The sequence below is a fragment of the Centruroides vittatus genome, unplaced genomic scaffold (assembly GCF_030686945.1).
Source record: "Centruroides vittatus isolate TY-2023 unplaced genomic scaffold, ASM3068694v2 contig_3084, whole genome shotgun sequence".
Taxonomy (NCBI): domain Eukaryota; kingdom Metazoa; phylum Arthropoda; class Arachnida; order Scorpiones; family Buthidae; genus Centruroides; species Centruroides vittatus.
In genome coordinates, this window is record NW_027121983.1 from 543,795 (window position 1) to 605,500 (window position 61,706).

The following is a 61,706-nucleotide window of genomic DNA, read 5'->3' on the forward strand; positions in this document are numbered from 1 at the left end:
TTTCTGATTTTTTTTCCTTCACATCCAAGAATGTCACTTATGCCAGCTACGATAGATCTACAGACTAAGTAATATGGAGTATGTAGTATATATAGATCACAAAGACTTGTGTATATTCAGCTAATTATTTTTTTCACTATTTTTTTTTTTTATTATTCTACGCCGTTTATTATACAAATCCCTAATTAGAGAGCTAGGTCGGTACAGAAAGCGCGTGTTATCGATTTTTAGTTAATTTTTTAAGCTTCAAAAAAGTATTTAAAATTAAAATGTTTGCTGATTAAATTAAAAACAAACGGCCGAATTCTTTATTGGGCTATAAGGCTAAATATTTATAAAGTAATTTGGCAGGAGACGGCTGCCAGGACGACATCTCTTGTTAAATATAATTATTAATTAATAAAATTTTAGAATATTCTGTAAGAAATAGGATGCTAAACGGTCAGAGGTCCTGCTAGAGTAACAAACAACCCATCAGCACCGTAAGGAGGAGTTAAATTAATTAAATTAAAAGTTATTTATTATATTTAACACGAGATGGCGGCCTAGCAGTTTGCCTCCTGCCAAATTCCTTTTCAATTATTTAACTTTATAGCCCAATAAACCAATTAACCGTTTGTTTGGTATTTAAATTCATTTTCGAGCTGGGAATCTATGGCCATTCCTTCCGCATTAATGGAAATCACTTCAATAGAAAATCCGATATTCCGTTAGAATGTTTATTTAAAAAATATACAACCGTGACGTAAAAGAGAAGTTTTTACTTTTTTACGAATTACTTGGGGCAATTAAGTTTCTCCTTCAATTTCAATAGGAGACGTCCCCTCTTTTGATTGTATCTTCTGACGTAGGATCGTCGATCGACCACCAATCGGCTTTCTCTTCCGCTTCTCCTTAACCGCGCCATTATGACATATTCTTTGTTTCGTCGCAATTTTGGGCATTTACAACGATCCGCCGTCCATAAATATTCTTTATGATGTAGAGGTTGTCCGCTCTTGAAAGACCGAATCACACGAAGTTCGTATCGAATTTTCCCTTCGGCCCTCTTCACGTCCGTCACAATGGCTCTTAGAACTGAAATTGCACAACTTTGAACTTTGGCTAGTAGAAAACGGGGGAAACAAAAGCCGCACTTACCGAAAGCGCTCTGGCAGTAATTTCGAGAGGGGTCTTTGACCTTGTCACATCTGGCGCAGCCTTCCGAAGCAAAGCTCGGATTATTTTCTTCCCGGGCCATTCATCCACTCTTAAAGACTCGGATCTTACCTGATTTCCTGCTACTGTTTTTCTTCGTCCCGTTGACTTTGACAAGGACTAGTCCCTTATCTTCCCGGTCAACTATAATTTCGACGTTGTTCCATTTTCTGGGTCTCGAATCCTCGATCTCGTACTCGTGATACCTAGAATCCTCCCTTTTCTCTTCTCTGGGTTGTGCGGGTTGTAAATATGGATGAGATCTGTTACCTTTGTCGCCCCCGTTCGATAACCAGTACTGGTAGTAGATACCAGGATGGGTGCCTCGCAGGAAAGCCTAGTCTCAATTAAGAAGGAGAGTTAATGATGATAAAATAAATTACGTCACTTTTTCTAAACTTACCACGACGTAAGAGTTCCGATCAGTAGGTCCAGGAATACGAATGATTTCCCTGTTGCCAGGTAACAGTTGGTATTCTACGTATGTACCTAACGCTCCGTAACGAGCCGCGCGACTGTAAACACCCGGCCCATTGACGATGTACCGGTGACGATCGTCCGTTAAGGCTGCAAAAAATGGCCGTTAAAGGCACCCATCAATGGGAATTTCGAGTGGATACCTTACCTAGTTGGTTGGTTTGACTGTCGTCACGGATCTCCACGTGACTAGCCCCTTCTGGAACGATTGCAACGCGATGATATCCTACCCGTAATTAGAGTAATGAGTAATTTAAGTCAGAAAGGTAAACGAAAACAAAATTCCTCACCGGGTTTCGAAGGCTGGCCAACGTATACTTTCCTGTAGAACACGCAAGTCTTGTTGCCCCCTTCGCACACTCCACAAATGTCTTTCAGAGCTTTCGATCCTACTTTACCATCGCAACCGACGGACTGCAGAAATATAAATAGCATTTTCTCATTCGTATCGTCGGAATTACGACATCAGAAGTCTTTTTTTTTTCTTACCGAACACCTGCCATTAACGCAAATGCTCCCCTGCCCATCGGAGCAACTAGTACCATCCATAACTTTACCAAACGAGTAATGGCGGTCCTTCTCCTTTGTCTGGCACCTTAATTCGCATTCGTTTCGACCTTTTAAATTAAAAAAAGTATCTAAAATTAATAGAAATATCAGTTTCTTCAATTACATTATCGTCTTCTCACTCCTAACTCCATTATTATGGTATATAATTACGTCACAGTGACGCTGCAATTACGTTTTTATTACGTCGTTATATGTAATTGTGCCATTATGATATTCTTTTTATTTCTACAGATCAAATTCGATTCTATGGGATCGAGATACTTCACACGCGGGACGATGACTTTCAACGACTTAAGTTGAAATATCTTAAATGGTCAATTCTAAACGCTTCATTTTTTATTAGGGAATATTTACCGACAAGCCACGTCACAGTACACGTGCTTTGTGACACGTATCGCTCTCAACACTACTACTCACATAACTCGAGACTAAACACCCCGCATTGACAGATGTGACATGACCTGGCCCAAGTCACAAGTGTGGATACCACCTTTCATCCAAAAGTCGTAAAAATACATAAATAAAATCAATAAAACAATTAACTTACAAGTACTTATCAAAAGAAGCATTAATTTTTTATCATATTTTTATATAAAACACATATTTTGAAGTCCCTTTATATCCGGTGCCCTGCTCTTCTCTCTCTATCTCATCCCTACACGTGTAATAAGTTTAGAATAAAGGTAAATTAAAACTAAATTCTCAATTAATCTTTCACCTTTGAGATACGGAATCCATTCTGTGACTATTTGTTGAGCCACTTGTCGATTATTGTAAAGGGAACACTGCCACTGGCGGAAGTCTATGGAATCCAAGGGGCATTTCTATAAATTAAAACAGAAAACAAAGATTAATTTTGAAATACCTCTAGTAAATCTTCTAGAAGAAAAACTTGTTAATTGATTAACTACACCACGCACTACTCATTAAGTGATCAGAGCAGTGAGGTGGTTATTGGCTTGCGTGTGGCACACAAACCTATCGTAAAGATGCTAAAAGTTTATATAAAAACTTTTATTTTTTGTACACTTTTTACGATTTTTTGTACATTTTATATATAAAATAATGCAGATATTCAAAATCACGTTTCGATACGGTGTGCCACTAGCTGAAAAACAAAAGAGTGGCGCTTTCAACCTGACTTTCGAGATACTCCAAGCTTCTAAGAGTGTTACGAGATTCTCTCATGCCCAATTACGTATTTAAACTCTAAAAAATTGCGTATCAATTGTAACAAATGCACCAAAACCAGCCAGAATTGCGGGTTGAAGAAATCTGTGAAAACCAGAGATATTGTATATATAAGATATAATGGTTTACCTGCGTATTGCATATCCTATATTCGACTGTTTCTCCTGGGCAAAATCCATTCTGTGTTTTATTCTCATCCACCCTGCAATATAAATAATAGATCTGCTGTACTGTTTAACGTGTACTCTTATTAAAAGGTCAAATAGTGGGGATGTCTTAATCAGGCTCTTTATATAAAGAGCCTGATTTAGACTTGTTGTAGCCCCACCCTATATTAGGCCCTTCCTCCTTCACCAAATGATAGAGGGCAATATGTTTAAACTGTCTTTGAGAACAGAACAAGATCCCTCGTGTCACCGAGCTGTAGTTTTTTTAACCTAAATAACAGAGGAAGTTGGAAGTTAATTTTTATACTTCGATCTCACTCGTTTATTTTATAATTATAAAATAAATGCGAGGAACAAAGTGCTAAAACGAGGTCCGTGGTATATCATCCGATTAATATCTGAACGTTGTTAATGTTTATACAACTCTTGTTTTGATAATATACATCATATTTTGTCAAAATAATCCAAAAGTCCATTTCGATTCAACGTGATTGATTAATTGCACTTCAGTTCTTTCCCAATCCACAGAGCAAATTCTGAAGGAGAATGCTATTACTACAAGAAGATACCACGAATGAGACGTTCCACGTCTTGCTGTCGGCTGCACCACGTGAATCGGGTGCACATGATATGGGGTAATTCTGCAATCTTGGGGAAAAAATACATGACCCCCTTTTAAAGAAGGGTGAAAAACATACTAATAAACCAATTTTGGGAGCCCCCTCTTCCATTAGCTCGACATTCATCCTAGCAAGATTTCGTATAAAGTCGATATATATCCAAACCTCGATTTAGCGCCACCATTTGTTCAGCTCGTAAATCGGATGAGACGCTAAACCGTAGCATCTCGAACAGTAAGAATTACATAAAAACAACGAAGTAGATCCGTACACAAGGTTAAAGTTTAAAAGTCGCGTGAATTAAAGTCAAACATCAATATTGCGCTCTACAAGAGTAGCGCTATATCGAAGTCTGATTATAGATTAAACGATTTTTAAATATATCTTATTATTATTATTATTATTATTCTACGAGATGAACAAACGTCTACAATATAAAAATCATTAGAGACCGAAAATGCGCACGTCTTAACGACAAAAAAAAAAAAAAAAACAATGGAACTCGATATAAACGTCACACCCGAAGGTTTATTTACTTATTTATTTTATTTTTATTACCTTCCTCGACATAATCTGGTCCTGGAGATGATTCCAGTCCCACAAGTTCTGCTACAAAATGACCAGGGAGACCAGGAAGACCAAGATCTGCGATAAGGTCTTGCGTTTCCCTCCCCTTCCGGACGCCAGAAGCTCCCTTTTACCTGCAGGAAAAATAGGAAACGAGTCATGTAAACTGTTAAATCGAGGTTTTCCGAGTGGGGAAATTCGATAGGAAGGGTACTTTTTAATCTATTATTAAGCTTACTATAATTCAAACTACTGTAAACAAGACTAGTTTAAACGTTAGCTAAATAAATATCATCCATTTTGTTGCCTGTAAAAACAGATTGCCCTGGTAATAATATATCCCGAAGGCTGTCATCGTTGCTTAATGAATAATAATTTAAACGCATCCTCCATTTTATTTTTGTTACTCCCAACGGAAGGGGCAATAAATCGCAGCGACTAGCGCGAGCGAGTAGTTGTATATTGACGAATTCTTTCCTGTTACGACACACAGTAACCTCCCTTACAAACTTTTACAGTCGTTAAATACGGTGACATTAACTTTACCCGTATACAGGAGCCGTTACACTACTAATTTCGACGTAACACGTGAAATAAACAGCAAGAGCACTCACCTGGTTGTGTTGCAGATGTCCAACGAAGAGGAACAGCATCACGAGACTAATTTCTGCTGCCATCTGGCAGAAACGGGGTGGGAGTTTGTTCAACCTAAAACAGAGAGAGAGAGAGAGAGAGAATAATAATAAACAAAAATGAACACCAGAAAAACACTTCTAAATATTTGAATTAATCGTTTCTGTATCAAAAGAAAGGGGCTGTACGAGACACGCTATCTCGGAATCTTCGAGATTATCGCGTGTCTCCCCCTCTCGTAATCACTCGGATTCGTTGAAAGAAGCGTTCAACGAGTGGGGTAATGAGAAACATTCCGTTCGATCTCACGCCCCTAAGCTATAAAATCGTATACCTGAAAAGCCTATTCGGAGTTTCGAATGTCGCCTGACAGTTTATCCACTTTGGGGGGTAGTAAAATAACAAACGAGACGATTCCCGCGTGGTACGATTCCCATCGGCGCCCACGCCAACCGGGAAGAAAGTATTTTACCATAAACAAACTCCATCGAATAAATTATATTCCGTGTCCGGGGGCGTGGAAAAATGCTCTCAGACAGGCATAGTGACAATAATAACACGTGTGTACTTCCGAGGAAAGAGAGACCGGCCCACCCGAACCCTCCCAACACAGACAAAACAATTCGAAGCTACAGACCGGATGTCGTACTTATCGACAAGTACATTAAACGACGTAAACATAAGATTTTTCAACACACAAACAACTTACAGTATTGATCGTTACAAATCTAGAATTCCGTATCGCATAAAGAACAACGGGTATCAGTTTATCGCTCGTGCTGCGTGCGTGGTTAATATCAAACTATATTGGACTAATAACATTTAACCTTGTTACCAGAAATACTATCGTGTGTTATATATTCAATGGGACTTACCCAACGAGCGAGTGGAAATCAGCACGTGACAATTGTCTCTGCCGTCACACAGGAATTAAACACCGAAAGCGAACTGCACTTTTCGAACGCAACTAGAAGAGAAGGTTTGAGTGTGTTGCATTGTTCCAACCCGAACGTAACCAGAAAAAAAAAGAAAAAAAACATCGGTTGGATCACAATCGGGGACTAGAAATGACAAGTGAATAGCAAAAATACCACTAAACACATACTCCATTCCGGTTCGGAGCTATACAATGGAAGCTTGGGAATGCCTTTGGGGGAAGTGAACAATACTAAACATGTTGGACCGTTCTAATCATTCGTCGAGAGCGATTCCGTTCTTCACATAGCAAAAATTCAACAGACTTAACATTTTTTCGACACGTAGACAAACACAGGAAACGGAATTCCTTACAAGCTAGTGTGAATCTGTGGAGGGGTAAAAACTCATCTTAAACTCGAACTTCACGCTACAAAGAAACGTTATTTTGGCGTAGAATAAAAATTTGTCAGGGGATATTCTACTACAGATGACAGTATACACTATAAAACGAGTGGCATCCTGTCACTCATCAACAAAAAGCTTTTATTCTTAAGGTAAAAAAGTACCGCAACGAAATGCTGATTTGACATTTAAAAAAATGGCGCCTTTGGTAACCTATTAATCGCTACTCGCTTTAAAGGGGTAGCTTCTTATAAATGATACACCTTAACAATTACAGTGCCAGTAGCACGTGTCTATTTATACCCCCGAACATCGAACTCGCGCCCCAGTATCTCATTAATCCGAAAATCTCGAAGGCACGGGCTTACATTCCGAGTAAATTTATATTGTATAAAATACAAGACGGCCCAAAGCTTAGTTATTCGAGTTATATTCCACCTTCTGTATCTAAGTGGCGTAAATATTTACAAAATACTTACGAATGTTTTTAATAAAGAAGTATCCACGGGATTTATAGAAAAAATTATTTTTTTTGGGGGGGGGGAAAGAATTTGATACCCGAAACTCCTGCCAAGTCGAGCTTGCAAATTTATATCTAAAAATATGATTGATGGGACGAACGAGGCGATCGCATCTCAGATAACAAGCGAAATTTATATTTTAAGAGAGCTTTAATTAAGTAAAATGCAAATTCTTACCTATAATATATACAAGAATGATACGGGAATCCATTTTTAAAAAGTGAAAGTCGGTCGCATCCTCAGAATTTCCTCGGCTCTTCGCAGATAAAGCGCGGAGTTATCGGCCACCGTTGTAAACAACCGACCGGAAATAGGAATCTCGTCAACCCCTGCGACCTTCCACCACGTTTACGTTTCCGATATTTGGCTCCTCGTGTTTATTTCCAGTGTTGCCGAACCGCCGAAATTGGTGGCACCTTTCCGTTCGTTGACGTAATTTTTCAATGGCGACACGTGATATCCCTTACGTCATGTAAGAAATGCGTGAAATTTATCGCGGTTTCCGATTCGAAACGCTAAGAACGCGCCCCGGCGACGTGAAGTCCCGAAAGAAAATTCGGGCCTCCACCCCAAAGGGGAGAGAGAGAATTCCTCGCGGCGTCGTCCTTCGTCGTTTGAATCGGCGCGTGACAGATCTCACGAGATAATTTGGGAAAAATGGCTCGGTGCCATTCTCTCTCTCTCTCTGTCTATCTATCCATCCATCCCTATGTTCTCTTCGTATTCTTCATTGCTGAGCTCTCGCTAACTGCGCTCCGATCTGTCAGGAGAAAATCCCCTTATAAAAAAAAAAACCACCCCCGAGCCCTCGTGTTGTAAAGTTTCTCTTAAATTATTATGTTTCGTTCCCCAACAATTAACATAATCGTAAATTTTTCCGCTTTTTTAGCGGGATTTTTCTTCCTACCGAAGTTTAAAAAAGGCGTTTCCCTCCCCCCTGCCGGTTCCTATTAATAGTGACGCGACTTAGCGCCAAAGAACGGGAGATCTTTCGTCATCACTGAAAACCCTCCACTCGAAGATGGGGGTTTATTGACGTGTGAAGGACAAAATGAACCGCGGGAAGCGTTATTCTTGGCTATTTTCCTCCCTCGCTAATTGTCGAAAGTGATAGTTTGCCCTTCCGTTTTTAACCGTTTGATGTCACCGACCTGGTGTTAATTTCCGAATATTTCCATCAATTAATACGACAGGTAAGGACGATGTTTGAGCAGAAATTTTCTGCACCCATGCAAAAATAATGCGCAAGAAAACGCGAGGAAAATGAACTCACCTCACGCAATTCTCGAGATTTGGGAAAATTGCGATCCAATGAGACCGGATAGTTCCATCATGTGACGAGTCCGATGTGTTTTACATTCGCTAGGTGGCGCTGATGAGCTTCATCCTTCTTTCCCGCCGTATACGCGCCCCCTAGCGAACGAAAATCAGGTGTGGATCGAGTCAATAACCAATTGTTTAACGCAGGAAATTGATAAGTTTTACGCATTTGTGCACGAAATTTAAATTTCAAAATTTAAATGCGGATAATTCGGCAATTTAGAAACTAAATATTTCTTATATTCGGTTACATTATTATAAAAATATTGCCCCGGTAGGTATTAACGCTCTATCTAGCAGGAACAGAAGGATTTGATAGGTGTTAACACTCTATCTATTAGAGCCCGAGAGCTCGAGTAGTTTTAATACTTAGTCTAGCAGGGCCCGAAAAAGGTGAAGCCCCATGCCTCTTTGAAAATCACAAAGTATGTGTTTCTTTACATGAAACACCAAATTTTAAGGCCCTCTGTGGCTCGGGTGTTGGTCAAATGTACTTCTGTCTTCTTTATATATGGACGTGTTTCTTAGTTAACTATTAAATAGCCGGAGAGTAGTAACTAAAACATGGTTTACACGTGTTTATGACTCACGTGTTACGTCATTAGAATCGTTACTCTTACCGTCCTATATAAAATTCTAGTAGAATTAATTTAGATTATTCTATAATTGTTAATATAATCCTTACCGAACGTTTATACAGTAATTATATACCCGATAATTAGTGTTGACCTTGAGAAATTTTAATTTCCTCCCTCTTTACGTAAAAGTTAATTTATTTTTACTCGAATAATTTATTTCGATTTAAGTTTGAAGGCAACAAACAATACATTATATACCAATTTGTCACGTGGGTCTTCTCCTTATCGATAATATTTCGAGGTGCGCTCCTTTATCGGGCTTCGATTCACATAAAGATAGAAAGGAATGGTAACTCGGCCCATTTTGCAGCACGAGACTGACGTCAAGGCCAAGGACACTTGGGATGCGAGTGTCTTCTTTGTGTGACATTGACGACGTCGCATGCCGAATATCTTTCACTTGCTTCTACTGCAACTATATTTACAAACAAGTTATAAATAAGGCATATGAATATAAAAACCTTACAGATTTTAAATATTCTGTATTTTAAATCATCTAGTTAATAGTACCGCCAGAATTAAGCTGCAGCTTAGGGTCTCCCGTTATGAATCTATAGCTCAGGCCCCATTATATCTTTATGCTATGAATTAATAGCTTAGGGCCTCATATTTTTAAATATATTATTTGGTGGAAAGAAGAGCGTATTATATATTATAGCGTAGAGCCACAAGACAGGGCTCTTAAGTTATGTTACGTTACGAATGACCAATCAACGAAGGCGTAACATAACGTAAGAAGAGTCTGAAAGCAGCTTAAGTCCAGCCATGATTACTAGTAATAAATCTGTTTATTTATACATACATAATAAAGTTCGATAAGATTAAACTAGATTGAAAGCCATTAATTTGAAATATTATACGAGAATTTTTGATTTCAGATAAGCAATGATTGAAGGCCACAAGATTCTTCTAGCGAAAAGTAAGTTTGATAAAAGGTTACGATTAAACTATAACATATAAACATAAATATAATATTTCTGAATTGAATTGCGCTTAAAGTCAATTAGTTTTAACACCAAATTTTTCCTTTTAACCTTATGACTAATCCAATTTTTCTGAATTACAATCCAATGGAGATTTTAGGCCTAAAAAACACGTACTCGCCTATAAGACCATACAAGATCTTGGTCTTCAACTCGAGTACCAGTTACAATTGGGATCTTGTACTTTACGTTTTATAAAAGGGGAACGAATTGATGGGACCATGCAACAGGGTGCCGCGATAGGAAGGGCTATTTAAGTGTTAAGAGGCCCCAAATTGAATTTGGATTACAAATGCCTATTTCCACGAAAGTTTCTATGCCATCATGATTTCACTTAATGATGCAACTAGTACTTGGAATTCTGCGTGGCTCAGTTTGTGGTCAACTTCGTGGATTTCCGAGCAGACAGGACACCAGATCAGTTGAACTCCGCCCTCAGCTTCAGACAAAATAATAACTTCAACAAGTTTTTTTTTGGCAGCACCCGTGAATAGGGCACATATCAGGCCCAATTCCAAATTTCTGTAGAAGCATACGGCACAAAAGTATTAGTAACGACACGTAAGAAGGCAAGGCCACCATATTGAGCTTTACCATGGCGGCGTATGTCCACGTATTAATGCGAAATTAAGAGGAATTAACGTAAAATAAAATTTCTTTTTTCATACTTTTAGATTTTCCGCCTTAAAAATTTGTAAAAAGGAATGTTTTTGACGTATATTTTTACGTCATTTTTAAGCTTCTTTCTTAGAAAACGTTAATAATCCAACTTATTGGAAAAATTCGCCAAAAGATGGCGTCACGAAAAAAATCGATATTTTATTTAATTAAATTTGTGTTTTAATTTTTAACACTTTTAAATCTTATTAAAATCAAATAATTTATTTTTATAATTTATTAAACCGTTAAAAATTAATGCCGCGTGATAATACATAACACTATAAATACACTATAATAGAAGGAAAATACTGTATAATGGATTGGAGGGATGTTAACGTGTTTGTCTTCCTATTGCTTGGGGTTACGGGTTCGAATCTTACGAGAGTTCAGTGATGGAACTTTATACATAACTTACACCGTTTATGGAGAATGTAAGTGGTATTTCTGAGAATTTTCGTAGGTTTATTTTTATTTATTATTTTTTTCAATAAAAAAGATTTATGACATTAATACCGACAGATGGCAGCACTAGCCAAGTAACTTTCTTTTTATTTTCACGACAGACAATGGCCGCATATAAAGTGTTTACCCGGCGGGAGAAGGGGAAGTATACATTGGAGAAAAGGCCAACAGGCTAAAATCTCGATGGAATAAAGAGGAAGAAGAAGAAGAAGGATGAAAAGATAGAAAGAAGAGAAAGTAAGGATCCCACTGAGCGGCATACGTAAGGTTAAGGATCACTTAAGGATCCTTTAATTGCGTTGATTAGCTAAGAGCCTTGGAAGGAAAACGGAAATAACAGCAGCACTTCCGGTTTACTGGACCTGTACGATTGGCAGAATATAGATGATGTGCTGTAGAGAAGACAGATTCTCATTGGCTATACTTGTGACATTTTTATGCATACATCATTTACCTGGGGCCGTATTCTGGTCACTCGTCTCTCACAAGCCGGTTGCTGATTGGCTAATTCAAATGATAAGCCAATCAGTGACCGGCTTGTGAAAGATTAGAATACGGCCCCCTCCGGAAGCATTGATTTTCATTACAATTTTACAATTATTTTTAACTATGTTCAAGAGCGTTTAAAGTGTTAAAATGTATATTAACATCACTCAATTCCTGGGTATTACTATGTAAATATTCAGGCGACAGATGCTATACATTCTGTAAATTAGGAAGCCATGTTGGGTGTGTGGGACTTTGTTTAAACTCCAAAGAAAATTTGTAGATGTGAAAAAAGGTATTAGAGCATTTCGGGTGTTTTATTATTTTCGTCCCTCTACACTACACTGTATATGTAAATCTTTCATAAATTTACCCCGCTTCATTACCCGGCCATCTCTTTATGAGCCTACCCAAATTCAAAAATGTTTTTGATGAAAAAAGTCCTCTCAGTGTCTCGTCTGTGGAGTGAGTTGGGGTGAAAAACTAATGTAAGGACCCGTGCATTATTTGTAAGGAAATAAACCGAACAGAATAAGGCATAAGAAACAAAATCAACATTAGCTAAGTATTCTCTGATGTACCGTACTGCACATCTAGCACAACGGTGGGCAACCCCCGGCCCGCGGGCCAGCTACAGCCGCAAAAAGTTTCTATCCGGCCCGCGAGAACTTTAATAGATTATTAAATTGGAAAAATAACTAACTAATTAATAGTTATTTTTCCAATTCTTTGTAATTTTTCGAAAACGATAAGAGAAATAAATGTAGTAGGCTAATTAACTTTTTTTTTATTTATTTCATATTTGCAGACTAAAAAATTACAGGTCACAAGAAGAGGTCAATTAACTACGTCCCGCCCGCGGAAGAAACGTAAAATTTATTCTGGCAAATGTTATAAAAAAGGTTGCCCACCCTTCATCTAGCACTGTACCTGCACCATGCTTTAAAAAATAAATCACCTATTGTTTAGAAAAAGTAATTTTAAATCCAATTTTTCAATGAAAACAGCAACTTTTCTAACAATAACACAATTTTAACGAACAAATACTTATGGTGATATTGTCACAATGCCAAGCTGCAATTTTTTATCATTTTTTAAATGTATTTCATTTAAAATATATTCTCTCCACCTATAAATTAGTGTGTCTTTTTTCTTAATCTCGAGAAAAGAGTTCTCGAAATTAAGAAAAAAGACATGAAGACAGACGGACAATCGAACGACATGTGTTTACAAATTTCTTAAATTACATCCCAACAAACAGTTAAAATTTTAAAAACAAATCATTTTATCTTTCGTAAACAAAAAACAAAAAGAAAAACGATCGTGTAAAAGTCGGATGTCTGTATTTGAAATTTCAAAAAACAGCTTACAAAATTAAGTGTTTATTTAATGTACAGCGCAGTTTCATACAAACGAATGACATTAATTACAATTAATTTCTGAATCAATTGGGTATAACTCGGACGTCTTTTCTCCTGTATTCCTATCCACGCACCATTTGTTAGCGCCTTCCCTTTGCACCACAGAGAAATAGCCTTTGTCATCGCATTCGGGCACACGCTCACCTGTCGACAATCGAAACGCATTAAATATCTACACCAACAATTATAATCTATTCTGGTAATATAAAAGTATAATTTACCTGCTTGTTCAGAAGCAATCTTCTTCACGGGACAAACACAGGTTTCGATTTGTTTCGAAGGACCCATCAGAGTACCACCGTCCTTGTCAAAACACCATCTCCAGTGAGGGGCACTAACGGTTTGCTGTAGCGGTAGATAATCGCCGTTCTCGTCGCATTGGTGAATTATGGGTGAATTTGCGTTTTTCAATTGATTCTCTCGAGAACTGGTGCAGCCTAAAAAATTAAAAACACAGTTATTTCATCAATATTCTGCTGGAAGTATAAATATACTGTGAAGAAATGACTTACTCGAATATCCTAATGATACAGCGATCGTTGCAGATAATACCTGAGAATAAAATTTAAATTATAAATTTACTAAATCGCAAGATATTGATTGAAATTCGAATTGAACAAGTACTGAAATTTCTCCAAAAATTCACCATCCCAAATTAAGCGAATTATCCCTTCGATATTTTGTCTTAAAGTAAAGAAAGTAAATCCTCAACTCACCACAATTGCAAAAAGACTTTTCATTCTCGGTGAATATTCTACTCGATGAAGAAGTTGAAGTGAAGATTAGAAATACCACTTGTAGAGGAATCTTGTGTACGAATGGCTTGCCTTTTGGATTCTTTTCAGGGTATATATAAGGCCTCCTTATCTGCTAAATGTTGTTTTGAACGGAGTCGAAATGACCTCCAACCTCTTCCGATTTTGTTTTTCTTCGTATTTTTCGACATTTCTTTAAATTTCGTGTTTATTTCTATCGACCACACTTGAATTTATCCGAAAGTCGACATTGTTCTTTTCTTCGAATCGAATTAAATCCGGCGATAGGAAGAGAGATGAAAACAGATAAAAAATACAAGTAAGTGATCATTACGTCATTCTGGGTGTTATGTCTACTTTAAACGTGTATATACGTCATTCTATTAGAAACGGATGAAGTACGTCGATATCTTAAAATATACAAATATCTGTTTAATTCATTGATTTATCGGTTGATTCTTGAACTTGAATACACGTGTGCATAGAAAGAGCAGTTCAACGGTGATTTTTGTAATTTTCTTCAAATAATGGCGATTATCGGTCATGCTAATCACGGACGCTAGTGATATTAGTACGTAAAATATGCCTGACTATACAGTAAATTCCATTGAATTTCTTTTTAAAGATAATTATTTTAAACTTTCTACAGAAGATATTTAATAGAACTACATTACAAGAAGATATAGAAACAGAGAAAAAATAGCTTTTTAGAAAATTTTTAGTAAATAACTATCCGAAGAATATCATATAAATAATAGACATAACGTTAAAAAGGAAAAAGATTGACACTTCATATATCCATTTCCCATATATAAATTATTTATTTGAAAAATATAAATAACAATATAATAAATTTTCTACTTGTATAGCAGCGCACCTTGCTACAAAACGTACAACAACGTCACCGACCATCGTTAATTCGGTTTTATCGATAATCCGGCCACATCCGGTAAGGTAGGAGCCGGAATTGTATTTGAAGGAAATTACAAAAATCACCGTTGAACTGCTCTTCCTATGCACACGTGTATTCAAGTTCAAGAATCAACCGATTAATCAATGAATTAAACAGATATTTGTATATTTTAAGATATCGAAGTACTTCATCCGTTTCTAATAGAATGACGTATATACACGTTTAAAGTAGACATAACACTCAAAATGACGTAATGATCAGTTACGTGTACTTTTTATCTGTTTTCTTTCCTCTTCCTATCGCCGAATTTAATTCGATTCGAAGAAAAGAACAATGCCGACTTTCGGATAAATTCAAGTGTGGTCGATAGAAATAAACACGAAATTTAAAGAAATGTCGAAAAATACGAAGAAAACCAAAATCGGAAGAGGTTGGAGGTCATTTCGACTCCGTTCAAAACAACATTTAGCAGATAAGGAAGCCTTATATATACCCTGAATAGAATCCAAAAGACAAGCCATTTGCACACAAGATTTCTCTACAAGTGGAATTTCTAATCTACACTTCAACTTCTTCATCAACTAGAATATTCACCGAGAATGAAAAGTCTTTTTGCAATTGTGGTGAGTTGATGATTTACTTTCTTTACTTTAAGACAAAATATCGAAGGGATAATTCGCTTAATTTCGGATGGTGAATTTTTGTAGAAATTTCAGTACTTATTCAATTCGAATTTCAATCAAAATCTTGCAATTTAGTAAATTTATAATTTAAATTTTATTCTCAGGTATTATCTGCAACGATCGCTGTATCATTAGGATATTCGAGTAAGTCATTTCTTCACAGTATATTTATACTTCCAGCAGAATATTGATGAAATAACTGTGTTTTTAATTTTTTAGGCTGCACCAGTTCTCGAGAGAATCAATTGAAAAACGCAAATTCACTCATAATTCACCAATGCGACGAGAACGGCGATTATCTACCGCTACAGCAAACCGTTAGTGCCCCTCACTGGAGATGGTGTTTTGACAAGGACGGTGGTACTCTGATGGGTCCTTCGAAACAAATCGAAACCTGTGTTTGTCCCGTGAAGAAGATTGCTTCTGAACAAGCAGGTAAATTATACTTTTATATTACCAGAATAGATTATAATTGTTGGTGTAGATATTTAATGCGTTTCGATTGTCGACAGGTGAGCGTGTGCCCGAATGCGATGACAAAGGCTATTTCTCTGTGGTGCAAAGGGAAGGCGCTAACAAATGGTGCGTGGATAGGAATACAGGAGAAAAGACGTCCGAGTTATACCCAATTGATTCAGAAATTAATTGTAATTAATGTCATTCGTTTGTATGAAACTGCGCTGTACATTAAATAAACTTTTAACTTCATAAATTGTTTTTGAAATTTTAAATAATATTTAAAAGGTTTTAAACTTCATTAAACTTTTCCCGGCAATGTTTGTGGACGTCATCTGTTATATTTTGTTATTAAAAATTTTATATATTTTTAACTATTATAAAGTTTAGAAACGCTTAATTTTCAGGGTAGGGATGGGTTGAATAAAAAAATTGTAAATGCTAATAACGAGTAAAATCGTCATTAAAAGTCTGACCCTATTGGAGATACACATGATCCCCCTTATCGTTTAATCAGCAAAATATTTATAGCATCAATCCCATGATAAACAACCTTTACTGAAAAATCTTAGAAATGTTCGACAAAAACACCGGTGTTATTAAGCCTTAAAAAGGGTGAATGAAATCGTGCTCCCCACACACTCACTTACATTCATACGTACAGAAATTACCCTCAATTTTTTTTTAGTAAAATTCTTGGAGGGTCATTTATAGACCGATTCCCGTAGTTTTCCTCTGTTATATGTAACTGCAGAGAAAATAAAAATCTATAAATTATATACATAATCATTCATGTATATGTTCAACCATTACTTGCATACCGTACTTAATAGCATACAGTACTTAATTAGTCCAAAAAGTGCTCAAAAATCTGTCATAATGTATGTCATAATGTTGCGATTTCCCTTAGGTTAAGGTGACCAGACGTCCCGAATTGTGCGTGGGACTATCCCGGATTTGGGTTGTTAGTCCCGCATTGAACACCGTCCCGGAAAGTGTCCCACATTTGGTCATGTATACAACATGTCCAAATGCGGGACACTTTCAACATATTCGCAAGTTGTCAAGATCACAAAGTTGTTGTTTGCTTTTACTACTAGTAGCCCGGGACGCCCCCTAGTGGGCGTTCTAGCAGCAACGGTGTCATTCCGTGGTATAAATAATAAATTCATATCAATAATTCAATAATCAATTCCTATTGCAATAATAATATACTGATTTTATTATTAATTTAAATAATATCTAGGGGCGCCCCTAGTGGCCGTTCTAGGCATACCATGACAGATATACAAACAGTGCCACCAAGTTGTAAAAAAACGATGTTTTTTTTATATAAAAAGTTATTTTGAAGTTTATTTATGCATTTATGTATTTATATATTTTTCTACTAAATTATTTTTTAATGAATTTGTTTTTATTATTATATATATGTATGTTGGAGGTCCACTCCATTTTTAGCTCCCACAACACAGGAGCTCCCGCATTTCAACCTAACACATCTGGTCACTTTACCTTTTTTTTTTTTTTTTTTTTTTTTAACTCTTTCCGCCCTGTGGGCACTAAGAGGGCCTCTTTTAGTAGGCCCATTATGGGTTCGGCCAGGTCCACAATGGGGCGAACGGGTGGTGAAGGACGGGGCCCGACATATCCGAACAGACCACCCCCCGAAAAATTCCTGGGGATTATTTGACCCGTTCGGATTCGATCCCGGGTCCCCCAGAGCGGTAGGCTGCCACCTTTACCGCTCGGCCATCCGGCCGTCGGTCACTTTACCTTAGGTTAAATATCTTAACCAATTAAATATGGCAGCAAACAATTAAATACTCTAACCAATAATGTAGTAGCATTCATATAAAACGAAATATACCATTGGTTTGCTTAGCTGCTTGCGCTTAGGATCATGCATATTTTTCAATTAATTAGATAAGTAACGTTTCCTCACAAATTAAATCACTCTACTTATGTGCGATTTTTATTTGTGCGATTTTTTTAATGCGAATTTTTAATTTGTGCGGTATAGTTGGCGACTAGTCTCGTGCGATTCGTCATGTCTCACGTTGACTTATTATAGCTAAATAAACTTATTATAGCATAAATGCACTTATTGTAGTAATATTATTGCATGAATATGCGAAAAATGAAATAATTTACTTTTTAAGTCAACAAAACACCACCTGGACAAAAATATGTAAAACAGACGATAGACCAGACGATGCAGTCAAGTGCTGACATCTGTTGTCAATAAATTCTATTTCGTACGGTTTTGAGTTATTTTCTATGTGAGACTTTTTTTATGCGGTCCCTATTCACCGCATAAAAAAATTATTTTTTTAATTGTGTTGCGAAACTATTATTTACAGCCATTCGTGAAGTTTTGTGAGATTTTTTTTTAATGCGTTTTTTTTAATGCGTCCCTATCCCCCGCATAAAAACAGTTTTGACTGTAATTAGATAAGTAACGTTTCCTCACAAATTAAATCACTCTACGTGTATAAATAATTTACAAAAGCTTTCGATATACTTTTTATATCTAAATTTAATCTTCAGTAAATAGTTTTTTGAATCAACCTTACCGTCATTTTGAATAACAATGAACAGTTTCCGTATATATTTTAATGACAATGGAATTGATCTTTCTCTTTCTATACGGAAGGAACCCAAACAATGAAGTTACAATTGAAAGGGTTGATTGACATTTCCCATCGGCCGAATTTACGACGCTTTACTGTATTACTTTGCCAAGAATTGTTTTAAACTCGTAAACCTATTTTCAGTTCTAATTAAAGTAGTGTGTAATGGATTGCAGTTTAAAACATCTTAAATATTATTTAAACTTTCAAAGACAATTTATAAAGTTAAAAGTTTTATTTAATGTACCGCGTAGTTTCAAACAAACAAATAAAATTAATCACAATTAAATCTTGAATCAATTGGGTACAACTCGGACGTCATTTTACCTGTATACCTATCCACGCACCATATGTTAGCGAATTCCTTTTGCACCACAGAGAAATAGCCTTTTCCATCGCATTCGGGCACAGGTTCACCTGCCGACAATCGAAACGCATTAAATATTTACACTACGAATTATAATCTATTTTGGTAATAGGAAAGTTCAATTTACCTGCTTCTTCAGAAGCAATCTTCTTTAAGGGATTTCGATTTTTCTTGAAGGACCCATCAGAACTTCCCCGTTTTTGTCGAAACACCATTTCCAATGAGGGGGATCAACATATTGCTGCAGCGGTAAGTAATCGCCATTTTCGTCGCATTGGTGAATTATGGGTGAATTTCCATTCTTCAATTGATTCTGTCGAGAACTAATACAAGCTAAAATATTAATAAACACAGTTATTTAATCAATGTCTGGTGTAAGTATAAATATACTGTGAAGAAATGTCTTACTTTCATATCCTAATGATACAGCGATAGTTGCAGATAACACCCGAGAATAAAATTAAGAAATATAAATTTACTAAATTGCAAGATATTGATTGAAATTTCTTCCTAGATTCACCCTCCGAAATTAACCCCTCGAAATTTCGTTTTAACAAAAGGGAGAAAATTGTCAACTCACCACAATTACAAAAAAACTTTTCATTCTCGATGAATATTTTACTTGATGAAGAAGTTTATGTGAAGATTAGAAATTCTACTTGTAGAAGAATCTTGTGTGCAAAATGGCTTGTGTTTTGGATTCGTTTCAGGGTATAGGCCTATATAAGGACTCTTTATCTGCAAATGTTGTTTTGAACAAAGTCGAAACGACCTCCAACCTCTTCCGATTTTGTCGTTCTTCGTCTAAATTTCGAATTTATTTCTATCGATCACAGTTGAATTTATCCGAAAATCGACATTGTTCTTTTCTTCGAATCGAATTAAATTCGTCGATAGGAAGAGAGATGAAAACAGATAAAAAGTACACGTAACTGATCATCATGTAATTCTGGTGTTAGGTGTACTTTAAACGTTTATACGCGTCATTCTATAAGAAATAAAGAGAGATGTTGGAGATAAAGGTATTTTGCTATCTTGAAATATACAAATATTTGTTTCATTGGATTGATTTATCTCTAGATTCCTGAACTTGAATAAATATCTGAATAAATACGCTATGTTGTAGAATGAGAAGTTTTCGGTGTTTTGATATTTCTAATATAGGATATAATCGATAACTGTACACCTATAGAACCAAGTAGTGCCGAATTATCGATAATGATAATTCCGGACGATAGTGGCATTGTTGAACTTTCTATACCAGAGCACGCTAGTTTGTGCTTCCAATTTCATAACGCACTCTTATGTAAGTCTGAAGACGATACATTACATGATTATTTGTAAACATCTATTCAGGTACTTTGCAAAATCGTATTGCAAGTTAATGAAAACGTAAATACACGAAGTACACATTTACGATGATTTTAGTACTGTATATATAACATTTTATATTCCAGACAGGTAACGTACTGCATTTTCTCCTGTCATCTTTTACTCACCACGTGACTAAATAAATTCACACTAACCTAATACCAGAAAACCGATTTATTACTAGACATTTCGAATTAACAAACCATTACGTTTTAATGCCGTTTTTACTTTTCTGGCTGTGTTGTATACAACACACGTGAAGAGTATAGCGATCGGTTAAAAAACAACCTCTAAGACTTTTACATTTTTGGACCCAGGGGACCTTGAAACGTGGTGAAATAATAAAAAACACTTCGGAGGTTTTATTATATATGTTATATGTGTCTTACGGCACGATTTTGTTTACCCTCTTTGAAGCTTAACTCGCGTCAATGAGGTGAGGAGCTAAATCGGTTCGTGTGTCATATCTCGAGTGGGTCAGACCTTACTATTTCGTAAGGTTTCTCGTGCAATGTAACGCAAGTTCGCATATAATTGATTAGGGCCTCCTGTTTCTAAAACTTCTATATCTGTTGTCGGATTTAATATATCTAACTCCGTACTCGAGATTATGGAATGACAGGCAGACGGACAGAAGGACTGACAACAGTGGAAATTTCTAAGTCTACAAATTTTTAAATTGCATTCCAATAAGAGTTCTTCAACATATCGGAAGCATTGAGCTGCGCACCTTGGAAGAAAACAACGTCACCGACGACCGTTAATTCGGGTTTACCGATAATTCGGCACCATCCGGTAAGGTAGGAGCAGAATTATTGATATTCGCTTGTATTTAAAGAAATTTAAATACAAGCGAATATTAATAATTCGGTTCCTACCTTTCCTTACCTTTGAACTGCTCTTTCTATACTTCAGCGTATTTATGCACACGTGTATTCAACTTCAAGAATCTACAGATTAATCAATGAATTAAACAGATATTTGTATATTTTAAGATAGCGAAATACTTTATCTCTAATATCTCTCTCTCTCTATTTCTTATAAAATGACGTGTATAAACGTTTAAAGTAGACATAACACACAGAATGACGTAATGATCACCTACTTGTATTTTTTATCTGTTTTCATCTCTCTTCCTATCGCCGAATTTAATTCGATTCGAAGAAAAGAACAATGTCGATTTTCGGATAAATTCAACTGTGATCGATAGAAATAAACAGGAAATTTAAAGAAATGTCGAAAAGTACGAAGAAAAACAAAATCGGAAGAGACTGAAAGCCATTTCGACTCCGTTCAAAATAACATTTAGCAGATAAGGAGGCTTTATATATACCCTGAAAAGAATCCAAAAGGCAAGCCATTTGTACACAAGATTCCTCTACAAGTGGAATTTCTAATCTTCACTTCAACTTCATCAACTAGAATATTCACCGAGAATGAAAAGTCTTTTTGCAATTGTGGTGAGTTGACAATTTACTTTCTTTAGTTAAAACAAAATATCGAAGGGTTAATTTCGAATGATGAATCTTTGAAGAAATTTCAATTAATATCTTGCAATTTAGTAAATTTCTATTTTTTAATTTTATTCTCAGGTATTATCTGCAACGATCGCTGTATCATTAGGATATTCGAGTAAGTCATTTTTTCACAATATATTTATACTTCCATCAGAATATTGATGAGATAACTGTTTCTTTATTAATATTTTAGGCTGCATCAGTTCTCGACAGAATCAATTGAAAAACGCAAATTCACTCATAATACACCAATGCGACGAGAACGGCGATTATCTACCGCTGCAGCAAACCGTTAGTGCCCCTCACTGGAGATGGTGTTTTGACAAGGACGGTGGTACTCTGATGGGTCCTTCAAAAGAAATCGAAACCTGTGTTTGTCCTTTAAAGAAGGTTGCTTCTGAACAAGCAGGTAAATTGATCTTTCCTGTTACCAGAATAGATTATAATTCATGCCGTAGATATTTAATGCGTTTCGATTGTCGACAGGTGAGCGTGTGCCCGAATGCGATGGCAAAGGCTATTTCTCTGTGGTGCAAAAGGAAGGCGCTAACAAATGGTGCGTAGATAGGAATACAGGAGAAAAGACGTCCGAGTTATACCCAATTGATTCAAATATTAATTGTAATTAACCACAATATTTTGTATAATACTGAGACGTACTGTACAGTACATTAATTAAATAAAAGTCTAATTTTGATAATTGATTTTTCAGCTATAATTAATGATTACATAGTATTACACTTCATAATATGTTCAAATAAATCAGTACACAGGAAAGATTAATAATATTTTCCATTTTTACCTGATCATTTTAACATAGGATAAATGAGGGTTAAATGGTGTAATTTCTGTATAAGCTAGAAGTTAGTTCCACCTATTGCTATATTGTATTGATTGAAAGCCAGGCTTGCTGTGTTTGCTGTTTACATGCAATTGCTGTAAAAATAAGTGAAAACCCTAATGTTTTTGTTTCTGACTTGCAGAACGTTTTAGCCATGCTTATATGGGTACAGTACTCTTTTCTGGCAGCAAGTGCAAAGTTCACTTGTCTTCAACCGGCAGATACATGGTTCGCCCTTATGTACTGTACCTAACAAATGCAAGGATCGCTTCTTTATTCCGGCTATGTCTCAATTCCATCGCGATACGAGAAAATCGCGCGATGTCCTAGTATACGTATATAAGCAAAATTTACTTTTAAATAATTTGTATATATGAACGTATACAGGGTGTCACAACCAGCGTTAAACCTTTTTTAAATGAAAGCAAATTTAATCAAAAAGCCTGAAAATTTTGATGGTTACATTTTACGACGAATATTTTAAACTTTAAACGACAAAACACACAGTTTTTAATCTTCAAACAGGGTAAATAAAATCACTATTCATTTTCGCTGAGAAACATCTATAAATAATCTACAATAACCGTGTGTACGGTTCTACGGTACTGATATTTATACGCGAGGTCGCAGCATCCATAACTAAATAGAAGCAAATGGAAGCGTCAACGCTGCAGCAACTCGTCACGTGTGAATCGATCCACTTGTTACCATATACTTACGAACGCCGGCATGTTATTCACGTCTACGGAAGCGGGCAAACGGTGCACTTGCCATTCCTGGGATGGAATAAAATCTCCCACTAAATTATAATCTTAAAAGTGATTGAGATATCGAGATATACAAGGTATAACATTACACCTTCTGTAACCTTACCCTTTGTCTATCCTTTCTGTATTGATGCAACACTGTATTCTATAATCGACTTGTGAAAAACTAAAAAAATTATTGATGCATGTATTTGTATCCAGGGGGCAAAGTTTAGAAACAAATCCCCGGTGTGCATGGGCACATAATCTTTCTCAGAATAAGAATAAAACCGATGTTTATTAGTCTAACCTTACATGTATTCCTTCGTTAATCTACATACGCGGAGGAATCCAAGGAAATAGTTCTATGTTTATTACACTTCATTATAGAACATATATTAGTATATTATGAAGTACTAAAAATTCTCCAGTTGTTTCCAATATAAACTGCTCGTAACAAACATTTTAGTGATATGTATACCTTCATCTATGTAATTTCGACAGAGGATTCCGAAATGAAAACAAAGTTCGTATCAGTTTCGAAATGCACTACTATTGGAAAAACACGAGTTTCATTCAAATCACGTGAAAAAAATTCTTCCTTTCAGATCCTCTCCATCAAATTCGAGCATAGAACAACATTCAGATTTCAGAACAAAAGAAAATATTGTTCTTTTGGAATGTGTTCTACGTGACGAAATTTTGAAGCGTTACAAGTCCATGGTTACTCGGTTCCCCTTCTCAATAAAGACTATTCATAACAAAACTTTCGTGACGATTCAAGCTCGCCACGAGCCAACCCATCTCGAGCGATTCCCCTCGCCGTGGTTCCCTCTGGAGCCACTGCTCGCTGTTATTTATTAAAACTACAAACGATCGCTTATAATAACAATTACAAATCGGCAGAGCAATTTTACAAAAAAAAAAAAACAAAAAATTGATTGAAACTAATCATCACTTTCATTACTTTGTCCCGAAACAATTTTTTATTGTTTTTCTTCGAAAATTTCGAATGCATGCAGGCGTGTATTCACAGTAAATGATGAATGGTAAAAAGTAAGACCATTTTCAAAATGGCCTCCAATGAATATTTCTGGTGTATTTCTGGTGTTCTTCTCCAAGTCATGGCGTATCGATAGGCTAAAACGCAGGCGAAAAACACGAGGAGGAAGAGGAAGATCGCCATATTTACGGAAGGAAACTTCTTCCTCTCGAGCCGAAAGCCAAATCGACACGAGAAACTGCGGACAAAAAAATAAATTTGAAGACAACGAAAAAAAAGACACTCGTCGAAATTGGTCGGAAGGCAGAAACTTACTAATTTCTGTTTAGATAAGGAGACTTTTTCAGAGCTTCTTCGAAATTGTATTTTCGCCCTTTTTCCGGTTTGGACGGTGCCGAGAGCACTTGGAAATGCTCTAATTTTCGGCATTCCGCGCCTTTGAAAAGTAGAAAAAAAAATGTCAATCGCCTCCAGGTTCGATTTTACCACACCATTCACTTACCACGATTGATTCGTAAGGTCAAGGTTTTTACTTCATTCCCTTGGAGGAAACCTCGACTTTTCGGTTGTATTTTGAAACTTTCGGGTCTGGAACACTTTATCTATCCGGTTATTTGGTTAATTTAGTAACTAGATATTTACAGGAGGAAGAATATTAAAGCCTACCGACCTTATATATAAGTGGAAGAGCCAAGTTGTTCTTGAGTGTAAAAGTTTTTGTGTTCTCGTTCTTAACAAAAGTCACTTCTTTCGGCCTGAAAACGAAATTCCGACTTAAACTGGGTAATTACTCTTAAAAGGGGGTGCAAACTAGACTACTTACTCCACGCTGAGATATTCACTCATCTTTAATTTAGCCATTTTCCACTTCAATTGGTACCCGAAAATTCGAGTATTGTTTTTCTTATTGTTAGTCTGTACAATCGAGACTTTAAACAATGAAGCATTTTTATAATTTTTGCCGAAATAAATAAAAAAAAGCGAAGTATTTTATCTTAAATCTCTCTTTTTCTCTTTTTCTGTCTTTTAATTACATGAAGTATATAAAAATAATAAAGCACACGTAGTGTCTTATGTGTACTTTTTTTATCTGTAATCATTCCCGTTCCTGCTTCCGGAATTAATTCGATTCGGAGAAGAAAACAATGTCGATTTTCAGAAACTACGAAGAAAAGATAAGAGTTCTTATATATTACGTAAATAAATCCAAAAGTCAAGCTCTTTGTTTGAGTAGATTCGTCTACAAGTCGAGTTTCTAGTCTTCATATCAACTTCTTAATTAAGTAAATTCGTCGAGAATGAAAACTCTTCTTAAAATAGTGGTAAGTTGACCATATACTTTCTTTAAAATATCGAATCAGTGGTGCCCGCAGACTATAAAAAAGGAGGCACAAGCTGTAAAAAAAAGGCAAAATACATTATACAAGAAGCTTCAAACTACAATTCAATGTCGAATCGGCGTGCCACTGGTTGCATTCGGGGCTAATATGGCCTCGAAAGCATGGAACATTTCTTGTTTCCAAGGTGAAGTTTTGGTGGAGGTACGAGGAAGTTGCATGGGAAAATAAACAAATATCGTTCGTTAATTTCTTTTTATGCAGTATTTGCAGAATAGGCTTGAAGCCACGAGGTTTCTGTTGTTTGTTAATCGTGGAATTTGGGGTCTTTTGGAAATTAGGAAAAGGGCAACACAGATGAAAAATAGAGGCAAGTGCCCCAATGTGCAGGGCGCTCGACTCGTGAGTGCCCTGCACATTGGGGAGATCAAAATCAAAAAAATTTTGCAAATGATCTGTAAATATGTAAGTAAAAACTTTGTGATAGTGAATAAAATTTTGAGGGTTTAAAAAATGAAATAAAACTAGCAAAAAGTAGTTAATTCCTCGGATATAATTGTGAGATTACGGGCGACAGTTTCTAAAACTTAATATTTTAAGTAAATAAAGTTTAACAAAAACGAAATTTTTGGAAAAATAGACGAGGAAGTTAACAAGATTCTGTCAATGATAACACTTCCTTTCAAACGACACCTTTCCTGCCAAGAGGACTCACCCAGGGAAGTAAGGAAGAAAGTCGGAGATTAGATACCGTCATACGGACCGTAGGATATGGCAGGACGACAAAAAACGTATGAAAGAGAAAGACAAGATCAGAGAGGTCGTTCCCACCTCCAGAAAGACGTCGCCGCCCTCATCAGATCGCCCGACAAGACATACACACAGAAAAAAAACCACATCATCCTCTTTGAAGCTTAATAACTCCTGTGTTTTTTGTCGAAAATTTCTGAAATTTTGCAGGGAGGTTTGTGTATTAGAAAGATTGATACTATAAAATTTTGGTGGTTAAAGATGAGGGGAGATAAAGGAGATCGTGTGTATCTTCAGTAGGGTCAGAGTTAATGACGAATTTTACTCATTATTAGCATTTACAACTTTTTATTAAACCCATCCTTACCCCGGAAATTAAGCTTTTTGCCATTTTATAATAGTTAATAATATAAAAATTTTTAAAATAAAATATGATAACAGATGGTGCCACCAAATGTCGCCGGAACTTTAAGCAACTCATTGCTGGATCTTTTCTTATAAGACGTTTTCATTACGTATACTAAATATTTGTCTAAACACAAATAATTAACATGTAATCATTTAAAATAATGAAAATTTCAAGTACTTATTAAATTTGAATTTCACTTAACATCTTAAAATTTAGTGAATTTATTTCTTTTAACTTTTTTCTCAGGTATTATCTGCAACGATCGCTGTATCATTGGGATATTCAAGTAAGTCAATTCTTCACAGTATATTTATACTTACGCTAGAATATTGATTAAATAACTGTGTTTATTAACATTTTAGGCTGTATCAGTTCTCGACAGCACAATTTGAGACAAAGAAATCCATTCGTAATTCACCAATGCGACGAGAACGGCGATTATCTACCCCTGCAACAAACCGTTGGCACACCTCACTGGAGATGGTGTTACAACAAGAACGGAGATGCCCTGATGGGTCCTTCAAGACATATCGAAACCTGTGTTTGTCTCGTGAAAATTTTTGCTTCTCAAGAAGCAGGTAAATCACACTTTCCGATTACCAGAACAGATTATAATTCATGGTGTTGGTATTTAATGCATTTCAATTGTCGACAGGTAAACGTGTGCCCCTATGCGATCATAGAGGATATTTTCATGCGGTGCAAAACGACGGCACTAATAAATGGTGCGTGAATAAGAATACAGGAGAAAAGACGTCCGATTTACACCCAATTTATTCAGAAATTATTTGTAATTAACGGCATTTGTTTATATAATACTGCGATATACATTAAATAAACCTATACGCACGAAGAAAAATGTAAATTTCTTGGTACCTTGGTTTTAGGAAGTTGATAACGCGGAAGATTTGAGTTTTTCGCGAGTACAGTTGATTAATTGATTAGTTAATTAATGCGAGTCATCATGACACGAATACTTACTTTATGGACGGTCGTAGAGAGTATTAGAATAGTCAGGACCAAATTTACAAGTATGCTATGTAAGCTGTAGCTTAGGGCCTCGAGTTCAGAGGTGCCTCAAAAATTTCCACAAAAAATCTGAGGTTTACAAACTAACAAAATGTAACTTACTTTACTTTTTATTTTGTATAGTATTTAATTAATATGTTTATTCTTCTCTTTTTATGATTGACTTCTAAAATTGTAAAGGGTGGTTCATAAGGGGCTTCATACAGAATTCAGCTTAGGGCCTCGAAATGTTTAAATCCTGAGAATAGTTTGCACCATAATTACTGTATGAGTTTCCTATTTTTATTGTTTGCTTGTATACAGCAACGCTACAGGTGAGCGATTTGCCAAGAGGGATACCTCCCGGGAGGAAGCAATTTTTATGAAAAGCTGGACCATATTTAGGTGTTAAAAACGTGAAGAAACCCGGAAAATTATACGTGGTCGATCCGTTGCCCACGACCAATGTTCAGTTTGCAGTAGAAAGTCCTCCCGGGAGAGATTCCCCTGGGCAGGTGGCATTACAGTAACAAAATAAACCAAATCAAAACTGGTAGAAAGCTTCACCACGCGAAGGGAAAATATCGCGTATGACAAAGAGTTTTGTCCGGAAATTGAGGACCGTATTGAGGCGAGATAACTCGTCCGCCATTTTGTATCTTAGATGTCTCACTTTGTTAACAATAGTCTGTGCAGACACCGTTAATGCACGATTTTGGTAATTATTTTTATACGTTATATTAAAGTTTACTGTACCTTACTAGAAAATGTAAGCTTGTAGCTCATTTTAAATTGTTGTTACAAGCATATTATTTCTATTTTTAAAAATCTTTAGGCCGAGTGGGCCCTTTTTCGCATCGTGATCTGGCCAAGTCCACAATGGAGGTGGCCGAGTGCGAATGATAAAATCCGACATTTCTCGAACAGATTGGCCAAGAAAATTTCAAGATTCGGGATTCCTCTTAGTGTCCACAGTGTGAAGAGTTAATAAGAAAGAAACAAGAATATCAAATTAACCAATTTAGGATTGGGATGAAATATTAAGATCATACTTATTGCATAAGTAACGTGACCAGACGTCCCGTTTTGAACGGGACTGTCCCGTTTTAGAGTTACGAGTCCCGGTGTCCCCGAAATGAACTCTGGGACACAAAATTGTCCCGTTTTCTGAAACCGCGCGAAAATTTGAGTAGTCGAGCCGGCCGGACGGCCGTCGCGCCGGTGGCCGGACGCGATCGGTGTGCGAGAGCAAACCGCGTCGTCGGTTGACGCGACGATAGCCGAGAGTGGCGAAGACGTCATCGCTCGCGCTTTGTTGACTAATTGTTTGGCAGATTTTTCGTTCGCCCACTTCTCGATATTTGTTTTGTTGTTGTTTGATGCTCGTGTACCTAGTAAATAATTTAAACTTTTTTTGTTTTGGAATCATAAGTTAAAATGCCGAAACGCAAGTGTACGTTCAGTGTTAACTTACAAGCAAAATATCCGTTTATCAAGCAAATAAATACTCCCTCAGATGTCAGATGTGAAAAGTGTCGTACAGAATTTAGCGTTTTCCATGGTGGTGCCAGTGATATTGAACAGCATTTAAAGTCTGAAAAACATAAAAATGCCGATCGTACCGCCGCTTCGAGTTCTTCGATGTTAATCTTTTTCAAGAAATCGGACGCACCAACTTTAAAGGGTTTGGATATCGCCGCGGCAGAAGGCGTCTGGGCTTATCACAGGATACAAGAAAACCACAGTTTTCGCTCTAATGATTGTGCGTCGAAATTAATTCAATCATGTTTTGATCTCAAATTTACATGCGCGCGTACGAAATCAGAAGCTATTGTAGTAAATGTTTTGACGCCTACAGCAATGAAAGAATTAAAAGATGATCTTGATAAGTCCAATTGTATTACATTACTAAACGACGCTTCAAACCACGGTAACAAGAAAATATACCCTATTCTAGTGCGCTTTTTTCAACCTTACGTAGGTGTGCAAGTAAAAATTTTAGATCTCCAAGACCAACCAGGTGAGACTTCTGACATCATTGTCGATTATTTAAACCAAGTGTTGACAGATAATAATTTGACAGCAAAAGTCGTGGCATTTTGCGAAGACAATGCCAACGTCAATTTCGGAGGTGAGGCTAGGCGAGGAACTAACAATGTGCTAACGAAATTGCAAACATCACTGAAAAAGCCGTTGATAGATATTGGATGTAGAGCCCATGTAATTCACAATGCAATAAAATCTGCTGCAGAACAGGCTACCCTTAGATTACGAAAGCATTATTGTGAAGATATATTCATTTTTTTATATTTACACGATTCGAGTTGAAGGTCTAAAGAAGTTTTGCGCCGAAACTGAAACGGAATATCAACAAATGCTCGGCTATAGCAAAACTAGATGGCTTGCTCTTATGCCTGCCTTGGAACGGGTTTTAAAAATGTATCAGCCATTAAAAAACTACTTTTTGAGTATTGAAAAATGTCCCCTGTTACTAAAAAACTTTTTCGAAGATCCCACATCCGAATTGTGGTTTTATTTTTTACACGCTCTGTCAGCAAGTTTTCATCAAGCTGTATTGAAACTGGAAGGTCAGACTGTATCGGCAATTGAAGCTGCAAAAGAAATCAATCAACTAAAAGACAATTTGACTCAGTAACAGACCAATCAGTTTCTTTCATTTATGGTCCGTCAATTAATAGTGAAATCGAAAGATAATGTTACTCAGCAAAACGTACTCAGCAAAAATATGTACTCCAATAACCACCACCTTATAAGTTGTCGAGGGAATTTTTAATTAAGAAAACTAACGTTTTCGATCTATTCCAGTTTAAACCTGAGGATGATCTATGGAATTCATAATTAAAAATTCCCTCGACAACTTATAAGGTGGTGGTTATTGGAGTGATAATGTTACTGACATAGATAAAGAGTTTGTGGAAAGGGCGGCTACAGAATTTTATCAAACAAGCCGTGAATATCTGGAGCAGTGGACTTGCTTTCTTACCAAAGAAATGGAGATATTTTATTGGGCAGATTTAAAAAAGGTCCCCGCATGGGAAGACGTTCAAAAATCTCTGGATGTATTAATTGAAAAGGAATATATTGACTGTAATAAAGATGCAGAAGTTTTTGACGAATTTTCGTTATTTTGTAACTACATTACATCGGATAAAGTAACCGAATGGAATAATCTAAATGTTTCCACGGAAACTCGTTGGGTGGAATTATTCAAACACTTTCAAGCCAACAATCTTCAGCATGAAAACTTTTCTATTTTAATTGAATATATTTTATGTTTGCCTGCTACAAATGCTCCAGTACAATGAGTATTTCCTATGATGATGAACAAATTGTGGCCATCTGAGAAGACCCAGTTACAAATTTCAGTTCTAAAGGCGATGTTGATAATTAAGGTGAATATAAAAAAAAACGTGCCAAGAGTTTCATTCTTACTTAAAATCATCAGCTATATTAAAGCAAATTTGTTCCTCTGATAAATATAAATACAGTAGAGACTCGTAAATCGGCACCCCGGTAATCAGAATCGCCGGTAATTGGCACGATTTTCAGTCGGACTGTGTCGTGCTGAATCGAACGTTTTTGATACTAAATTTACTTTTAAAGTATAATTTTCATGTTTTTGTATTCTTCAATATATTTATTTTGTTTGTACAAAATGCAGAAATAATTTTTAACGATACGATAGCCTCGATTATTATTATAAAAATTTTCGTTAGGCTTAAAATCGACGAAAATTACAGACACACGACAGCGACACGCAACGGAGAAAAATTTGAACATCGGACGGGTTAATATATTTTTTCGTACATAAACCGTAATGGGAACAAATCCCTAATCTGAACAACCCCAGTCCCCAATTGATTCCGATTTTCGGTTCACTACTGTATAACTAAACGTTTCGGGTGGGCCGGATGGCCGAGCGGTAAAGGTGGCAGCCTACCGCTCTGGGGGACCCGGGATCGAATCCGAACGGCTCGAATAATCCCCAGGAATTTTTCGGGGGGTGGTCCGTTCGGATATGTCGGGCCCCGTACCTCACCACCCGGTCGCCCCATTGTGGGCCTGGCCGAGCCCATAATGGGCCTACTAAAAGAGGCCCTCTTAGTGCCCACAGGGCGGAAAGCGTAAAAAAAAAAAAAAAGTTTCGGGTATATATATTTTTTAATTCGTAACTTTTAAGCTAACTGACTGTTTCTGAATAAATAACTTTTAAAAAGTGTTTTTTTTTTATTGACTACCTGTCAATTAACCTAAATAAACCAATGTCCCGTTTTGAGTCAAAAAATAAATGGTCACGTTATGCATAAGGTGATTTGATGGGATACGGCAACGCAGCACGTGAGTGATCTGCTGAGGGGAATGCCTCTGGGCTTGGGAAACTTGGCCCCTATTAAAACACGTGACTAAAACTCGAAAAACCACGTGGCCAGCCCGTTGTTAGGTGCGATCCCGTGAGCAACTACCAGTGTTCAGTGGTTATTACATAAGACAATTTTTAAAATACCTTCTCCTCTTAATGAAGTATAACAACACTATAAATATTTTCTAGAAAATTTTAATGGAAAATACATAATTGAAGTAAATTAATGGCAAATCGATAAGATAACATTTAAGCTTTACCTGTACGGAGATCAAATACATGTTAAGCTGATACAGAAATCAATCAATTTTAATAATTCAAGGAATATGATAAAGTATTAGAGGAAACCTCTGCGACCAGCATTCAAAATACGTTGAGGTTTTCTTTGGGAAACTTAGAAAATGTACGTTTCACCTAATTTGGAGTGCAACTTAAACGAAGAGGCTGGTGACAACTGTTTAGTTTGTGTGCTCGATAGCACTTACAAATGTCTTATAATGTGTGGAATGTCTGGGATTATCCCAAATGCTCGTTGCAGATCGAGATGTAAGGCTTCCATGAATAAAATGAGTAAAGTCTATTCTTTCTTGGGTTTATGTTTATCATGGATCATTTTCCTTGGTTCCATGAGTGTATGGTTCTTATTGTTATTGAAAAAGAAAGTTGCTTGCGAAAAATATTGCTGGATATACACAGTCATCTTTGTCACAGTCATGCTTTACGTCTCGATTTTGAATGCACTCTTCAATTTTTTCCCTATCAAACAACGAATTAAAGACGATCTTGGCTTAATATGGTTAAATGAAGATTTTTCTAAGCTGACACGGATCAAAATCGCTCGTCGTTTGAAGAAGCTACAGAATATTCTTTCGCTGCTATCTGGTACTGTTAATTTGTTGTTGTTCTTCGCAGCGATGTTCTTAATGTTTTCTAGATTCGATACAGACTTTCTCGTGTTTCCAGCATTGAAATGGCTGGTGGCATTATTGTTCATTTCTGCCGCGCTGTATGCTGGATATTGTTTGTGGTCTACGTTAATCTTCGTAGTTTTAATTTGCTGGATGATCGGTAGACAATTCGAATTGATCGATAACGAAATCGTAAATCTGTTTTCTACTCCCGAAATTCTGGAAAAGGATAGAAATTTCCGAATTTTAAGAAGAAAACATCAAAAAATCGCTGACTCTGTAGAAAATCTTAACGATTTCATTTCTGTATTCGTGGGACTCGCGTATTTCATTCTAATTCCTTTAGCCTGCACCATTTCGTATCAATGGATTTTCGAAGATAATCCTCAGTACGTTGCATCGATTTTATTCTTTTCATTTCTCAGCATTTTGGCAGTTTTCATCTTCGTAACATTAGCCTGTGGAAATTTACATAACATGGTAATAATTAACACAAATTCATTATTTAATTGTAGCATTTAACTAGTCGAATGTCCGAAGCAGTTAAGGCGTTAGCCTGCTACCTCTACTGTACACGGCATGGAATCCGGATGGTAGAAAATTCCAGTAATTTTTCGGGGTGGTCTGTTCCGGATATGTCGAGCCCTGTCCTTAACCAATAAGCCAGTCCATTTTAAGCCCCAAAGATTTCAGAATTGGTTTGGTTTGATTGAATAAGGCTACACAGAACGGAGGGTGAGGGGTGATTATTGGGAACTGAACCCTTTTTGTGTTTCCCAGGTAAAAAAATCTAGGGTAGAAAACCTCACAGTCCAGCACATTAACCGTGTGCCCACCTGCAACAATTAGCATTGTTCAATGGTTTAGTGGGCAAGATTTCAGGGTTGCGTTATGAAAGTTAAACTGAGTCATTAGAACCTCTGTAAACGAATATATGAAATTCATAACTTTCTTTAAGTATAACAGTATATTGAATATGTTTGATCGTTTGAACACTCGATCTTGAGTTAGTAACTACTCACAGTACTTTCATACTATGTTCTCTGTTATTTATATGCGAAAATAGTATGCAAGTTCTGTATAATTATAAACTGCTGTATAAATTACGTGTTTTTATTCATTTCTAATGCATTCGCCTTTAATAATTATTGTAGGCTCACAAACCCCGTATAATATGCCGAAAATTGGACATCCGAAATGAAAAGGCAGAATTGAGTTTGCAGGTAAATTCTAATCGTAATGTAATTAAACAAACTTAAATTCATTCTTCTTAAGTAAATTTAAAAAAAAAAAAATCGTTAACCTTTTAGATTAACCTGTTTTTGCAAAGGTTAGAAGACCAACAAATCGGTTTCACTTGTTTCAATATATTTTTTGTCAGCAATTCGACCATTTCTTCGGTGAGTTATTCAAGTCTTTGTATAAATTACCGAATATAAAATTTAATATCAATTTATTTCTTTCAGGTTTTAAGTCTTGTGGTTACATACTTTTTAATGTTTCTACAGTTTAAACAGATTCGAAAATAAATGAAAAAAAAAAAACGTTTTAATTATATTTTATTTGCGACGATGTTATCAAAACTCGAGTAATTTAACCACAGTTTAAATTCCTTCCTTCTGCTTCTGAAACAATGGAGCCAATTCTTAAGCCTGTGTTTATGTCCACGCACCAACGATTTGTATTATGGTCTTGAATAGGAAGATAATACCCACTCCCGTCGCATGTAGGCACATAATCCTCATCTGCATATTAAATAAAATATATTTATATATAATCAGTGAAAAGAAAAGAATTTCCTAAAACAAAAATAAGTAACTTACTTGACTGCATCGCATTGTATTTCGCTAAAGGACAGTGGCAAACTTCAATTTTTTGGGAAGGTCCTAATACTACGTCACCATCTTTATCAAAGCACCATTTCCAATGAGGTGTGCCTACCGTTTGTTGAAGTGGCAAATAATTTCCTTCTTCGTCACACTCGTGAATTACATAGGGTTTATCTTTCGCTAATTCTCTTGCTCGAGATCTCTGGCAAGCTGAAAATTTCAAATTTTCTATTATATACTTATGTTATAATTTTTAAAAATGAGAAACGGCCGGATGGCCGAGTGGCTAAACTGACAATCTACCACCCTGAGGAGGAATCAGGATCGAATCCGTACGAATCAAAAACAGCTCTACCCATTGTGGGCCCGGCGAAACCCGTAATGGGCTTGCTAAAAAGTGGTCCTACGGGGTGGAAGGTTTAAAAACAAATGGAAAAAAGTTAATTGGAGAAGACTCACCTGTCTCCCCTAATGCCATGATCATCATAGAAGATAAGATCTGTAATAAAATTTGAGGCTTTATGCGAAGGACTAATTCGCAGTTTTACCGTTATAGAACGTAATGAAAATTTCACTTACTGCAACTATAAGCACCCTCCTCATTTTCTGTTATCCCAAAGAGGAATGGAAACAAAATTCGATTGGAAATTCGTTCGAGTTGCGTTTCTCTCGTTTAGTTTCCAGGACTTTCGACTATTTATACAAGTTCTTTATCGTTAGGATCCAATCTCTTTTTAAACAGAGCATCACGCTATCTAATATTTGTCGTCGTTCTCATCGAAATTTGTACGTCCTTCGTCTATTCCGATATCCGAAATCGGTGTTATTTAGAATAAGAGATGAATTTGAAAAACATTTAATTTCCATGTCCGCACAACTCTACATCGCTTATCGCATACTTTACTCGAATGATCGTATTCATTTACATTAGATACACCACAAATCTTATCAATTTATAAAAAAAACACGGTGAATAAACACACAAAAATTTCAATATTTCACTTGTTCTTGATGAAATTTCGGTTAATGTAACCCTTGGTGCCAAGATGGCGGCTCGTCTCCGATTCCAGCAAGAAAACAGTGAGACGCACGTTCTAACCTATTCTAATAAATTACCATAATTATTAGCAACCAAATTTTTAGAATAAGTTAGGTTAGAACGTGCGTCCCACTGTTTTCTTGCTGGAATCGGAGACGAGCCGCCATCTTGGCACCAAGAGTTACATTAACCGAAATGTGTGTAATTATCTCTCGAAATAATTCAAATTTCCCTTGGTATTCATACAATTCTGATCTTAGTGGTAAATATAATGTCACTGGCTAAGCTGACGGATAAACTGTATTTAAATGTATTTATACGGAAACTATTCATGTATATTCGTCACATTGAATAGGAATTACATGCAACGATATGTGAAATAAATAAAAGAAATGGAATTAAGCAAATTGTTTTTGGAATACATATGGTCCTATTTTATTTTCATGTCAAATATTAACTACATTAAGATTGATTGTAGTAGTAAAGTAAACAAGTTGTTAAAAAAAGCATTTAGTATACATTTGTTAGATAGTAAAATATTAAAACTTTGTATCTTTGTATCATCAGTGTCTTATTGGGTCTTACCTGTTGCGTGCAATGTATAAAAAGAGGATAATCTTGCCAAATCTTTATCTTAATATTTACGGATGATTGTTCACGTCCTCCTATTTTCATGCAAGCTTGAGGCATCTTCTTACACAGTTACATACACTCAAAAATTTCATGTCTGGTTAAACGGTTGACTTTTTGACCCATGTTTATTACCTATATTCACCCCATGAATATATCTTTAATGCTCTTTGCAGTGTCTTGGGTGTCCGGCATGCTTACTTTGAAAAATCACCCCATGAATATATCTATTTTCTGTTGCCTACTCCATATCTCTAACCATTTATCTGCATCTCCAAATAATTGTCGTCATTAGAACCATTTGATCTAGGCACTGGATACATACGAGACCTCCAAAAGTTAGTGTTCTATGCAAAAATCATCTACATTGATATAAATTAAAGTTTATCTTAATAACTGATACCTGAATTTTAAAACATGTCATAAATCATCCGGAAAATCCACATTCTTACATGAATAAATTAATCTGGAATAACTGATATAATATAATAAATAATTTAAGAATATAATTTAAAATAATCTGTTCTAAAAAATATATATAAAAATTAACTACATTTGCAATATTACCAGATTTAAAATTATAAATTAAGGAACTGTAACACGACGATAAGGGATCTGCAGTCTATCACATAAACTAAATTTGAAATGTAAGCACTACTAAATATCAGTATCAGGGTCATCAAATGCAGGTCTTATATATAAATGAAATATTTCATTAAATAAAAACTTCAAGGACAAATATTTTCTTATTATTATTGCCATTTTGTCAAATAGATAAAATATACAAAATAAATAATTACTTGTGTGAATGTAAATGAGTAATTCCTTATGTTTAAAATATATTCTCAATAAAAATGCATTAATAATGCTACTCAATTAACAGAATACTTTGTCTTTTGGGCTGGAATTCAAAACTTCCCCTGAAGGGAGCTAATAGATGACCAGCACAAATCCATTGCTAACAGAAAAGTATGATGTACAGTGCAAGACACTACTAATTTGAGGTGGAGAGGATATATTTTAAATTAAAAATATTGATGATCCAAATCTATAAAAACCATACAACAATGTAAGTGTTCTTCCATTGTTGTATGGACAAAGGACAAATATAATTAAAAGCTCTATAAAAGAACTTTTAATTATATTTGTTGAAGTGGCAAAAGAAAATACAAAAAGCAATGAACTTCAATAATTAACCAGTGCCTAGAAATTACCCTATGGTATACCCTATTGGAGCTGGAATTGCTGCGGCCGCTGGCACTATACTTGCCCTCCAACGAATACTCGTTAAAGTTTAAATTGTACCCATTCCAATTACAGGCCCATTATTCAAGCGGTACGCCTGCTATGGAAACTCTAATTTTTTCAAAGTAAACATACCTCCAAGATACTCGGTAAGGAGAATCAAAAAAATCCGGCCAAAAGTTGTTACGGTTAAAAAGATCGTAGTTGGATCTCAGATTCACACTAGAGATCCTCTACCTGGTGGTTACTGTTGGGACTGGACATTTGGCCGGATTCCTTTAATGCTCTTTGCAGTGTCTTGGGTGTCCGGCATGCTTACTTTGAAAAATCACCCCAACATTTCATACTGATCTCAACACTAACAACCTCTATAATTTAAATTGCTGTCTTTCATAATACCAGAGACAGAATTTATCCGCATGCGAAGGGGGTCGGAGAGCATGGAATCCAAATCAATGAATAGTTCACTGCTAATTATCTATAATCTAGTTTATCTAATCAATTGTATTTAGTTACTACATTGAGCACAAATGAGAAAACCCCTTGCAATGTAAGTGTTTGCACTTTAAATTCTTAATCAACTTTTCTATTTATCTCTTTTTCTGTGAATTGAATTTTAAAAAGAAAAAATTCTGTTTACATTTTGTATTAATAATATTAATAAACTTCACTCCATATTTTGATCTGTCTCGAGATTGTCTTTCAAAATATTCACATTTCTGTTTTACTTTTTAATTAATACTGATTGTAACTCGTAAATAGTAAATGAAATATAAAACTTGAATTTCTTTAAATAATTACGAAGAAAGTATATCAGGAAGTTATCAAATGATTTATTTTTTTTTTTAATCTTGACCTTAACACTTAAGTCAATAGGCCAAATATATTTTGCAGGCTATTCAGTTTGATCAAAGTTCAGTTGAGTTTATTTAGACTAGAAAAACGAGAGATAGCTATATATAGTGCCTAGCAATAAATCATTATTTCTCCGCATATATCGTCTTCAAATTAAAATTTAAAAAATATCGGTCATTATTTCGAGTAATTATCAATTTTATAAAAGGTAATGTTACTCGTATATACCGACCGTTGGTAACTATTGCTTCTTTTACCATAATTTTTATCAGATTGGAAAATATTAATAAAATTAAGAAACATTCAAAATTTTTAAAGGTTTATACATCAAAATTGTATTGTTTTGCAGTTATTAATATAATACCAGTAACATAAATAAACTTTCATACAGCTAAATGTTAAAAAAATATTTGTTTAAAAATGTTTTGCATATCATTAAATGTCGTAAACATATATTTACCCGCCAGAATAATTATATAATATACATAATAGTACATTTACTTTCTAGAACATTTATTATTCCAGAAAAAAAATCTCTTGTTATTCTAAAATATATTCTTATCATTGCAGATATTCTCTAAAATATTTAAACTTTCGCGCAAAAGAACTGAAACATTTCTAGTCTTATTAATAAAACAGTAGTTATCCTTATAGGCTGTCCATTAATTATATGTACAGCTTTTAAGCTACTTTTCAACCCTCTCCTCACTGTTGTGTACAGTGATGTACTTTTGGCAAACCCTCTTCAATTACGCGTACAACAGTTCACCGACTACATGAGATTGAAGAAATTATTTTAAAATATTTTCTTCAAACTGATAGTTTAATCAAATGACAAGCCACTAATATCATTAAAACGAGTAGACGATTCGCGTAAACAATGTCTTGACTCCCTCAATTCTAATTGGGTATATTGATAACTTTCTGTGACACCCCTTCTCCTCCTCAAACTGTAAACATAACTGCCCACTAGTAGCCAAGTGGACGAAAACCACTGAACACTGGTAATTGGTTGTGGATTTGCACCTTTCCAATGGGCTGGAAACATGAAGTTTTCCAGAGATGTATATGTATCTCGTATGTTTACATTATGTTTTAGCTAATAAAAATCTTGATCTATGTAAGAGTAGCTATATAACATTTATAAATATGTATTGTATTTTCATTTATTAACATGGATATGTATGTTGTAAAATATGTTTTGATATAAATGATTCCATTTTAAATATAATATAGAACCTGAAAAGCAAATGCTTGACTAATTAGATAAGACCACACACAGACTTTGTTAATACCCGAGGAAGATCAGTGTAAAATTTCTAGGTGAAAACAGCATTCAAAGCTATAAACGTCGTAATTTGAGAGACATCTAGTTTTTTTGTCTTTTTAATTCAATAATTTGAGGCAGGCTGTTAAAGATGGCTGAAAATATTTGTTTTGTTGCAAAAGTTTGCCGAAAAAGTGAGGAAAATAATCTATTATGCCTTAATAAAAAAGTCCTAGCTTTCGGAAGAATCTTCACGTGGACGTAAACATTCGTCCATTACTGTTTTAAACTAAAATTTTGCTGGAATTTCCTCTGATCTAAAGTTCCAGTTAAGTATATTTTTCATACTCCATTATAGGGGGTCATTGGTATGTGCAGATACTGGGCTGGCCCAAAAAAAAAAAGCAGAGCTGGTGCAAAATTCTAGTGCAGAGCCTTATAGAAAAAGTCAAGCAGAATTTTTTTGTTGTTAGACAGTTAAGCATTTTTAAATAAAATTAAAGATTAATTTTAATGTAAAAAACAAGACAAATAGTTTGGTTAGATAGGATACAGCAATGCAACACACAGGTGATTTACCTTGGAGAATGTCTCTCATATGGACTCTCTACGGGAAACTGACCCCTATTTAGATGGTAATTAAATTGCTTGATTCTGTCAACCAATAGATAGTAATTAAGGAAGATTTTTCGCTCCATATCAAATAATCTCGTGATTTAATCTTTTAAATACAATGAATAGTTACAGAACAAATTTTAATTTACCTGGGATATATATGATCCGACATTTATGAAATAAATGAAGATAAGAACAATTTCAAAATAACACATATAGATCTGCTATGTTAAAATTATTTCTTTCTGTTGGATAGCAAATAAAGCAATTTAACTCCTTAGTCTTTTGCATCCACAATCTTTATCATAGTCAATCTCCCCATACTTGTTTACCCTATCACACCTTTTTCCTATCCAACACTGGCAATCATCTTTCCGAACATGAGGATGGCTTGTTAATCAGAATTGAAAATATTAACATTGCTCCATTCTTATTCACTGTTAAAAATGCATTGCTTGGTGGTAACTATAGTGATTAGTTCAACCTCAAAAATAAATATTTGGCAACACTTCTATTGCGAGATTTGCCGACCCGAAAGGGGGAGTTAGTTAAACTTCCGTTATGATGATCAAGGGACTTATTATTGTATCTGGTTAGTGGTATTGGTCATACTGACACAAGCACCTTTACAAATTAAACCAGTTTATTTTATAAAAGATGGAGTGTACACTTCTTTATATCAGGTATCTCTTTATCAGTGCTAGAAGTGAGTCCTGCTGGTCTTGGTGAGTATTCGTGTGTTGTTGACAACCTTGGGGCTGTGTCTTGATCAAGTCCAGCAGATGGAGGATGACAGCAAAGCACAGGCAGAAACAACAGAACTTTGTTGAGAATGATGGCACACAAAAACTAAGGTAGAGGAGTGCGAGGGTCACTTTTGATGGTAAAAATGACAGAAATCTGCTCTTTGGCCTTGAAATCCAGAGTATTTAAAGGATTTCATCCCCAAATTTCTTACTATGATTGGTTCCAATTCCTCATCATTTCCTGATATTTTCACCTGGAAACAAGGGAGGTGACCAAAGATCAGATTGGGTTACGAGAAAGGTTGACCTTCGATATTCAAGTTGACACCATCTCTCAACTCTAATGTCGATGGAACTTTGAAACGTAAACTCACATTTTTGACAGTTCATTCCGAGATTTTGGAATTTTAACTACTAAATGCACTGTTTACCTCTCATTAAACTACCAGTTTTCTAACTCGGTTTAACTTTGATCATTTGTATATAAGCATTAGTAAAGTTTGAACTCTACAGCTTGACATTGATTTATTACTTAGTATGTATATGAGTCACACTCGGGATCACATTGTTTATGTTAGCACCGCTTTGTGCCGCATTCATTTAATGCAACTTTTTTTTGTATTTGAGATATATTTTCAGCACAATTAATAACAGATTCAGACTCAGTCTGAAACCTCACACTACTACTCGTATTTGTAAACTTTCAACCATTGTTCTATTTATTTATAAAGTATTTTAATCTATTTTCATTTTGTCTCTTTCCACCCTACCCTATAGACACTAAGAGAACCACAGAATAAGCAGATACATCTAAATTTATCAATCAATCATCATTTTACAAAAAATAATAACTATAATGACAAGGTTCTTTATATATTACAGTAAAAATCACAAATTAGAACAACACTGGCTATTACTGTACAATTCTCACAAAATATTATTTATCTTCGCTTCCCTTTTTCTTTCGATTTCTCTTTGTTTTTTCTCGTTTCTAATTCAATTTTTTGTTGTGGAGTTAAATTGTTTAAAATTTTGGTTATAATGCCCGTTCCGAGAGTGCCAGTTCCACCTCTTAACGTAAATCTTTGTCCTTGCTCCAATATCATTGGTTTTATAAGGTGTAGTTCTACTCTACATAAAATTAATTAAAAGATTAATCAATTCTTGGAATATATTTACAATAATATATTATGCATTATGTATCAAACTACAGAAAATCTTGTTTAAATTCAAGACTCAAATCTATTTTGTGATATTTAATAAAACTAAACCAAATTTTTCATGTTATATTATATATTCTTCTGTAAATACTTGTACTATTAATCTCCAAAAGAAGCATCTTCTGCAGCTACACACTTCTGCTAGAATCCATACTATTGTCAAAGCTATATTTTTTGTGATATCTTTAAAAGGTTCTAGTCACTGAGCTTCTAACTTGGCATTCTTGGTCAGGGAATATATATATATCTAGCCAAAAAAATGTATAACAGTGCTTTCCTAATAACCTTATTCTCTTGATTTTCCTCTGCAGACTTTTATTTCTTTTCTAAAATAAAAGATATTGAAGAGATGTAACATAGCAGGTGCTACAGAAAAATGACTTCCATGACTACTTTGACAAGTGTTATAGATGCTGACAGAAATGTGAAGGTGCAGAAAAGCTTACTTTGAAGGTAGCGTGGTGTATGAATTTCTGTAATTTGTTTAATAAAAACTGGGCTAGAAACTGAACCCCTCAAGAGTAGATCCTGGGTTCTTCAGAATGGTAGACTGCAACCTTAAACAACAGGCTAATACTTTTATTTGGACATCCACTGGCCAAGACAATCCTCAGGAGGAGACAATTTCTCCTCTTGAGATTTGCTATATTCTTTTGTTTTATAAGCAAAGGTATTTTATAAGAGTAAATTTATTTTAACAGTTGTTATGCTGAAATAGCTATGGACTGTGCACAGAACAGTGACCCTTTTTGTCTTCTCCTTACAGCCATATACAAGTTGTATTATTTGGAAGACTTCGTGATTTTTGGTGTAGTTTGAGTTCTCTCACATTTTTACATCTCATTTTCATAATTTAATGATTATTATTCACTCTCATTACATGTTTAAGAAATGAAGTTTTATTAAATTGACTGATTAGTTGATCTAAAGTTGTACATATTTCAGCCAGAGAATTCTATTGTCTGATCAGTTGCCAACATTTGTTACTGCTGTCAAAGTATAGCTCCATCATACTAAAGCAATTCAAAGATGGGGTTTCAAAGTAGTTGGAACAGCAATCCAGGAAATTTTATCTTCACACTAATTGTTGCATTAGTTTTGCTCAGAGTGGTAGGCTGACACCACCATTCTGAGGAATCCTGGATCTTATCTGGGACAGACTGTCCATGAAAAATTGTTCCAAAGTTGTTCTGCCGGATATGTTGGGTCCCATCCATCATCAGTCACCCCATTTGGAAAATGATTGAACCCATAATGGGTATGATTAAAAACGATTTCTTTCTGCCCAGAGAGCAAAAATAAAAAGTATGTAATATAATAATTTTACGGCTTGAATATAGTCGCAGTAGCAGCACCGCTAGCTGTTTGAGAGCCCGTGTGCAATACCGATTATGCCGCCCCTGTTTAACTAAGACTACCTATGCTCAGCTTGCCAGCAATACCAATTTGCCGCCCCTGGACGTGCCGCCCGCGTGTGGTGCACACCTTGCACACCCACTTATGGTGGGCCTGAGTCACAGTAAATACAAATTACTGTAAATATAATTATTGCAATCATAATATATAGCATATTTAATAAATACTTACTTAGCATCTTCGGCAGGCATCACCATTGTTTTATCTTTAAGTATTATACTAGCAGCACAATCCCACGTCTTAGAAAATATTTGTGGTTTAAATCTAGAATAAATGGGCTGACCACCTTCGTCTTTCTCTAAAACATATATCTGAAAGAAAATCAATTTTATTTAAATCATACTTATAGATACACATTAGCTTTGTTAAAATCTACAAACTTCAAAACCAACCTGTGCTTCACAGTTGTCGTGAGTTTTAAATGCTCCCGGTTTGCATAGGGCCATTCCGCGTCTTATTTCGTCTCTCTTTATTCCACGCAGGAGAATTCCTAATTGATCACCCGCTTGCGCTTCCTCCAAAATTTTACGAAATGTCTCGAGTCCTAATAAATAATTTGTAGCTTGAATAAATATGGTAAATCTTTATAAATAAATTATAAATCGTGGTATATTTCTAACCTGTTATTACAGTTTTTACGCAATTGTTATAACCGATTATTTCGCATTCCATTCCTTTTTTGATTATTCCTCTTTCTAACCTTCCTGTCACGACTGTACCACGACCTATCGACGACAAAATGAAATATATGCCGTTATGTTTCAGTTCTAAGTTCACATTAAACGAGTTTAAAATAATACCTTCAATAGAATATACATTTTCTATGGGTAATAAGAATGGTTTATCTAAATCACGAACTGGAGTAGGGATGTATTGATCGGCTATATCCAGGAGTTGGAAAATTGCTTTCTTGCCAATTTCTTCATTTTTTCCCTAAAAAAATTTTACGTGTGTCAATTCATATGCCTTTGTGTCCTTATTTCATACAGTTTATTATATAAATGTCTACTAGGAAAGATCTAAATACATAGTTATAGGTACATTTGACTTATAGTTGAGGACCTTAGTTATCTACATAGACTTAAATTAATATATAAAAAATATGTTATCTTCTTTTCTTTCTATTGTTATGTCCAAATAATTAATACTATTTTGTCTTTCTGTTTCTAATTCAAACTGGATATTTGCTTTAATTTGGTTTGCTTGTTCTAGTACCTCGTTCGTTTTTCTACTGAATATACAGTAGAGTGTCGTTAATCCAAACCCCAGTTATCCGAACAATTTTCAGTCAGACTGTGTTGTGCTGAATCGAATGTTTTTGATACTAAATTTACTTTTAAAGTATAATTTTCATGTTTTTATATATTTTTAAATATATTTATTTTGTTTGTACAAAATAAAGAAATAATTTTTAACGATACAATAGCCTCGATTATTATTATAAAAATTTTCATTAGGCTTAAAATCGACAAAAATTCAATACAGAGCGACACACAACGGAGAAAAATTCAACATAAAGCGACACGCAACTGAGAAAAATCTGAACATTGGACAGGTTAATATATTTTTTCGTACATAATCAGTTATCCGAACAAATCACTAATCCGAACAACCCCAGTCCCCAATTGATTCGGATCAATGACTCTCCACTGTAATAATAGTCATCTGCATAGCTATTGTAAAATTTTATTCCATATTTTTCTTGTTTAGTTTGGTGTCACGACTTGGTGAATTTATAGAAACTTGGCAAATTCATCTATTTAATCCATAATCTTTACAGAGACGCGTTTCGGGCTTTCGCCCCTCTTCTATCTGTTACGTAATATACATATGTTGTATCTGGTGGGCACCTGTCTGGCACCTTCCACATTACGTCTTCCCACTTACATTCCCCTCCCTTCTAATTTGACTGCTTCCTCTGCATGTCTCACAGCGTGTAACTTCTCCCTTCCCGAATGCTGCACACAGTCACTCCTACAACTGTATAAATATACTTTTTAAGATATTCTATTTAATAGTTGTAACCAGCTTTTATGCCCACCAGATACAATGTATGTATATTACGTAACAGACTGAAGAGGGGCGAAAGCCCGAAATGTGTCTCAGTAAAGATTATGGATTAAATTTGCCAAGTGTCTATAAATTCACCGAGTCGTGACATCAAACAAAGCAAGGAAAAGAAGACACGGTTTCAACAAAACAAATAAATGAGTAATATTTTTCGTCAAACTGGAAATAATTATTTTCTATTATCAATAAACATAAGTTAATTATCCAATGTGGGGCATTTATTCTTAATAACGAATTTTTGATATCTTCTTTAGTTATACGTACTAGCATACATATTTTTTATATCTAATGACATTAATTCCTTGTTCTTATTAATAATTATTTTATCATTTTTTAGTCTGTTTAATAATTTGTCTACATTATAATCAATGTAGTTTTTAACGTATATTAAAGATCTATACTTAACTGGTTCCTTATGCAGGGTTCCTAGTCAAATTTTTGTTTTCAATTCCCTGATTTTCCCTGACCAACTTTGTCCAAATTCACTGTCCCTCACATTTCTTACGGTGCGGAATATTGACATAATAAAACGGAATTTTATTTACTGTGAACATTGAGTACATCTATCCCTCTTTTTGCACAGTTGATATGTTTCAGACTGCCGCAGTAAAAAAATACAGTACATACATCCTGTAGAAAATAGTATTAATTCTCTTTTTTTCAAAATAGTTGTATTCCTATGACGTCATAGATTACGAAAATTGGGATTCTTAAAATGTATAAAATCTAAATAAAATAAATACAGAAATAAACATCAAACGAAATTACAATTATACATTAAAATATAGAAGTTCGGCGCATAGAATCGTAACTACAAATCTTTCTTTTGCAACGTAACTATAAAAATTGTTTTGGTGTTATTTCGCTCAAAATATAAATCAAATTTATTTTAATTTTTTAGTAATTTAATTAATTTTTTTTAAATTTACCAGCTTTTTAAATTTATAATTAATTATAAGCAAGTTAACATTAGTTAAACTATCAGATTACCTAGCTGATTTTCAAACCTATAACTACAACATATCTATTACAGGTATGATCCCTAAATTTGCCAAAATCAGTGGATATTTCTTACCCAATATCATTTCTGTTAAACCAATTATTAAACTATGTGTCGAAGTTGCGGAAATGAACGGGAGGAGGGAAAAATACACTTGCAGTACAGTATTTTCAAGGAAAATCCTAACGACAAATGTAAAAAACTACTAGTCGGCACCAGCATTTTACTTTAAATGTTGGGTAGCTATTTAGAATTTCTTATGTTGTGTAGTAATGTTTTAAATATGAAAAACTAAATTACGGAGTTTTACTGATCTATTTAACTATTTTGAAGTGAACAATCTAATAAATTACGATTTCAAGTTTTAAAAGTTTGTAAACTAATTTTTAATTAGTTATTTTTTATTCTAATTAACAAATTCATCTTTTCATAATTAATTTTTCATTTTAATAATTCAGCAAACACTATTACATAATAGTAGTTTATCCTGTTATTAATCCACAAATGTAAAATTATATGGCTTCAGAACGGTGAAAAAAGCCATTTCTCGGATTCAAAATGGATTCTGGTATATTTTCTTATTAAAGATTGCGGCATTATTTCTTGCCGCCTGCAGATGGCTACGCTTGGTCAGCCATATTCAGCAAATGAAATCAACAAGGCAGCTAAGGAGACAAATTCTCTGACTTTCCATGACCTTTTCCTAACACTAATGAAAATCCCTGACTTTCCAGGTGCGTAGGAACCCCGCTTATGTGTTTTCACTCTGATATTAAATTTTGGTGTTCTGTTATCTTCTGTTTTGACTTTTTTAATGTCTTCATCTGTTATTAATTGTTGTTTTTTCAATTTTTCTAATTCGTGTTCATTAACTTCAACAGATTTTTGATTGGGTCATTTTCCAACTGCTCATATCTTCCGTCATGTATTCTTTTATTACTTTGTTTTTCTTTTTGGTTTTCATAATTATTACTCGTTTTGTCTTGTCGCCTTGCAACTATTCCAGATTATTATTTACTAAAATGTTTTCACGTTATTGAGCTGTCGTTTATCAGTTCTAACATTATTTAGTGTTTTTTTTTATTTAGTTTCTTTACTTTTTTATAGCTAGGGAGATAGGGATGCTGTATCTGTAAAGCACCGCGGCTCCTGTGGTGTCCGGTGCACTTCCATCAATCCTTGAAAATGCGAGGGAGAAAGCGTGATTTTTCAACTAAATAAAAGGGAGAAGAAAGCCAAGTGACCGTCAAAGCACTATATTGTGTTCCGTAGTTAACAAGTTGTTTATTTTGTTTACATCACATCTCTGCCAACTATTAATACAGGTAAACATAATGTTGGTAAGTTTTCCTCAATTGCAGAAACATAACACCGGTACAATAAGTCTTATTAATACGAACCGTCCTAGTAGACATTTATACAATAAACTTTACATGTATCAATTTATTGATTAAATTAATGTATTTGATTTCATTGCAGGTTTCATTATCACACGGAATGCTAGTTTTTTATAGTTAAATGACATTATGCATCATGTAAAATGTAATTATGAAGTTGGTCTTACCAAAACACAGAGGAGTTTATGATCTGAATCCTCCTGTGCTGTGAAGAGCAAGTCATCTGAGCTATGCAATGTGTACAGATCAGATGATCAAAAGATCTAAGTCACCTGTATAAACATAAATGCTCGACAACAAACAGATAGATTATGGTCGTTTCTGTTTGTTCTGTTGCAGCAAAATTATTATTTTGGATCCTTCCCCAGTATCATCAAATTCCAAGGTAATTTCAACCAAAAGGAGTTAATTTTCTCAATTTTCAGAAACTTCTTTGGAGTGTAAAGGAAATCTTTAATAAAACCAGCATAAAGATCTCAATTGATACTGTAAAAACCCGTGGAAGTGGTTCTGAAGGAAATGAATACTGTTTCTATTAAAAAATACTTTTGTGAACTAAAATTTATAAATAAAGTTCTCTCCAATTTGAAATAAAATAAAATAAATTAAAATTTTCAATTAATATCACCAATTGGAAAAAATTATTCTCTTAGACTTGATCCTTTTTAAATAATAAAAACTGTCAGCATCCTAGAATATTATTATTGTTTTTCCTGAAAATATAATTATAAAATACTGTTTATACTAAACATAAATAACTGAAAAGTATATTACCTGAAGAGCATTTAGAGCTGATCCAATAATTACAGGAACATCATTTCCAGAATAACCTATCTCCGTCAACAATTCTCTTATTTCTATTTCCACTAATTCCAATGTTTCCGAATCGACTGCGTCGGCTTTGTTGATAAACACAATTATATGATCTATGCCTATCTAAACAGTACAACATATAAGAAATTCGTAAAAAAACAAATATATTTAAAAATAAATTTCAATTAGGGTCTAAAATCTGAAATTTTTAAAATTCTATTAATCTTAGCATTAAGAAAAATTTTATGTTTCGTATCTATCATTGGTTTCCTACTTTCAACGGAATGGCTGGTTGGCGGAGGATAAAGACTAACATATTTACACCGGACCATCTACAGGTCCACCAGCGACCAAATGGTTAACCCCTCGGCAACCGGGGATGCTTGTCTGACACGAGTGTCCCATCACTAGCATCATAGTTTGTACAGTACCATTGAGCATCTGACTGGATGCTATCATTAGATTCAATAGGCTTATGTTGCAGATATCAAAGAATTAAAGTTTATTTAATGACTGTATTATTATTTATATGTTGGATGATTTTTAGCTTTAGGTTAAGTTTTATCATATTTATGGTTTCATTATCGTGTCGAACATTATATAATGATTTCGGTTCATTCCATTACCATTACTGATAAATCAATTCCAACTGTTTATAAATATATAAATAACTCTAGCACATGTATAATACATCAAGAGAAGTAGATTTGAGGCTAGAATAATTACATCTCACATTACAAACCTGAATTGGCACATTCACGCATCACTACACTCAATGGATTTTATTAAGAAACCCCAAATTTTATTGGCAGAACCTTAGAGTTCTGTGGAACACAAGTTGGAAACCCCTGCGCTAGAAAAACAAGGTAATATCTTTCCTATACTTTTAAATGTATTTTATAGAAACAACAAATGTTATCCATACTGATGTGCATTGATCCTTATAGACATCGTAATAAATAAATAAATAAAGCAAACAACATATCACATAATATATATTAATTAGCCAAATTAATAATTTGATAATTAAACTGACCTGTTTTGCCAAAATTAAATGTTCTCTTGTCTGTGGCATAGATCCATCAGTAGCAGCAATAACTAGTATGGCTCCATCCATTTTTGCTGTTCCAGTTATCATATTCTAAAATTAATGCAATTTATTCCATAAAATAAAAACTGATCCTGCGAATTATTTTAATTATATTCCTTAAATTTTAGATTTTCATCATACAATACAACAACTAAGTTACAGCTTGGCATATTAAAAAGTATGCTTTCTTCCAAGCCCAAAATATACAAATACAGTAGAGAGTCGTTTATCCGAATCAATTGGGACTGGGGTTGTTCGGATAACTGATTATGTACGAAAAAATATATTAACCGATCCCATGTTGAAATTTTTCTCCATTGTGTGTCGCATCCTGTTGAATTTCTCTCTGTCGCGTGTCGCTTTGTGTTGAATTTTCGTCGATTTTAAACCTAACGAAAATTTTTATGGTAATAAATCGAGGCTGTTGTATCATTAAAAATTATTTCTTTATTTTGTACAAACAAAATAAATATATTGAAAAATATAAAAACAAAAAAATTATACTTTAGAAGTTAATCTAGTATCAAAAATGTTCGATTCAGCACGACACAGTCCGACTGGAAAGCTTTCGGTTAACTGACGTTTCGGTTGACCGGCTTTCGGATAAACGACACTCTACTGTATTTTCAAGTTTTTGAAGAACTATCGTATATATTTTATAGTATATTTATCTATTTCTGACCAGAATACATGCAACAAGCAATCTTTGTAACTCCAGGAACTACTATTTTACCAATAGCAAAAAAAAAGCAAAAATTTCACATATAACCAATTATCAAGTTCCTCTGTTCTAATTTTTGAATTCTCCTCTTCTAACTCCAAATTTCAAATAAATTTTAAAATGTATCATCATTCAACCAGTGATGGCCCCTATTAGAATCCCACTCCATACCTTTTTCTATTTCTTTGGTTACAAATATCCTAATAGAGGCCATTCCTGTTATAGTACTGTATTTTTGTTATAGAAATCACTATTTTAATATACAGTAATTTGTAAATTTTAAAAAAATTAGAGGTTTTTAAATATTGGTAACCATCTTTTTTATAATTGAATTTACAATTTTTGCATAGCTTAAATTATTACAGGAAATCCTCCTTAGTTCAACATTGAAGGGATAAAACAATCGCAACTTTGAATTATCAAGTTTCAAATTATCCAAGATTTATATATATCTGTCTAATATGCGAAATGCCATGTAACTGATGTAATTTAACAAGCGCACAGAATATGGCTATGCATACAGAATGCCATTTTTGTTTATTAATAATTAAAAATTAAAATATAAATAAAATGCTGGTAAACAGCACATGCCCTATGAAACCTCACAGGTTGACAGATAGGTTTTATAAAAAAGCAGAATTCCTCAAAATGTAGCTGAAATAATTTTTAAAGTGGTCCAAAAAGTAGTAAGTCACCCAAATGTAGTAGCCTAGAGACCTACAAATATCTCAATCTACTACTTGTAGCCTAAACATGCAATCCTGAAAACCTGCTGTATTTCATGAGGTAAGAATAAAAAAGGGTAGTCCTTGTGTAAGGTGACACCCGAAAATATGTTACTGTAAAAGCAAAGCCATATTGACAAATTAGAGTTGTTCTTGGTCTATTGCTCTCTTATAAAATGGAGGCATTTCAATCTAAGAGAACAAGTTAACATATGCATATCACAGTTTCACAGAATTTTCACTTCGAACTTCAAAGTAGCTGTATTTTGAACTAACTGAATTCCTTAACATGTAAATCCCTATATCCCAGCCAGGACAAACAGTACAGTCAAACTAATGGGATTTTTAACTATCCAAGTTGAAATTAATGAGGATTTTCTGTATTGAGCTATTTACAGTAACAGAAAAAAAAAAGAAATTTATGGTAATGTAGCAGTGTCTGCATCCATAAATTCCTTTCTTCAAAACGTCAGGAACCTTTTGCTTTTTATATTTTGTACAGAAGTAAAAGTTTTTTAATAGCCTTACTGTTTTATATAGGAAAATGAGATGTAAATTAGAAAACACCAAGATAATTATGTTTGGCTCTGTCTTTTAGATGCTTCATCTCAGTATTATTTTTTTATTAGTATTGGACAGTATAGAGAAGATTGTGTTTGAATATTGTCAGGTAAGACACTATATTTTTAAAAAATGTTTTATAATTGTTATAGTGTTGTAAAAATGCTGAAGAGGGGCCTTCAGGTCTGAAACACAAAGGAGAGTGTACAGCTGAAAATAAAGATACTTTTATTTTATTTTTGACTAATATTTCCTCCCTTTGCTAACTCAAAACTACACCAGTAGAATATGTCCTTTTTATAAACAAGATCTAAATGGACAATGTAAAAACAAAACAATAACTGATCTATGCAATCCATCACCCTATGAATTTTCATTGAGATGTTTTCTAACAGGCAAATCGAAGATACAGTCCCAAGCATAGAAACTTTACAGCTATTCTGTATAGGATTTCTCAAACGGGATCTCGGAATCCCAGGATTCGGCTGTTTTTTTAACCCAAAAAATCCCACAAATTTTTTTAAAGTTCACTTTTTTCGTGTTAAGGTTGAGGAAATTTTGCAAATAGAAAGTATAATTAACTGATAAACTGTCAGAATACATTCGTATTTATTAATGTTAAGCCCACTTATTTGTTTTTAAATTTTTGCTTGTTGTGACATCTCACAGATTGTCAATAATCTGTATGTATTTGCATTAGGACTCTGAAAATCCTTTACTTGTCAGAACCCATATCTCGAATAATTGCGCCGATGCCGCCTTAATTTTAACTATGCCCAGTAGTTTCAATAACTGCATTATGCCAGGTTGTACAAATTAGGCAGGGATACAAACAAGTACAAAGTTTGCAATTATGAAGTTTTTCTTCATAAACTCGATTATTAAAGCCAAACAAACTGCCGAATTATCGGGCTGTAAGCTCGATATCGCTATTAGAGCAGCCGAGGTAGACAAATCAAGAATACTTGAGAGCAAAAGAAGTACTGCAACAAATCTCGAAAACGAACTAGAAATCTTCGATGCTATGGTAAAAAAACACATAACATTTGTCATCTCTTAAATGCATTAAAGACGATTCCACCCACATCCATTGAATTGAAAACAGCATTTTCAGTTCTCGATTCAAAGGCATTTTTTTGTAAGCAGTTTCCAACAAACAAACAACAAACAAAGCGGGACAAGCAAAACACCGGGAAACAAAAAACCCTAATCATCACTCAAAGTATAATACATATCTTATGAAATTTAAATCGAAATAATCCAATTATTGCAATTTTATGTTGCATTAATAATTTTTGAATATTAACAACATATCATCCACCTACCTTTATATAATCTGCATGTCCAGGACAATCGGTATGACTGTAATGTCGTTTTTCAGTAGTATATTCGATATTGGCAATATTGATGGTAATCCCACGTTCTCTTTCTTGCGGAGCATTGTCGATATCTTCATACTTCCGATAATTGGCAAGATTTTTCTCGGCTAGAACTGTATATTTGTTTTAAGTACTTATTCTAAAAGGATTAAAAGCAATTCATACCTAAAATATTAAATGTTACTATTAGATCAATACAGGTACAAATGCAGCTCTTCGCTAGATATAGTATATAGTTAAGGTGACCAGATTTTAATATTGGTGAAGTGGGACACAATTAACAGGGGAGAGTGTCTGTCTTGTTGAAAAAAATTGTTCTAGAGCAACAAAATTTTATCATGTAACATTTAGAAATATAATAAATTTATATACTATTATAAATCTTTAAAAACCATTTATTCTTTAGCATATTTCTCAGTTGAGTGAATTTTTTTAGTAGCTTGCTGTCGTCGCGAAAAATTTCAAGACGTTTTAAACAAGAATTTGTTAAATTATATTTCACATGTAATATGGCTTTTAAAGTCTCAATTCTTAATCGTGATTTATCAGATGTCCATACTTTAAATAGAAAAAAACGCGTCCAGTTGCGGCATTAGTTCCTGGTAAGGATGGCGTGTATACCACAATTTTTAATGCATCATTATATGGAATACAGTTTGTTTAAAAATTATGAAATATTTCTAACCATTTGTTCTCTGTTGAGATTTTTGCTACCCACAACAAACTATATTTTAACAATTATTTTAATCCTTCTGTATTTCTTCATAAATAAAAACATTACTAACTTGTATTACTTTTCCTCTGAATTTGCCTTATTCACTTTATTATTGTAATTTTTTTAAATATATTAATATAATATTGTCGTAACCAAATTGAACTCCAGCCCTACCACTAGCAATAGAACAATACAAACTGATGAGCTTACTCCCACTAGTTGCTACTTTACTAAGGCAGCAACAGACGACAGCTCTGTACCATGTAACATGCAATGATCAAAATGTTCACTTGTTTGGACAGCCTGTAAACACGTGCTGCTCCACTGCTGCATCTGCGCACCCCAAACTATTTTCTGTCAGTCTTTACCACAAACACAAAGAGTTTTCTCAGCGCAGCATTCTTTGTTTCCAATGCTCACGCACACCTCGGTACTCATAAGTGTGATATAAAATATCTTTATGAATCTTAAACATAAGACATAAGTTTATGACGCATAATTGACAAAAAGCTTAATCTTTTCAAAACTCGAGACTTTTTGATAATGCGACAAGACATGGGACAAATCGTTAAAAATTGGGGCTGTCCTGCCAAAAGCGGGACATCTGGTCACCTTTATATATAGTATGTATCAATACATATTCCAGTAGTAGTTAGTGCAATGGTGTTTCTCACGTGTTATGTGTTTTTAGCTGTCTCTAGTAAACTGGAAAACAATTGATTTTTAATATTGTTTTCAAAACAGTTCCAAGTTTTTTACTTTTAAATTTCCCAGTCTTCAAAATCCAGATATGCTGATTTTGGGTCTATATCTTGCAAAGGGACCTACGTAGACCAACTTATTTACTCTTATGGGCAAAGTCCATAGCTCTGATAAGGTGGCAATCGCCTCATTCTGAGCTGCATTTCTACCTCAATACCTACATACTTATAATTGTAGGAATAACCTAAATGTAACTTATACTATACAAAATTTACCTTTAGTTATAGCTGCTGTTAATGTAGTTTTCCCATGATCAACGTGCCCAATGGTTCCGATATTGCAATGTGGTTTAACCCGTTTGAAAATCTGTTTTTTAGCGGGGACACTAGCAGTTGCCAAATTTCTACAATATTTCAAGTTTGCAACTTGAAACAATTTGATAAACATTTTATGTCTAAAACACATTATTTCATATTTTTTATGGTATCCCTTTTTTATTTTTAACTTTTTAAATATAAAAGCTCTATTATAATAAATAAATGTTAATAATAATAATCTAATAGCGAATACACAAGGTAACAGATTAATATACAAACATGCCTTTCGCGTGTGAATACACTAACGCCATCTAACCATTTTAATACATTTTTTTAATTTGGGAATCTTTTAAATATTTTTTTTTAAATTTCAATAAATAATCTGTATAAAAATGTTTATAAATACAAAATAAAATATATTTAAAATATTACATAATGAAGACTAAATACGAATAAAAATTTGATGTCTTCACACACCCTTTCCAACTACAGGAATACAGTTTAACACGAGCACAATCAAACTTTCCTTTCACGATCTTCTCTGCTTACGAAGATGTAAAATTAATTAATCCATTATTCGAACCGTATTTAGTACAATCGTTTCACACGTATCGACACCACTTTTCACAAAGTTTATAATTTTCCTTTTTCAATTTGTTTTAAGTTAATATTTAGAATAATGCAGAAAATCTTTAAATGATCGTGTAATTAACAAAAACAGAAAACATTTACATTAAAAAATAGAACAATGGATTGGCATCCCGCTTAAAAGAAATAAATTGCTACACAAAGCGCGAATGCTCGAATTGTCTATTCCCACAGACTCAACATTGTACAGTACATTTGCCGCTCCACCCCGCCCGAACGGTTGTGAATTTTTTTATTTCCGATAGCATTGGACTCACCTACAACTAAGAGCTTTATTTTGATATCCGAACCAGATTCCTACCCTAAGCCGTCGACTCAAACGAAGCTGGAACGTATTTGAGGCTTATGAAATTAATACATATATATAATACAATTATTATATAGATCCGACTCGCTCTGAACTTCAACAGAAACAAGCAATTATATTGACTAGTATGGCTACATCCATTTTTGCTGTTCCTGTTATCATATTCTAAAATCAATTTTTCAAAATTGCAGCCCAATGACACCAGACATTTCGTCATCATGCAAATATAATAAGACCAAAGAAGAAAGCAACGCCAGCGACACCAGTGTTCACGGATGCAGAATTTTTTTTTTTAAATAATAAAAGTGTAAATCGAAGACTCGGTTTGAAAACTAATTTTAGAATATTTCATAGGCCGATACGCGTTTCGGGCATAAGCACATGTTCTATCGGCATGACTTGCAGGATTTACTGTAGGTGAGATGTATACATGTTAACACTACCTACAAGTAATTCGGCAAGTCAAGCCAACAAAAGAGGGCTTATGCCCGAAACGCGTATCGGCCTATAGGATATTCCGAATAAAGTCGATGTCAGAAATGCCCCTATCTATGCCCTAGTCGTGACAATAAACACGGATAAAAATAGACACTGTTTCAGAATACACAATTACTAGAAATTTCAATGTTAACACTCGTTACGGGATGGCGAGATTACCTTCCGACGTTATATTTCGTGGTTATCTAAAACTATTTATGGAAGAAACGATTCACTTTGAAGAAAATCGGAGGAAAACGTACCAGACCAACTTGAATGAAACGTTTAAAAATTCGAGAAGCCGTTTTGTAAATAAATGGTTTAGAGTTGTAAAACACCAGCAATAAACGCGCCCGGCGCTGAACCGGTAGCTCGCCGATTACCTCCCGATCAAAAACTTGAACGTTCAAAAGAATCCTGGTTGGGAAGCGTTGATTGTGCAGTTTGTTTGAGTTCGAAGTATAAAATTGCAAGATGAAAAGAAAGATGCAAATTGACATTAACCCCACAAAAAAGCATCGTTTCTCATCTCCGGTAAAAAATACAGAATCCGGTTCCGTCATTCCACCAGAAATTGCCTGCAAATGGGTACAAGATTCGATACTGGTCGACAAGTGTCTTACTGCGCTGAAGTTAGTGACAAACGACTGTTCTGCGAGTGTTGAAGTGAAAGACGTTTAAAGCTGTTCAAATTCGACAACGAGAATTATTATTGTAAATTGTTTTCTGTCCTAGTCATCAAACATTTAAAAATGTATGTGATATATATCTTTTGTACTACATGACAATACTCTAAACATAAGACAGATTCCGGTTCTGACCTGCAAACCCCTTTTGTAGCTGGACCGCCTTTCGGACCCCCTTCGGGATTTTCGCTTTATCGGCGGTCCTGCGGCCCACTGTCCAGTTGGAAGAACCCCCTTGATTTACAAAAAAAAAACAAAAATAGAAATAATATAAATATGAACGACTCAGTGGCGTAGCGTGGGTGTCAGCCGCCCGGGGTAGAAGAAAATCTCGCCCCCTTTAAATAACATACAGGGTATCCCTACAAGTCAGTACAGACGGTGTTGTCAGTCGCTACAATTAGCAAGATGTCATTATTATACATTCGTTTAAAGAAAGGGGATTCCCCAGTTTCGTCACAAAATGATAAATTCCGTGCTCATTTCAATCGGTCCGAATCGTATGGGCGACAAAAATATGAAATGAAATGGTTTAAATTTTACAAGATATTATTATTATTTATTGTGAAAAAATGCCCCCCCCCGGGCGGGCCGCAGTCACTACGCTACGCTACTGGAACGACTGAGTTCTAGTCCCTGGCATACGCTTCGTATCGTTTTTTCTTACACACATACACACTTCTTGCACTGTGCAAGCAATTTTTCTAGTCTGCAACAATGTAATTTATTTTCAACCCCCTAAACTCCCCATCATTATTGAAAAACTCGTCATTTAATTTTCAACAATGCAAACTACAATGTATTTCATAACAATTGCTTAACGACAATAAAATAAACTACACTGATTCTTCTATTTCACACAAATCTATATATATAATCGAGACGAGTTGATGATGATAATAATCAGTGCAGAGCCCAAACGGTAAGGGGTTGAAAGTTGAAATTTGGTACACAGTCAGAGTATGTCACGAAAACGTACACTAAGAGGGGATTTTTCGAAATTCCTCCCCACGGGGAGAGGGACAGTATTAAGGCTTACCTCATCAAAAATGGAAGTGTTAAGTAACAATGGAAAACAAGAGAAAGCGACGTGCAAGATTTACGGGCGCTGCGGGGAAAAGAAAAAGAGTAATATGTTAGAACATATTCGATTTTCAAATTTAAACACATTAGTTCGGTTTTTCTCGACTTCTTCTTTAGAACATTCGATGAAAATCGAACGATATAATCAGAACACGTCGTGAAAATCGAACAATATTACAATATTCGATTTTCAAATTCGACTTTTCTTTAAAAATATTTAGTTTGTTGATGAAATTAATCTTTCTTCTGCGACTATAACGTAATAATCTTAATCTTCGCTATCGTTACTTTTGCCCGAGCAACGCCTGGCCTATCTGCTAGTATATATATATATTTGTTTTCATTTTCGTGGCCAAATCATGAAAAGTTCATTACAGCAGTGGCGTGCCGTGACATTTGATGATAGGGAAGCTGTGTTTCTGTAAGCAGCCGACTTCCAGGGGCAATAGTTAATAGAGGTTTCATGTCGACATCACGAGTGACGTCATGAGCATGCGCAATTGTCCAGCGCCATCTTTGTGACTTGTTCACGTTTTGTGTGTGTTCACGTACGCTTTAACTGGAGTTCGTGTTGTTTTTTTTTTTTTCGTCGCGAATATCACTACGGTGATTTGTTGTGTAATTGGGTGTAATGCTAGTTCACTCAAGAACAAAGGAACATCATTTTTTAAAATTCCCGGCATCATTTGTCATCAAGGATCCCAAACTGAGGAGCTTTCACGACGAAGGCAAACTGCATGGCTCTCGAGAATTAACCGGAAAAATTTCGTTACGTATAAAGTGAATATCAATACGAGAGTTTGTCAGAAACATTTCATTTCAATATTTACATTAATAAACACTAAGTTATATTTTAAAACCTAAAAGAGTTTACTGATTTGCTTATATTAATTTAGTTAGATATAGTGCATTTATAAACGAATAACTAATGTAATTTCAGGCTTTAGCTAGTGCAAACTTATAAACATTACACGTTAAAACTAAAAGCAAGAGGCTTATTATATGCTTGTTTCAACTAGAAAATAAAGGTACTGAACAATTTGAATTAAAAAATTTCCACAGCTGTTTTTAATTAGACTTTTACTTTCAGACAAAAATTCTTAGTTAAGAAATACGTAAAAACACGAGTTTAAACAAACAAAAGAAAACATATCTTTCCGAGAAATATTACTTCGTGTTATTCATTACTTTTACTTTTATATCAGGAGAAACCCAGCCACTTGTTAAATAGTTATGGGCCTCTAAAGATTTATAAGCTTTCATTTGTGACAGGGTGTAGAAATTTGTTGTCAAAACCAAATAGTTTATAATGTCACCAAATTCTACTTTCGGCTACAACTCTTGATCTACGACGAAGTCTGATAAACTGGCTTCGTATGGATCGCTTTGAAATAACGAAATTTTCTCTTCGTACAGAGCTGCATTTCGTCCTGTTAGACTGCTAGAATAGCCCGCAAGAAAAGAATCTTTTTTAACTTAATCCATGATATTAGAACTGCAGTATTTTTGTACGTTTAAACTAAAAAAAGACGTCTAATAACAGACCACGTGCAAGCTAAGCGAGCGAAAACTACCACAAAAATGACGAATGGGCGGAGCAAACGTGTGTTTTATCACGTGACATGCGACCTTGAAACCCCTCTATTGCGCGTCAGTGATGGCCTAGGATCCATTCGTACGTGCGTGGTGGCGGAAGAGACGTATCTGACAAAAACCGACAAAAAAGAAACATAAAATAAACATATACTATGTACAAAATAGTTTGCTTTAGGACAATCAGCCGTTCGGACATCCTATGCTCGATGTGGTTCTTTGATGGTCGATCGAAGGTGGCCCCGGGACAATGGCGTTTACAAGTCTGTAGGATACGGGGAGACTTCCTCTGTTTGCGTCTGGGACACGGTCTAAGTACGAAGTGGCACGGGTGACAGGTTGGCACAATAGACTTTTTTTTATTTATTATTATTTTTTTTTTTTGCGCGTTGACACACGGCGTTTTGGTTATTCGGAACGTTAACCGAGTGCCATGTGTCCTCGATTGTCGGAGATTATATCAATCTCCGTTCTTTCTTTTATCCATTTTGATTGGTCGTTCTCCCTCAATCACCTTCCCGAGTGGTTGGTCCCTCGTTACTGAGCGTAACGAGACTCTTGCCTGGAGCGCGAGAAAAGTCAAAATCAAAGACGAATTCGATCTTTCACCGATCATAGAACGACTTCCTTCCACAATTTATGGTTTCTGCCTGGCAGTTTGATATAAACAATGGGTGTTCGACTATGAACGACTTTTACCTATGTTTTTTTAAACTAATAAATTTTTCTCTAAATTAACCGTTTTTTCGCGTCTTTTGTGACGGGTCACACCTGTCCGGTACATGACATTTCCATAGAAGTTTTAAACAAATACTGGAAATGACAAAAATAAACAATTTATGTATTTTAGTTCTAAAATACAAATAATACATACGTAATACAAATTGATACGATACAAACAATGATAGAAAAACTTGTTTTTTAATTTTTTATAAACTAACTCTATTCGGCGATTTTTTCCGCAAAGTCGTTAATTACTTTATCATAAAAGTCGCTGGTCGTCGACTCCATCAACGTAATTAAAAGCACTTTTTCTATCGAAAGCAACGCTAGCGACGACAACTTTTCCTCCCACCGAGTGTTCCTGGCCATGTATAAATTCGCTCCGTGGTCCAAAAACTGCGCTCAACAGACGCACTGGTAGATGGATCCGTAAAAATTAATGATATTAAATCATATAATTCTTTTAGTACGTCTTTGTTCGGATCGACATTAATTATAATATGTTTTATGTTTAAGAGTTACTTGTCAA

The 61,706-nt window shown here is 34.8% G+C and overlaps 7 protein-coding genes and 1 long non-coding RNA gene across 14 annotated transcripts; 3 read left to right on the forward strand and 5 right to left on the reverse strand.

Moving 5' to 3' along the window:
* Positions 1 to 705: 705 nt before the first annotated feature.
* LOC136973086 (ADAMTS-like protein 5) lies at positions 706 to 8,685 on the reverse strand. 5 transcript variants are annotated; one of them, XM_067267775.1, is made up of 12 exons: positions 8,537 to 8,685; positions 5,404 to 5,497; positions 4,781 to 4,923; positions 3,565 to 3,637; positions 2,963 to 3,068; positions 2,164 to 2,291; positions 1,965 to 2,088; positions 1,823 to 1,900; positions 1,601 to 1,764; positions 1,270 to 1,534; positions 1,141 to 1,200; positions 706 to 1,077 (listed from the first exon to the last, which is right to left on the reverse strand). In XM_067267775.1, exons 2-12 carry the CDS (start codon positions 5,464 to 5,466, stop codon positions 776 to 778), a joined length of 1,506 nt encoding a protein of 501 aa, XP_067123876.1. In that variant the 5' UTR covers positions 5,467 to 5,497; positions 8,537 to 8,685; the 3' UTR covers positions 706 to 775. The 5 variants fall into 5 exon arrangements, with proteins under 5 accessions (XP_067123876.1, XP_067123880.1, XP_067123879.1 ...); XM_067267779.1 differs by lacking the exon at positions 8,537 to 8,685 and adding an exon at positions 7,441 to 7,864; XM_067267778.1 differs by lacking the exon at positions 8,537 to 8,685 and adding an exon at positions 6,298 to 6,398.
* A 4,493-nt stretch (positions 8,686 to 13,178) lies between these two features.
* On the reverse strand, positions 13,179 to 19,699 carry LOC136973104 (U20-hexatoxin-Hi1a-like). Of its 2 annotated transcripts, none has more exons than XM_067267800.1 (4): positions 19,618 to 19,699; positions 13,746 to 13,785; positions 13,455 to 13,670; positions 13,179 to 13,377 (listed from the first exon to the last, which is right to left on the reverse strand). In XM_067267800.1, the coding sequence occupies exons 1-4, from the start codon at positions 19,639 to 19,641 to the stop codon at positions 13,235 to 13,237; spliced, it is 423 nt and encodes a 140-aa protein (XP_067123901.1). In that variant the 5' UTR covers positions 19,642 to 19,699; the 3' UTR covers positions 13,179 to 13,234. The 2 variants fall into 2 exon arrangements, with proteins under 2 accessions (XP_067123901.1, XP_067123902.1); XM_067267801.1 differs by lacking the exon at positions 19,618 to 19,699 and adding an exon at positions 13,950 to 14,202.
* LOC136973103 (U20-hexatoxin-Hi1a-like) lies at positions 15,443 to 16,296 on the forward strand. The gene is made up of 4 exons (XM_067267799.1): positions 15,443 to 15,524; positions 15,689 to 15,728; positions 15,804 to 16,019; positions 16,097 to 16,296. Exons 1-4 carry the CDS (start codon positions 15,501 to 15,503, stop codon positions 16,237 to 16,239), a joined length of 423 nt encoding a protein of 140 aa, XP_067123900.1. The 5' UTR covers positions 15,443 to 15,500; the 3' UTR covers positions 16,240 to 16,296.
* Positions 19,700 to 21,781: 2,082 nt separating the features above from the next.
* Positions 21,782 to 22,629, forward strand: LOC136973105 (U20-hexatoxin-Hi1a-like). The gene is made up of 4 exons (XM_067267803.1): positions 21,782 to 21,868; positions 22,001 to 22,040; positions 22,119 to 22,334; positions 22,412 to 22,629. The coding sequence occupies exons 1-4, from the start codon at positions 21,845 to 21,847 to the stop codon at positions 22,552 to 22,554; spliced, it is 423 nt and encodes a 140-aa protein (XP_067123904.1). The 5' UTR covers positions 21,782 to 21,844; the 3' UTR covers positions 22,555 to 22,629.
* A 1,887-nt stretch (positions 22,630 to 24,516) lies between these two features.
* Positions 24,517 to 25,269, reverse strand: LOC136973106 (uncharacterized). Its single transcript, XR_010880439.1, has 4 exons — positions 25,186 to 25,269; positions 25,018 to 25,117; positions 24,831 to 24,951; positions 24,517 to 24,753 (listed from the first exon to the last, which is right to left on the reverse strand). It is a non-coding gene; the product is annotated as an uncharacterized lncRNA (long non-coding RNA).
* Positions 25,270 to 25,607: 338 nt separating this feature from the next.
* LOC136973108 (U20-hexatoxin-Hi1a-like) lies at positions 25,608 to 34,515 on the forward strand. Of its 2 annotated transcripts, XM_067267806.1 has the most exons (5): positions 25,608 to 25,837; positions 27,258 to 27,297; positions 27,374 to 27,589; positions 27,667 to 27,736; positions 34,463 to 34,515. In XM_067267806.1, the coding sequence occupies exons 1-5, from the start codon at positions 25,814 to 25,816 to the stop codon at positions 34,479 to 34,481; spliced, it is 369 nt and encodes a 122-aa protein (XP_067123907.1). In that variant the 5' UTR covers positions 25,608 to 25,813; the 3' UTR covers positions 34,482 to 34,515. The 2 variants fall into 2 exon arrangements, with proteins under 2 accessions (XP_067123907.1, XP_067123906.1); XM_067267805.1 differs by lacking the exon at positions 34,463 to 34,515 and having other exon boundaries at positions 27,667 to 27,870.
* Positions 34,516 to 34,744: 229 nt separating this feature from the next.
* Positions 34,745 to 35,846, reverse strand: LOC136973107 (U20-hexatoxin-Hi1a-like). Its single transcript, XM_067267804.1, has 4 exons — positions 35,717 to 35,846; positions 35,597 to 35,636; positions 35,132 to 35,347; positions 34,745 to 35,053 (listed from the first exon to the last, which is right to left on the reverse strand). Exons 1-4 carry the CDS (start codon positions 35,738 to 35,740, stop codon positions 34,902 to 34,904), a joined length of 432 nt encoding a protein of 143 aa, XP_067123905.1. The 5' UTR covers positions 35,741 to 35,846; the 3' UTR covers positions 34,745 to 34,901.
* Positions 35,847 to 42,331: 6,485 nt separating this feature from the next.
* On the reverse strand, positions 42,332 to 55,823 carry LOC136973109 (elongation factor Tu-like). Its single transcript, XM_067267807.1, has 9 exons — positions 55,619 to 55,823; positions 53,873 to 54,039; positions 50,487 to 50,591; positions 49,412 to 49,573; positions 44,971 to 45,103; positions 44,791 to 44,895; positions 44,563 to 44,714; positions 44,342 to 44,481; positions 42,332 to 42,665 (listed from the first exon to the last, which is right to left on the reverse strand). Exons 1-9 carry the CDS (start codon positions 55,806 to 55,808, stop codon positions 42,476 to 42,478), a joined length of 1,344 nt encoding a protein of 447 aa, XP_067123908.1. The 5' UTR covers positions 55,809 to 55,823; the 3' UTR covers positions 42,332 to 42,475.
* Between the last annotated feature and the right edge of the window lie 5,883 nt (positions 55,824 to 61,706).

What these genes read in the sequence shown, in the direction of transcription:
- LOC136973086 (XM_067267775.1), bottom strand. Translation starts at nt 5,466, where the DNA reads ATGGCAGCAGAAATTAGTCTCGTGATGCTGTTCCTCTTCGTTGGACAT. An exon ending in ATAGGATATGCAATACGCAG is followed by an intron (nt 3,069 to 3,564) that starts GTAAACCATTAT and finishes TTTAATTTATAG; the next exon opens with AAATGCCCCTTGGATTCCAT. An exon ending in ATGGATTCCGTATCTCAAAG is followed by an intron (nt 2,292 to 2,962) that starts GTGAAAGATTAA and finishes TTAATTTAAAAG; the next exon opens with GTCGAAACGAATGCGAATTA.
- LOC136973103 (XM_067267799.1), top strand. Translation starts at nt 15,501, where the DNA reads ATGAAAAGTCTTTTTGCAATTGTG. An exon ending in AAAGTCTTTTTGCAATTGTG is followed by an intron (nt 15,525 to 15,688) that starts GTGAGTTGATGA and finishes TTTTATTCTCAG; the next exon opens with GTATTATCTGCAACGATCGC. An exon ending in TGTATCATTAGGATATTCGA is followed by an intron (nt 15,729 to 15,803) that starts GTAAGTCATTTC and finishes TTAATTTTTTAG; the next exon opens with GCTGCACCAGTTCTCGAGAG.
- LOC136973104 (XM_067267800.1), bottom strand. Translation starts at nt 19,641, where the DNA reads ATGAAAAGTTTTTTTGTAATTGTG. An exon ending in TGTATCATTAGGATATTCGA is followed by an intron (nt 13,671 to 13,745) that starts GTAAGTCATTTC and finishes TTAATTTTTTAG; the next exon opens with GCTGCACCAGTTCTCGAGAG. An exon ending in GATTGCTTCTGAACAAGCAG is followed by an intron (nt 13,378 to 13,454) that starts GTAAATTATACT and finishes GATTGTCGACAG; the next exon opens with GTGAGCGTGTGCCCGAATGC.
- LOC136973105 (XM_067267803.1), top strand. Translation starts at nt 21,845, where the DNA reads ATGAAAAGTCTTTTTGCAATTGTG. An exon ending in AAAGTCTTTTTGCAATTGTG is followed by an intron (nt 21,869 to 22,000) that starts GTGAGTTGACAA and finishes TTTTATTCTCAG; the next exon opens with GTATTATCTGCAACGATCGC. An exon ending in GGTTGCTTCTGAACAAGCAG is followed by an intron (nt 22,335 to 22,411) that starts GTAAATTGATCT and finishes GATTGTCGACAG; the next exon opens with GTGAGCGTGTGCCCGAATGC.
- LOC136973108 (XM_067267805.1), top strand. Translation starts at nt 25,814, where the DNA reads ATGAAAACTCTTCTTAAAATAGTG. An exon ending in AAACTCTTCTTAAAATAGTG is followed by an intron (nt 25,838 to 27,257) that starts GTAAGTTGACCA and finishes CTTTTTTCTCAG; the next exon opens with GTATTATCTGCAACGATCGC. An exon ending in TGTATCATTGGGATATTCAA is followed by an intron (nt 27,298 to 27,373) that starts GTAAGTCAATTC and finishes TTAACATTTTAG; the next exon opens with GCTGTATCAGTTCTCGACAG.
- LOC136973107 (XM_067267804.1), bottom strand. Translation starts at nt 35,740, where the DNA reads ATGAGGAGGGTGCTTATAGTTGCA. An exon ending in GGAGGGTGCTTATAGTTGCA is followed by an intron (nt 35,637 to 35,716) that starts GTAAGTGAAATT and finishes ATTTTATTACAG; the next exon opens with ATCTTATCTTCTATGATGAT. An exon ending in CATGGCATTAGGGGAGACAG is followed by an intron (nt 35,348 to 35,596) that starts GTGAGTCTTCTC and finishes TGAAATTTTCAG; the next exon opens with CTTGCCAGAGATCTCGAGCA.
- LOC136973109 (XM_067267807.1), bottom strand. Translation starts at nt 55,808, where the DNA reads ATGTGTTTTAGACATAAAATGTTTATCAAATTGTTTCAAGTTGCAAAC. An exon ending in ATTTAATTTTGGCAAAACAG is followed by an intron (nt 49,574 to 50,486) that starts GTCAGTTTAATT and finishes TGTACTGTTTAG; the next exon opens with ATAGGCATAGATCATATAAT. An exon ending in ACGACAACTGTGAAGCACAG is followed by an intron (nt 44,482 to 44,562) that starts GTTGGTTTTGAA and finishes ATTTTCTTTCAG; the next exon opens with ATATATGTTTTAGAGAAAGA.